The sequence below is a fragment of the Somniosus microcephalus genome, chromosome 33 (genome assembly GCF_052327205.1).
Source record: "Somniosus microcephalus isolate GS21.2 chromosome 33, FLI_Smic_1.0, whole genome shotgun sequence".
Lineage (NCBI taxonomy): Eukaryota > Metazoa > Chordata > Chondrichthyes > Squaliformes > Somniosidae > Somniosus > Somniosus microcephalus.
Genome location: NC_141019.1, coordinates 20,889,403 through 20,961,491, shown reverse-complemented (window position 1 = coordinate 20,961,491; position 72,089 = coordinate 20,889,403). Strand labels below are relative to the sequence as shown.

General features: G+C 46.9%; 1 protein-coding gene across 1 annotated transcript; it reads left to right on the top strand.

Annotated features, from left to right (window-relative positions):
- The first annotated feature begins 16,120 nt into the window (after window positions 1–16,120).
- rdh5 (retinol dehydrogenase 5 (11-cis/9-cis)) lies at window positions 16,121–54,889 on the top strand. The gene is made up of 5 exons (XM_085972557.1): window positions 16,121–16,212; window positions 45,205–45,535; window positions 50,994–51,252; window positions 52,301–52,464; window positions 54,222–54,889. The coding sequence occupies exons 2-5, from the start codon at window positions 45,223–45,225 to the stop codon at window positions 54,443–54,445; spliced, it is 960 nt and encodes a 319-aa protein (XP_085828683.1). The 5' UTR covers window positions 16,121–16,212; window positions 45,205–45,222; the 3' UTR covers window positions 54,446–54,889.
- Window positions 54,890–72,089: the final 17,200 nt, after the last annotated feature.

The following is a 72,089-nucleotide window of genomic DNA, read 5'->3' as shown; positions in this document are numbered from 1 at the left end:
TTCATTGTCTCTTTTTCTTCCCTTCCTTGCAGCACCCCCCCCCCTCCCCCCCCGATCTCCATACACCCCTTGGCTCTGCCCCCTGATGACCTGGCTACGGTTGAGGTGAACTCACAACGGAGGGTTTGCATAAGCCTGCATCATGCCACGCCTTAGCACAGCATGCGGGCGCTGCTCGCTTCCTTGCTGTTTTGTAGCCTGTTTCAATATCTCGCGATTCTGATTTTTGACACAATCATTCCTTCATGCCACAAAACCACACCTCTGAAATACCTCCTTCTGTTTGATAACCCTCCTGTGAAGCGCCTTGGGATGTTTTACTATGTTAAAGGCGCTATATAAATACAAGTTATTGTTGTTGCTGTTCTCCACTGATAATCAGCACGTGTGCACTTCAAGCAGAAGTTATTGGATTGCGATCAGAAGCAAGAACTCTGACTGATTCCCCTCCCTAGTCAGGGGACGACAAGCCAATAACAACAGAAAATGCTGGAAGCACTCAGCAAGCCAGGCAGCATCTGTGGAGAGGGAAATGGTGTTAGAGAAATTGACAGGACTGAAGGCCGATAATTCCCCAGGGCCTGATAATCTACATCCTAGGGTACTTAAGGAAGTGGCCCTAGAAATAGTAGATGCATTGCTGGCCATCTTCCAAAATTCTATAGACTCTGGAATAGTTCCCATGGATTGGAGGGTAGCTAATGTAACCCCACTATTCAAAAAAGGTGGTAGAGAGAAAACGGGGAATTATAGACCAGTAAGCCTGACATCGGTAGTGGGGAAAATGCTAGAGTCCATTATAAAAGATGTAATAGCAGAGCACTTGGAAAACAGTGACAGGATTGGACAAAGTCAACATGGATTTACAAAAGGTAAATCGTGCTTGACTAATCCACTGGAATTATTTGAGGATGTAACTGGTAAAATAGATAAGGGAGAACCAGTGGATGTGGTGTATTTGGACTTTCAGAAGGTTTTTGATAAGGTCCCGCATAAGAGATTAGCGTGTAAAGTTAAGGCACATGGGATTGGGGGCAAGGTACTGACTTGGATAGAGAACTGGTTGGCAGACAGGAAGCAAAGAGTTGGAATAAACGGGTCATTTTCCGATTGGCTAGTGGGGTACCGCAGGGCTCGGTCCTAGGACCCCAGCTATTCACAATATATATTAATGATCTAGATGAGGGAACTAAATGTAATATCTCCAAGTTTGCAGACGACACAAAGCTGGGTGGGCGTGTGTGCTGTGAGGAGGATGCCGAGAAACTCCAGTATGATTTGGACAGGTTGGGTGATTGGGCAGATGCATGGCAGATGCAGTATAATGTGGATAAATGTGAGGTTATCCACTTTGGTGGCAAAAACAGGAAGGCAGATTATTATCTGAATGGCAATAGATTGGGAGAAGGGGAAGTGCAACGAGACCTGGGCGTCCTTGTGCACCAGTTGCTGAAGGTAAGCATGCAGGTGCAGCAGGCGGTTAAGAAGGCAAATGGTATGTTCGCCTTCGTAGCAAGAGGGTTCGAGTACAGGAACAAGGATGTCTTGCTGCAGTTGTACAGGGCCTTGGTGAGACCACACCTTGAGTATTGTGTGCAGTTTTGGCCGCCTTATCTGAGGAAGGATGTTCTTGCCATGGAGGGAGTGCAGTGAAGATTCACCAGGCTGATACCTGGGATGGCAGGAATGACGTATGAGGAGAGATTGGGTCGATTGGGCTTATACTCGCTGGAGTTTAGGAGAATGAGAGGGGATCTCATTGAAACTTATAAAATTCTAACAAGACTAGACAGACTTGATGCAGGAAGGATGTTCCCGATGGCGGGGGAGTCCAGAACCAGGGGTCACAGTCTAAGGATAAGAGGTAAGCCATTTAGGACAGAGATGAGGAGGAATTTCTTCAACCAAAGAGTGGTGAACCTGTGGAATTCTCTACCACAGAAGGCAGTTGAGGCCAATTCATTAAATATATTCAAGAAGGAGTTGGATATATTTCTTAAGGCTAAAGGGATCAAGGGATATGGGGAGAAGGCAGGGACAGGGTACTGAATTTGGATGATCAGCCATGATCTCATTGAATGGCGGAGCAGGCTCGAGGGGCCGAATGGCCTACTCCTGCTCCTATCTTCTATGTTTCTATGGTTCTATGTTTCTATGTAAACAGAGTTAACGTTTCAGGTCTGGGACCCTTCATCAGAACTGGAAAAAGCTGGAGATGTAACAGATTTTAAACAGGTGCAGAGGCAGGGAGAGATGCAGGGGGTTGGTGGGTGGGAGGGGAGGAAGGAACTGAAGGAATATTCTTGGCTAAGGTCGGAGGCAGGAAAGATAAAATGTTGCAAATGGGGATGGAAAAATCATACAGCCTGAAGAATGGGGGCAGGGGTTATAGTCTGAAGTTGTTGAACTCAATGTTGAGTCCAGAAGGCTATAAAGTGCCTCATCGAAAGATGAGGTGCTGTTCCTCGAGCTTACAATGAGCTTCATTGGAACAATGTAATAGACCGAGGACAGAGAGATGAGAGTGGGAATGGAGGGAAGAATTAAAGTGACAGGCAACCGGAAGCTCGGGGTCACCCTTACGGACTGAACGGAGGTGTTCCGCAAAGCGGTCGCCCAATCTGCGTTTGGTCTCCCCAATGTAGAGGAGACCGCATCGTGAGCAGCGAGTACAGTGTACAAAGCCAATGTTAGCTGTCCCACTGCCGCTTCAGCTGACGTCAACTAACTCTGCACAGAGCAGGCATCAAACCTGGGGACCTTCCTGGTTGCTATTTACATCTGATGAACTACTCCTACGCCTTTGCCAACATTGTTCTTGAATTGGCTAGTAAGAGACCTGTGACATTGGTAGGGGTGATTCAACCAGTTTCCTCAGCCTGTGAGGAAATGCCCTCACCTGACCTGATGACACATCTGAATTCAGGAACTCGCTGTGGAAGGAACTGTGTGCGTAGGTGATATTTCAAAGGCACATTTTATTTTTAGAATTAAGTCTTTCTGGTTGAAGTCAATTGAGCTGGCAGCTTCAGGAGAGGAGAGTGCAAGTGGAGAGAAAATGAGGGCGGAAAAAACAACAACCCTCCTTTGTGTATATATATATAGATATAGTGACTGCTCTGTGGGATAGAGAAGAGCTGCAATAGGCCTGCAAACAGTAAGACGTAACAGGAAAGCGGATGAGGAAACTGTGACACAGTCAGAGGTGGAGGGATAAATGCACTGATGTTGCGAGCAAGCTGCTGAGGTCCTTAGTTTTCAGCTCCTGACCAAAGTTGGAAAAGTAACTTGCGCCTGGGCTAGTTGGTAAATGAAAGTTCTCAGCCCTGCTTGGTCCCATCTTTAAAGTGCTATTGCTATTAATTGGGAGTATTACAGTGTTGGGGGGGTGGGGGGGATAAGAAAGTGCTGTGGCCATCACTGGCAGGATTTCAACACTTTCTTACACTATTTTGTTTTCCTTGGAACTTCGCATTTGTCAAAACACAAAGCTGCATGTGTGAGCAGCTCATTGACGCAGTCCTGTGCTATTGCTGCTCACATACCTTTGTATTTTCTGAAGTATAGGGCCACTCAAACACAACCATCATTAGTTTTTCATTTAATTTACTTTTTGAAAATATCTTATTGGCTAGCCTTATGTCATGTTTCTGCTTATAGCAGTGTGGTTGTTTGGAGGTCGTTCTACAATTAACATAGTTGCTGCGAGTTTGAATTTTCCACATTGAATTAAGACTTTATGCTCCCACATTACTGCATTTAATTGTTTCTTAAATGATTCCAAGGTTTTCGCCTCCATGCTCTATCTGGAAGCCTACTCCAAGCGTTGATCACTTTGTGTAATGAATTTCCTGATACTAGTCCTAAATTTACCTTTCACTAGTTTGAACTTGTGTCCCCTTGTTGTACTCTCATGGTTTAACTTATAGGAATATTCTTGATTGACCTTTTCCATTCCAATAATTATCTATTATACCCTGCATCCTAGGGTTTTGAAACTACATTAAAAGATATGATGGTAGAGAAGCAATGGCTAGCATTTAAAGAATTAATACATCATTTACAACAAATACACATTCCTTTAAGGCACAAAAACCCCACAGGAAAAGTGGTCCAACCTTGGCTGACAAGAGAAGCTAAAGATAGTATTAGATCAAAGGAAGAGACTTATAATGTTGTCAAAAAGAATAGTAAGCCTGAGGATTGGGAGGATTTTAGAATTCAGCAAAGGAGGATCAAGAAATTGATAAAGAAAGGGAAAATAGAATGAGAGTAAACTAGCGATAGACATAAAAACAGTTTGTAAAATCTTCTATAGGTATGTAAAAAGGAAAAAATTAGCGAAAGTAAATGTGGGTTCCTTACAGGCCGAGACAGGAGAAATTATAATGGGGAATAAGGAAATGGCAGAGAAATTAAACAAATACTTTGGGGGCGATTTTGCCAGCCCTGGGAAGGTGGGTTTGGAGGCGGGACTGCCTGGAAACTGGCAGAATCTGGGGCCGGGTGCCCATCCCGCCCCCGACCCGTCTCCGTGCCATCTTCCCGGGAGGCGGGTAGCTGACCCGCGCCGGGTCCCGTCTCCTCGAGGCGGGAAGGGGACTACAGCCACTTAACTGCCTGTTAACAGGTAGTTAACAGGCAGTTAAGAGGATTATCCCCATTTTTCCAACAGAGGCGCGGGCTTCCCGATGTCGGGAAACCCCGCCAGGGTTACCGAGGCGAGCAGTGGGTCGGAGGGGTGCAAAAGTGTACTATGAAGGTAAGTGATGGGTGCAAGTGTGGAGAGGTAAGTATGTGAGGTGAGTGAAAAGTGATGGAAAATGATTACATAAGAACATAAGAAATAGGAGCAGGAATAGGCCACTTGGCCCCTCGAGCCTGCTCCGCCATTCAATAAGATCATGGCTGATCTTGGGCTCAAACCCACTTCCCTGCCTGCTCCCGATAACCCTTCACTCCCTTATCTTGCAAAAATCTGTCTATCTCCACCTTAAATGTATTTAATGACCCAGCCTCCACGGCTCTCTGGGGCAGAGAATTCCACAGATTTACGACCCTCTGAGAGAAGAAATTCCTCCTCATCTCAGTTCTAAAAGGGCGACCCTTTATTCTGAAACTGTGCCCCCGAGTTCTAGATTTCCCCACAAGGGGAAACATCCTCTCTGCATCTACCTTGTCGAGCCCCCTCAGTATCTTACATGTTTCAATAAGATCATCTCTCATTCTTCTAAATTCCAATGAGTATAGGCCGAACCTGCTCAACCTTTCCTCATAAGTCAACCCCCTCATCTCTGGAATTAACCTAGTGAATCGTCTCTGAACTGCCTCCAATGCAAGTATATCCTTCTTTAAATAAGGAGACCAAAACTGTACGCAGTACTCAAGGTGTGGTCTCACCAATACCCTGTACAGCAGGACTTCCCTACTTTTATACTCTAACCCCCTTGCAATAAAGACCAACATTCCATTTGCCTTTTTGATTACTTGCTGTACCTGCATGCTCACTTTTTGTGTTTCATGCACAAGGACCCCCAGGTCCCTCTGAACTGTAGCATTTTGTAATCTCTCTCCATTTAAATAATAGTTTGCTTTTTTATTTTTCCTGCCAAAATGGATAACCTCGCACTTTCCCACATTATACTCCATCTGCCAAATGTTTGCCCACTCACTTAGCCTGTCTATATCCCTTTGCAAATTCTTTGAGTCCTCTGCACAACTTGCTTTCCCACCCATCTTTATATCATCAGCAAACTTGGCTACATTACACTCGCTCCCTTCATCCAAGTCATTAATGTAGATTGTAAATAGTTGAGGCCCGAGCACCGATCCCTGTGGCACCCCACTAGTTACCGTTTGCCAACTGGAAAATGACCCATTTATCCCGACTCTCTGCTTTCTGTTAGTTGCCAATTCTCTATCCATGCTAATATATTACCCCCAACTCCGTGAGCTCTTATCTTATGCAGTAACCTTTTATGTGGCACCTTATCGAATGTCTTCTGGAAATCCAAATACACCACATCCACTGGTTCACCTTTGTCCACCCTGCTCGTTACATCCTCAAAGAACTCCAGCAAATTTGTTAAACATGATTTCCCTTTCATAAAACCATGCTGACTCTGCTTGACTGCATTATGATTTTCCAAATGCCCTGCTACTGCTTCCTTAATGAAGGACTCCAGCATTTTCCCAACGACAGATGTTAGGCTAACTGGTCTATAGTTCCCTGCTTTCTGTCTCCCTCCTTTCTTAAATAGGAGTGTTACATTTGCAGTTCTCCAATCCAGTGGGAACTCTCCAGAGTCCAGGGAATTTTGGTATATTGCAACCAATGCGTCCACTATCTCTGCAGCCACTTCTTTTAAGACCCTGGGATGCAGGCCATCAGGTCCAGGGGACTTGTCGTCTTTTAGTCCCATTATTTTACCAAGTACTATTTACTTAGTGATAGTGATTGTCTTCCCCCTCCTTGTGGCCCCTTGATTATCCATTATTGGGATGTTGTTAGTGTCTCCTACCATGAAGACAGATACAAAATATTTGTTCAGAGTCTCTGCCATTTCCCCGTTCCCCATTATTAATTCCTCAGTCTCATCCTCTAAGGGACCAACGTTTACTTTAGCTACTCTCTTCCTTTTTATATACCTGTAGAAGCTCTTACTATCTGTTTTAATATTTCTTGCCAGTTTACTCACATAATTCATCTTCTCTCTCATTATTTTTTTAGTCATCCTTTGCTGGTTTTTAGAAATTTCCCAATCCTCTGGTCTCCCACCAATCTTGACAACATTGTATGCCTTTGTTTTCAATTTGATACCATCCTTTACTTCCTTAGTTAGCCACAGATGGTGCTCCCTTCTCTTAAAATCTTTCTTTCTCACTGGAATATATTTTTGTTGAGAGTTATGATATATCTCCTTAAATGTCCACCACTGCATTTCAACCATCTTACCCTTTAATTTATTTTTCCAGTCCACTTTAGCCAGTTCTGCCATCATGCCATTGTACAGGAAACTCTTTCTTTATCCGGCACCGGCATGGTGCTGGTTTATCAAAAAGTCCGGATTACAGAGAGTTATAGTTAAAAGGTACGAGAGCTCCGTACACAGTAACAAATCCAGGCTTCCCTGTTGCTTAGCAACAGGTGCAAGAAGCCAGGCCACAGACCAAGCGTCCTTGTTGCTTAGCAACAAGTGCAGGAACCCCCGATTACACAGCCAAGAATCAAGGAACGGCCACTAATATGAAGAAAAACTTAACTGAACCTACTCCTGAATTTTGCCGGTTAACCGAGATTTCCGGTTGTTTGGGTGCCGGTAAATCGAGAGTTTCCTGTAATTGCCTTTGTTTAAGATCAGAACACTGGTTTGAGATACAACTTCCTCACCCTCCAACTGAATTTGAAATTCAACCATGCTATGATCACTCTTTCCTAGAGGATCCTTTACTATGAGATCATTTATTAATTCTGTCTCATTACACAGTACCAGATCCAAGATAACCTGCTCCCTGGTTGGTTCCATTACATACTGTTCTAGGAAACCATACCGGATGCACTCTATGAACTCCTCCTCAAGGCTACCATGGCCAATTTGATTTGTCCAATCAATATGGAGATTAAAATCACCTATGATTATTACCGTACCTTTTTTACAGGCCTCCATTATTTGTTGATTTATACTCTGTCCAACAGTATTGCTACTGTCCGGGGGCCTGTAGACTACGCCCACCAGAGACTTTTTCCCCTTATTATTTTTTATCTCCACCCAAACCGATTCTACATCTTGATCTACTGAGCCAATATCATTTCTCACCACTGCACTGATCCCATCCTTTACCAACAAAGCCACCCCACCTCCCTTTCCTTTCTGTCTATCCTTCCGAATTGTCAAATACCCTGGAATATTCAGTTCCCAGCCCTGATCACCTTGCAACCACGTCCCTGTAATGGCGATTAGATCATACCCATTTGTATCTATTTGTGCCGTTAACTCATCTATCTTGTTACGAATGCTGTGTGCATTCAGATATAGAGCTTTTAACTTTGTCTTTTTACCATTTCTCCTTGTTTTGGCCCCATTTTCTGTTGCACTCTTATTTTTAAACATTCTGTCCCTTCCTGTCACACTCTGGTTATTATTTCCCCCATTTCTATCCTACTCTATTGCTTTCTCATTTCTCATTGACTTTTTAAATTCCCGCTCACCTGGATCCTCCCAGCCACTATTTAGTTTAAAGCCCTCTCTACAGCCCTAGTTATTCAATTTGCCAGGACTCTAGCCCCAGCATGGTTCAAGTGAAGCCCGTCCAAACGGAACAGCTCCCTCTTATCCCAGTACCGGTGCCAGTGCCCCACAAATTTAAACCTTTGTTTCTTCCTGCAGGCTTCAACAGTTGGGGATGCGGAGAGTCTCGCATCTCACCAGCAGAGATGACAGATGGCTGCTGCATTCTCCAATGCAACAGCCATCTAATTTCTGCTCACAAAAGAGGTTTGATGAGTCTTGAATACAAGGACTCATCAAACAACAGAGAATGTCAGTGTTTGACAGCTTCACAGAGCTGTCAAACGATGACAATTCATCTGTCAAAAATTTTTGACAGATGAAACGTCATACGCTGACGTCCTCTGTAACCGGCTTCCCCTTAATTGGCCTGCTAAGTCCGCTGGGCGGGCTCAACAAGGTCAATCAAGGGAAAATAGCGTGGGGTGGCCACAAGTCAATGGAGGCGGGACATCGACCCGCCAAGCAGCAATCCAGCCTCCATGACGGTAGAGAAGCAATGGCTAGCAATTAAAGAATTAATACATAATTTACAACAAATATACATTCCTTTAAGGCACAAAAACCCCACAGGAAAAGTGGTCCAAAAGTGGGCTAACAAGAGAAGTTAAAGATAGTATTAGATCAAAGGAAGAGGCTTATAATGTTGCCATAAAGAGCAGTAAGCCTGAGCATTGGGAGGATTTTGGAATTCAGCAAAGGAGGACCAGGAAATTGATAAAGAAAGGGAAAATAGAATGAGAGTAAACTAACAAGAGACATAAAAACAGACTGTAAAAGCTTCTATAGGTATGTAAAAAGGAAAAGATTAGCGAAAGTACATGTGGGTCCCTTACAGGCTGAGGCAGGAGAAATTATAACGGGGAATAAGGAAATGGCCGAAAAATTAAACAAATACTTTGGGCTAGATTTTCGGGGAGCCGTCAGGCGGGGTTTCAGGCGTGTGGGGGGGGGGGGGGAAATCCTGAATTTGGGGGTCCCGACACCATCCCACCCAAAACCCCGCCCCACGTAAGTTTCAGGGGCGGCGGGTACCCGCCCCGCACTGGGACCCGCCGAAACCAGGCGGGAAGGGATTAGTGCCAATTAACTGCCTGTTAACAGGTAGTTAACAGGCAGTTTTTAGCCTAATCCCTATTTTGAGGGGTTTCATGTGGGTTTCCCGACGGCTCCAAACCACGCCAGGTTAGAGCAGGTGGGCCGTCGGGTTGAAGGAGTTGGAGGGGTCGCGATGTTGGCTCTCAGGTGAGTGATGGGTGCATGAGTGTAAAGGTAAGTGTCTAGAGTGTGTAAAGAACTTTTACTTACCTGTACTTACCTTCACAGCCTTTCTTCCTGTAGCCGTCGGGAGCGCATCACTCAGCCGGTATTTAAAGCTGAACGGCTGCGATCTGTGAAAAGTGACAGCCTTCAGCTTTGAGTGCCGGTAAGAGTTCTAACTGAGTCTGTGCAGAATGACTCATGTCAGAACTCAGACTGTCAGTGTTTGACAGCTTCAAACAGCTCTTGAAAGATGAAATTGCAGTCTGTGACGTCACCTGTTGCCGGGTGGCCCTTAATTGGCCTGCTGAGCTCGCTGGGCGGGCTCAACAAGGTCAATCAAGGGAAAATCGCACGGATTGGCCGGACGTTGAAGTAGGCGGGTCAAAAACCTGAAAGGGGAAGTCCCGCCTTCTTCCCGACAGGTTCGGGAAAATCTACCCCTTTGTGTCTGTCTTCACGGAAGAAGACGCAAATAACTTACCGGAAATAGTGGAGAACCAAGGGCCTAGCAAGAATGAGGAACTGAAAGAAATTAGTAATAGTAAAAAAATAGAACTGGAGAAATTAATGGGACTGAAAGCCGATAAATCCCCTGGACCTGATGGCCTACATCCTAGGGTTTTGAAAGAAGTGGCTACAGAGATAGTGGATGCATTGGTTGTCATCTTCCAAAATTCCATAGATTCTAGAACAGTTCCTGCGGATTGGAAGGTGGCAAATGTAACCCCACTATTTAAAAAAGGAGGGAGAGAGAAAACGGGGAACTACAGGCCAGTTAGCCTGACATCAGTAGTAGGGAAAAATGCTAGAATCTATTATTAAGGACGTGGTAACAGGGCACTTAGAAAATAATAATAGAATTGGGCAGAGTCAACACGGATTTATGAAATGAAAATTGGGTTTGACGAATCTGTTCGAGTTTTCTGAGATTGTAACTAACAGAATAGATAAGGGGGAACCAGTGGATGTGGTGTATTTGGATTTTTAGAAGGCATTCGATAAGGTGCCACACAAGAGGTTATTAAACAAAATTAGAGCTCATGGGATTGGGGGTAATATACTAGCATGGATTGAGGATTGGTTAATGCACAGAAAACAGAGAGTAGGAATAAACAGGTCATTTTCGGGTTGGCAGGCTGTAACTAGTGGGGTACCGCACGGATCAGTGCTTGGGCCTCAGCTATTCACAATCTATATCAATGATTTTGGATGAGGGGACTAAATGTAATATATCCAAGTTTGCTGATGATACAAAGCTGGGTGAAAATGTAAGTTGTGAGGAAGTTGCAAAGAGGCTTCAAGGGGGCATTGACGGACAAAGCGAGTAGGCAAGAACATGGCAATTGGAATATAATGTGGAGAAATGTGAAGTTATCCACTTCGGTAGGAAAAATAGAAAAGCAGAGTATTTTTTAAATGGTGAGGGATTGGGAAATGTTGGTGTTCAGAGGGACCTGGGTGTCCTTGTACACGAATCACTGAAAGTTAACATGCAGGTACAGCCAGCAATTAGGAAAGAAAATGGTATGTTGGCCTTTATTACAAGAGGATTTGAGTATAAGAGTAAAGACGTCTTACTGCAATTCTATAGGGCCCTGGTGAGACCACACCTGGAGTATTGTGTACAGTTTTGGTCTCCTTACCTAAGGAAGGATATACTTGCCATAGAGGGCGTGCAATGAAGGTTCACCAGACTGGTTCCTGGGATGGGGGGATTGTCCTATGAGGACAGATTGAATAGACTAGGCCTATATTCTCTAGAATTTAGAAGAATTGTTGTGTATGTAATATGTGTGCTACTTTGAACCTATGGACAGGACTGCACTACTTGTTGGGCGTAGTGATATGCAGTACCACTCCTGGCCATAGGGGTATAAATAGTACTGTGGGTACTGATCCCCCTCAGTTCCCGCCTGTGGGCATGAAGTAAAGACCTATGTATAGTCCCTACCTCCAACCAGTAAAGACCTGTTTGAGTTATACGTTTAAGTCTTTGTGTTAATTGTTCAATACAATACACATACTTAACACTGGCGACGAGTCAGGTTCTTACCCTGCGGCAGTTGAAGAGAGGTTTCAAACATCACCACCCCACTAGAAGCGACAGGCTTTAGGACTCTGAAGCCTCCATCAGCGACTGAGCACTGGAGTGCAGCAAACATCCTGACAGCTTCCAGCGACTGACAGAAGTCTTTCTGCAGTTTCCTTGTTCAACCTAGGTGGTGGGGTAAGCCGTGCAGTGTTGGCTGCAAAGACAGGGCTGGGGAAGTCGCAATCCCTGATAAGAGCCGCGGTGAAACGCGCGAGCGGGTAAGCCAGAGGCCGGGAGCCGCTTCAAGTGCGAGGCGCAGCGCGGGCCAGCGATCGGAACCAAAGATAAGGGCTGAAGGGACCGCCAAGCGCGGGAAAACCGCCATTTTGTGGGCGGAGGACGACGGCAAGAGCGGGAAGCCGCCATCTTTGATAACAAGTAAACAAAATAAAATCTGAGAAATTGCAAATCTACAATGCCTAAACACGGGAATATTAGCACCTTTGATAGTGACCTCGAAGATTGGGCCATATATGTTGAAAGAGTAAAAAATTATTGTAAGGCCAATAAAATTCATGACCAAGATAAAGCTCTAACATTATTAAATTTAATGGGTGCGAAGACATACGGGCAATTGAAACACCTGTTATCACCAGATGAACCGGCGGATAAGACGTTCGATGAGATTGTTACTGTCCTGAAAGATCATCTAAACCCCACGCCGCTGATGCTAGCGGAACGATTTAAATTTTACGACAGAAGGCAGCTACAGCATGAAAGCAATGCTGATTATTTGCTGGAATTACGTAAATTAGCGAAATATTGCCAGTTTGGAACGGGACTGACAGAGGCACTTCGAGACAAATTTGTGTGTGGTTTATTTAAACAGGATACACAAAAGCGACTGCTCGAGGAGAATGAGCTGACGCTTGAGAAGGCGGTCACTATGGCAGCAGCACACGAAGCCGCAGCGAGAGGCACAGCAGTAATGCAGCTACGGTCACCGGAGCTCAGTGCACACAAATTGGGTGTGAGTTCTGGCAAATGTTATCGTTGTGGAAAGACAACGCATGATCAGAACCAGTGTTGGTTTAAAAACCAAGAATGTAGAACTTGTGGTAGGCTTGGACATATAGCTAGAGTATGCAGGTCAGGGAAGAAGACCAGCAACAAGAAGTCACCGCAAGGAAAATACGCAAAGGTACACAAGGTGACCGAACAGGAGTCCGATTCAGATGCTAGCAGTAATGAACTGGCTAGCTTAAGCTGTAATGAACTGGCTAGCTTAAGAGTACTCAACGCTGGTAAGGGTGCAGACCTCCAGACAATTTGGGTCACTCTTCAGATAGAAGGAGTCCAAGTAAAACTGGAATTGGACACTGGATCGGCATTGACGGTCATAAATAAGAAAGATTACGGAAAGTTATTCCAACATATTCCCCTACAGGATACGGGGATTATATTGAAAACATACACGGGGCAAAGAGTGTACCCCATCGGGAAAATAGAGGTTGCAGTGGTCCACAAGGGCGAAGACAGTCAAATAATGGACTTATATGTGATATCTGAAGGAGGTTCTCCACTACTAGGACGGGAGTGGATTAGGAAAATGAATATGGACTGGCATTTCCTACAAACAATAACGAGTGAGAACTCGGTGAAGATAGTCGGCCCAGACTCTGGAACGGATGATGGTAAGCCCAACTCAGGTGCAAAAGACAAAGTTTCAGCACAGAATTCCACTGAGCAACAACAACATAGTTTAACTGTGGATTCTGAGTCTGGCAAGTCTACTGATGTGCCCATTTCTGAGGGACACCGGGCTCGAACTCAACTCCATTTCAAACTACAACAGCAATTAGAACAAATGCTTCGCCGTTGTGAGCAAGAGTTGAATGCAACGAAAGAGTTCTTTGATATAGAGTTGGAGAATCTGGAAAGACAACAGAAGCAGCTGATGGAGAAAATGGAGCAGGAGCACACAAAACGTCTGATGTCAGAGGAGTTAACGGTCAGCCAACTCCTGCATATGCTGAAGGACAGGACTCTGAAATGGGAAAAACTTGAACACGAACTTCAATATTCAAACGAAAGGGGTTCGGAGCTCTCAAAGGTTATTGGAAGAGCTGAGGTGGCAACACAGACTGAGATGACTGCAACAGAGCAGCCCTTGGATGCCAAAAGTACGCTGACTCACGTCAACGTAGAACAACAGACCGCTGAAACAGCTGCTCCGGTAGAGGGATTGAATAGTCCGATCAATCAATCTCCAAAAGAAGTTGAAGTAGTAAAATCTCAAATGAGGTCATTAGTAAACGACTTGCTGAAAGCCCAGAAAAAGCTGGATGAAGAGGTACGCATGAAGAAGTCTCTTCAGGAAAGATGTCTGGACTTGGAACAAAAGCTGGCTAACGCCCAGCTGGGTATGGAGGAAATAGAAGACCCTCTCGCTGGCCTAGATCAGGACGACACCGAATATTACTATGTCCTGTCCTGCCCAACTTGTAACTTCGACTCCCACCATACAGAAATCATGGAGGAGCACCGAAAGTCTACGGAACATCGGGAGAAGGTGGCTCTACTACGGAAAAAGGAGGGAGAGAAGGAGGAACTGCGCATGCAGCTGGCAGCTGTGGCAGCTGACAATGGAGCCCAGAGAGTCTCCAAGAAGCAGAAAAGGAAAAGTAAAAACAGAAGATGACCCATCTGAACCATTATCACCTCTACCAGATCACACACGTGGTCCCTCCGAACGGAGCCAATTCAGTTCGGAAGTTCAAACTGTTAAATCCATGGAAGGACTATTGAATGAGTCACTCCACCACAGAGATTGAATCTGTGAACTGTTTTCCGCAGAGACTGAATCTGTGATCTGTTTTGACATGAAGTTATCTATGTATCTATGTTATTCTGTTATGTAAACCTGAAGTTATATATGTATATATGTTATTACGTTATGTTAAATGGGGAGATGACTGTAAAGCTAGGAAGGGAGGAATGTTGTGTATGTAATATGTGTGCTACTTTGAACCTATGGACAGGACTGCACTACTTGTTGGGCGTAGTGATACGCAGTACCACTCCTGGCCATAGGGGTATAAATAGTACTGTGGGTACTGATCCCCCTCAGTTCCCGCCTGTGGGCATGAAGTAAAGACCTATGTATAGTCCCTACCTCCAACCAGTAAAGACCTGTTTGAGTTATACGTTTAAGTCTTTGTGTTAATTGTTCAATACAATACACATACTTAACAAGAATGAGAGGTGATCTCATTGAAACATGCAAAATTCTTACAGGACTTGACAGGGTAGATGCAGGGAGGATGTTTCCCCTGGCTGGGGAGTCTAGAACTAGGGGTCACAGTCTCAGAATAAGGGGTCGGCCATTTAGGACTGAGATGAGGAGAAATTTCTTCACTCAGAGGGTGGTGAATCTTTTAGAATTCTCTACCCCAGAGGGCTGTGGAGGCTCAGTCGTTGAGTATATTCAAGACAGAGATCGATAGATTTTTGAATATTAAGGGAATCAAGGGATATGGGGATAGTGCAGGAAAGTGGAGATGAGGTAGAAGACCAGCCATGATCTTATTGAATGGCGGAGCAGGCTCGAAGGGCCAAATGGCCGACTCCTACTCCTATTCCTTATGTTCTTATGTTATCCTGATAAGATCAGCTCTCAGATGCCTCCTTTCCTGGTTGAAATCTTTCCAGTCTTTCTGCATAATTAAGACCCTCTGACACTCCAAGGGTCAATCTTGTGGTTCTTCTCTGCACTGCCTCCAGTTCTTAAATGCCTCCTTTGTTTTTCAGTGACCAGAAACGGAGTACTCAAGGTGCGGTCTGAGCAGAGCCCTGTATAGCCCTTGATCATGACTTCCTCTGATTTGTATTCTGTTTTGGCCAAGTCGTTCAATTTCTATTGGCTTTGTTGATTGGACACGTTGAGCGTCGAGTCCACCATAGACTCCTGGGTCTCCTTCAGCTTAATCCTTAACTATTTCAACACCACTCATGAAGTACCTGTGTTGCCCATTTTTCCTTCCACCGTGCAAAACTTTGTCTCCAATAAATGTCATCGGCCATTGTTCTCATGATTGATTTTCCATACACCATCTCTTGGTGCTGTGTATCTGTCACATCTCTCCTCTCTGAACCAGTACATAGCATTTGGCAAAAACATTTGAGAAAGTTTTGTACCAACTGGCAACCAGTCGTGAACTTGGACTCTAGTAAATATGGTAATCTGTACCAAATATACCACAGAGAGTCATGAAATTGCAACATCTAATTAGAGTTGTAATCCTGTTTAGTAGCTCAGCCATTCTTAAATCAGTGTAATTCTTGAAATCTCTTCTAATTGAAAATGCAAAATGGATTTGAACTTCTAATGATTTGAAGTGATAAGGTGCTTTGTAACTTTAAATATTCAAACTCCACCCTCGAGGGAGTGCTTAAAGTCTCAGGCTGTTGCATGAAGCTTTACTTAAGTGTGGAATGCTTTCCCACCGGCTCATTTTTGTGCTTCCGAAGTAGAAAACATAGGGAGCAAAAGGAGGCTGGTGTTCCTCCAATCCACTAGCAAACAGGAGAACTTTGGGCGAGAAGTCTGTTTATCTTCTCATTGTCCAGGTAAGACTATTAAGGCTGATCATGAGCAAAAGTGAGTTTATCAGAATCTTAATTGGAAAGACATACACTCGGTCCACAGGCAATGTGGCCTATAACTGGAGAAAGCTTTGGCAATTCAGTCAATCTTACCTGTTCATTAACTTATTTTAACTACAACATTTTGGGGGTGTTTTCCCCCAGTTTCCTTCAGGTTTTTTTTTCTCTCATGAAGATGGGGTAACCAGGGCAACAGTCAGTCTTCATGTACCTGCATAGACGAGAAGCAGACTTTCACAGCCAGCACCCATTCTATGTCATGTGACATCCTTTTCACATGTTTTCCAGCTGGGCTTCCTGGATAACAATTGGGAGTGGGAACCCGAGCTGACTTTTTTTTCTTCCCTTCAAGCCTGAGGTCGCAAACACCCCTTCCAGCGATTTACTTGTACTTCTTGCAATCTAGCATACTGTATTCGCTGCTCACGATGTGGTCTCCTCTACATTGGGGGAGACCAAACGCAGATTGGGTGACCGCTTTGCGGAACACCTCCGTTCAGTCCGTAAGGGTGACCCCGAGCTTCCGGTCGCCTGTCATTTTAATTCACCGCTCCATTCCCACTCGGACCTCACCGTCCTCGACCTCTTGCATTGTTCCACGGAAGCTCAGCGTAAGCTCGAGGAACAGCACCTCATCTTCCGATTAGGCACTTTACAGCCCTCCGGACTCAATATCGAGTTCAACAATTTCAGATCATAACCTCGGCCCCTATTACATTTTTACTTATTTTTTATCCACACCTTTGTTTTGGTTCCCCCCCCCGCCACCTTTTTTTCTCTCTCCCACATGGCAGCTGTCTCCCATTCTGCCAGCGCATTTCACGCCTAATCTAGAGCTGTCTTTTGTCTCCACTAGTCCTATCACCATCTCGTCTCGTTTTGAATACCTCTTAATGTCTCTTCACTTCTCTTTTGTTCTCTCCCAGCCTGGCCTCTTAATCTGTTTCATTTCCTGAGCTTTTCCAGTCTTGACAAAGGGTTTTGACCCGAAACGTTGACTCTATTTTCTCTCCACGGATGTTGCCTGGCCTGCTGAGTTTTTCCAGCATTCTCTGTTGTTATGTCGCTTGTAACCCCCCTTGCTGCTGCCTGGGCTAAGAATCCCCTAATTTTGCACAGACTGTGGATCTGAGACCTGTCTCTTTGAAAGAGCTCTCCAATTAGTCCCACTCCCCTGCTCTGTCCACATAGCCCTGCAATTTTCTCCTGTTCAAGTATTTATCTAATCCTCTTTTGAAAGTTACTATTGAATCTGCTTCCACCGCCCTTTCAGGCAGCGTGTTCCAGATCACAACAACTCGCTGTGTAAAAAAAAAAAAAAAATCTCATCATCTCCCCTCTGGTTCTTTTGCCAATTATCTTAAATCTGTGTTTAAGAAGCATGGCAGATGCAGTATAATGTGGATAAATGCGAGGTTATCCACTTTGGTGGCAAAAACAGGAAGGCAGATTATTATTTGAACGGCAATAGATTGGGAGAAGGGGAAGTGCAACGAGACCTGGGTGTCCTTGTGCACCAGTCGCTGAAGGTAAGCATGCAGGTGCAGCAGGCGGTTAGAATGCAAATGGTATGTTGGCCTTCGTAGCAAGAGGGTTCGAGTACAGGAACAAGGATGTCTTGCTACAGTTGTACAGGGCCTTGGTGAGACCGCACCTTGAGTATTGTGTGCAGTTTTGGTCGCCTTATCTGAGGAAGGATGTTCTTGCCATGGAGGGAGTGCAGCGAAGATTCACCAGACTGATACCTGGGATGGCAGGAATGATGTATGAGGAGAGATTGGGTCGATTGGGCTTATACTCGCTGAAGTTTAGAAGAATGAGAGGGGATCTCATTGAAACTTATAAAATTCTAACAGGACTACACAGACTAGATGCAGGAAGGATGTTCCCGATGGTCGGGGAGTCCAGAACCAGGGGTCACAGTCTAAGGATAAGGGGTAAGCCATTTAGGACAGAGATGAGGAGGAATTTCTTCACCCAGAGAGTGGTGAACCTGTGGAATTCTCTACCGCAGAAGGCAGTAGAGGCCAATTCATTAAATATATTCAAGAAGGAGTTAGATATATTTCTTAAGGCTAAAGGGATCAAGGGATATGGGGAGAAAGCAGGGACCGGGTACTGAATTTGGATGATCAGCCATGATCTCATTGAATGGCGGAGCAGGCTCGAGGGGCTGAATGGCCGACTCCTGCTCCTATCTTCCATGTTTCTATATCATATATATTGCCAGTATATCAAGAAATACAGAAACCTCATGACGTCACGGACCCAATGGGATCCTTTACAGATCCCTAGGGTCTGGGGATCGCAGTTTGAGGACCGATGCTATCATGTTATGATCAAACTATCTGTTGGTAATACAGCATCATCTCTGCATTCACTTAAAACTGACAGGACAATCTTTTTCATATGTTCCTTTCACTTGAGACTGAAGGACAGAAGCCACTTGTAATCTCAGAATATCCAGCTCTACCGGTTTTGTGAGGAGTTGTATTGTGGAGACTGAGTGCTGGATTTGAATTTCTAATCGTTGAAGCCGATCTCCTTCATTTGCACGATAGCAAAATATTGCGGATGCTGGAATTCCGAAATAACAACAGAAAAGGCTGGAAAAACTCAGCAGGCCAGGGCAGCATCCGTGGAGAGAGAAACAGAGTCAACGTTTCCTGCTTTCTATCCTATCACTGACCTTCCCTTTTGTTCTTTCATCCCCTCCCCCTTTTCCCAGCCCCTAAACTTGCTTCACAATCTACAGGGAACTCTTTTTTATCCGGCACCGACGGGACCGGCGTGGTGCCGGTTTATCAAAAAGTCCAGATTACAGAAAGGTATAGTTAAAAGGTGATGTGCCTCAATAAATCCGAGACTCGATGTTAGCGAAACAAAACAAGGCTTTTATTGACTTAGAAGGTAACACACAGAGGAGAATGTATCTTCCATCCAGAGGTCTGCAGTACTGGATGTGCTGCAGGCTGGGCCAGCTTACATAGGAGCCAGGTATGGGCGGAACCCTACACACAGTACAATACAATGGAAATGAAACTGAAACCAACCACAGTCACAGGCAGAGAAATACTGATGAGTGATGAATGGAATATTTCATCACAAAAGGTACGAGAGCTCCGTACACAGCAACAAATCCAGGCTTCCCTGTTGCTTAGCAACAGGTGCAGGAACCCCGATTCCACAGCCACAGATCCAGGAACGGCCACTAATATGAAGTAAAACTTACCTGAACCTACTCCTGAATTTTGCCGGTTAACGGAGATTTCCGGTTATTCAGGTGCCGGTAAATCGAGAGTTTCCTGTATTCCTTTTCCTGCTTTTTTCCAGTTCTGACGAAAGGTCTTCAACCTGAAACGTTAACTCTGTTTCTCTCTCCACGGATGCTGCCTGACCCGCTGAGTTGTTCCAGCGTTTTCTGTTGTTATTCCTTCATTTGCACTCTTGACCTGAACAGCAGGAATTGGGCTCTTTGCTGACCTAACAGGCAGCACAGTGAGCTGAAAACGCTACCAATACAAGAGTGTGAACCGAGAAGTAAAGTGCTTCTCCTTGTGCTCTTTTTGTGGCATGGTTTTACAAATGACAGCGTATTGAGGGATTGTGATCAGAAACTTTGGGCTGGATTTTCTCAATGAGAAGCTTTTGGAGGTGGGACTGCTGCTTGCCAGCTCTCAATCCCGCCTCCATCAGCTTCTGGCCAACCAGCGGGATTTTCCCCTGATTGACCTTGTTAAGACCGCCCGGCGGGCTCAGCAGGCCAATTAGGGGGAAGTCACTGACAGAGCACGTCAATGTCTGACGTGCCAGCTGTCAAGATTTCTTGAAAGAAGAAATGTCAGCATTTGACAGCTCTGTGAAGCTGTCAAACACTGACAATCTGTGTAGTTTGATGAGTCCTTGTGTTCAGGACTCATCAAACCTTTTAACTTTGCAGAAATCACCTGGCTGTTGGTTCGGAGGATCCAACAGCCAGTCTGTGAAATCTACAATGAAGATGTCGGGTCTCCGGATCCACAGCGGCTGAAGGCTGTAGGCAGAAACAAAGGTAAGTGAACATTTTATACCACTTAACACTCACCTCACATACTTACCACTCCACACTTGCACCCATCACTCACCTCTACATCTCACTTTCAGACTCCCCCGACCCCCGCAGACCACCTCTTCACCTCCTACACCCCGGCGGGGTTCTCCGAGGTCGGGAAGTCTGCACTTGAACAGGTAAAATGGAACTAATCCTATTTTCTGCCTGTTAACTACCTGTTAACAGGCAGTTAATAGGATTTAATCCCTTTCCCGCCTCGAGGAGACGGGACCCGGGGCAGAACGGCTTCCCGCCTCCTGGCAAAAGGGCACGTAGGCGGGATGGGGCGGGTTCGCCACCCGCCCCCAAATTCTGCAACTTTCCCAGCAGACCCGCCTCCTCGGGGCTGAGAAAATCCAGCCCTTGTTCTTTGTATTTTAATGCCGATTATACCCTTGGGGGCAATTTTGCCTTTGGGCGATAGTGCGAAACGGTCAATATCGAATCAGCCGCCCACTCTACAGGGGCAATTTTGCTAGCCCTGGGGTGGTGGGTATGGAGGCGGGACTGCCGGGAAAATGGCAGAATTTGGGGGCGGGTGCCAAACCCGCCCCCAACCCGCCTCCATACCATCTTCCCAGGAGGCGGGTTGCCGTCCCGCGCTGGGCCCCGTCTCTTTGGAGGCGGGAAGGGATTAAAGCCTATTAACTGCCTGTTAACAGGAAGTTAACAGGCAGAAAATAGGATTATCCCCTTTTTGTCCTCAAGTGCGGGCTTCCCGAAGGCTCCATAACCCGCCAGCGAGGCGAGTAGTACATAAGAACATAAGAAATAGGAGCAGGAGTAGGCCATTTGGCCCTTCGAGCCTGCTCCACCATTCAATGAGATCATGGCTGATCTTCTGCCTCAACTCCATTCACCGGCCCTATCGCCATATCCCTCGATGCCCTTACTAGTCAGAAATCTATCGACTTCTGTTTTGAATACACCCAATGACTGAGCCAGTCTTTTCCTTTTCACATACCTGTAGAAGCTTTTACAATCTGTTTTTATATTTTTCGCTAGTTTGTGCTCATATTCCATTTTCCCTTTATCAATTTCTTGGTCCCCCTTTGCTGATTTCTAAAAAGATCTCAATCCTCAGGCTGACTGCTTTTTCTGACAACTTTTTAAGCTTCCTCCTTTGACTTAATACTAGCTTTAATTTCTTTTGTTAGCCATGGTTGGATCACTTTTCCTTTTGGGTTTTTATGCCATAGAGGACTATATGTTTGTTGCAAATTATGCATTATTTCCTTGAATGTTAGCCATTGTATGTCCACCTTCATACCTTGTAGTGGGTCTGCGGAGGTCGGAGGGGTGCAAAAGTGTGGTGTGATGGTAAGTGATGGGTGCAAGAGTGTAGAGGTGAGTATCTGAGGTAAGTGCAAAGTGTTAGTAAAAGTGTACTTACCTTTGTTTCTTCCTGCAGGCTTCAGTCGGTTTATATGCGGAGAGTCTCGCACCCTCCGTGTTACAGATGAGAGATGGCCGTTGCACTCTCAGATGCAACAACCATCTCATTTCTGTAAAACAAAGAAGGTTGATGAGGTCTTGTATGCAAGACCTCATCAAACTGCAGAGAATGTCACTGTTTGACAGCTTCACAGAGCTGTCAAACGATGAAAATTCATCTAAGAACATAAGAACATAAGAAATAGGAGCAGGAGTAGGCCAATCGGCCCCTCGAGCCTGCTCCACCATTCAATAAGATCATGGCTGATCTGATCCTAACCTCAAATCTTCTATCACTCTCCATCCCACCCGAACCCATGTGATCTCCCGGGAGAGGCGAAAAACCAGATAAAAAACCCAATGGCCAATTTGGGAGAAAAAATCTGGGAAATTCCTCTCCGACCCATCTAGGCGATCGAAACTCGTCCAGGAGATCACTCTGTCCCTATATTTTCTACAGTACTTACCTTCTGTAAAGGCGATCTCCACCCCAGCCAGGAACAGGAATAAAACCATCTCCTGAAATCTAACACAGAATTAGAACACAAGAAATAGGAGCAGAACCAGGCTACACGGCCCCTGGGCCCACTCCACTACCCACAGGGCCATGACCATTCTGAACCTAGACTCATGTCCAATTTCCTGCCCGCTCCCCGTAACCCTTAATTCCCTTTACTTCTAGGAAACTATCTATTTCTGTTTTAAATTTATTTAATGATGTAGCTTCCACAGCTTTCTGGGGCAGCAAATTCCACAAACCTACCACCCTCTGAGTGAAGAAGTTTCTCCTCTTCTCAGTTTTGAAAGAGCAGCCCCTTATTCTAAGATTATGCCCCCTAGTTCTAGTTTCACCCATCATTGGGAACATCCTCACCACATCCACCCAATCAAGCCCCTTCACAATCTTATATGTTTCAATAAGATCGCCTCTCATTCTTCTGAACTCCAATGAGTAGAGTCCCAATCTACTCAACCTCTCCTCATTTTTGACAGATGAAGCGTCATACATTGTCGTGCTCTGCAACCGGCTGGGTGGGCTTAACCAGGTCAATCAAGGGAAAATAGCGTGGGTTGGCCACAAATCAATGGAGGCGGGACTGAAACCCGACAAGTGGGAGTCCCGCCCTCAGTCACAAAATCACCCCCTTGATCTCTTCCCATTTTTATTTTCATTAACTTCAGTCGGGAGAGATGTAGAACAGGCGGCTGATTGATATTGCCCAAAGTCAAAGTTACTCCCATTGTATCAAAGTCAACTGTAAAACATCAGATGGCTGTCTGCATGTGCAGTGTTATTGAAAGCACACCCATGCAGAAAGACAAACTATTTAAGATAATTTTTCCTCTTTCCTATCTTGATCTCTGCAATGCCCAGAGGGTCAGAGACCTGATTCCAGGCCTTTCCCAATGCTGAAAGCATAACACCCACTATAAGGTGTATGTCTTTGGGATGAGACTTTAAACTGAGGTCCCGCCTGTCTGTTCAGGAGGACATTATACATCCATGGCACTACAGGAAACTCTTTGGTATCCGGCACCGACGGGACCGGGATGGTGCCGGTTCATTAAAAATTCCGGATGACGGAGAGGGTTCTCTACCGAGGCTATTTTTAACAAACAAAGAGTCAGACTCCTGTTATTGAGGTGTTCCGACTTCCGACAGCGCCAAGAAGCCGAGTAGTGGCAGTTTGGAGAACTACCCCCACTGACTAACTCGGCCACCACGGGAGACTCGGACTCGGCAACATTGCCGGTTATTGAGGTGTTTTTGGAGTTTTGGAGTATGAATTTTGCCGGTTAATAGAGAATTCCGGATATTTAGGTGCCGTTTAAACGAGAGTTTCCTGTATTTGAAGAACAGCAAGGAGTTCTCCCAGGTGAACTGGTCAATTCGCCTCATTTGCTGTTTGCAGGACTATAGGTTGAACCCCGGTAATCCGGCACCCGACGGTCTGGCACCTTCAGTGGTCGGGCACGAATTGAAACCGGCGGTCTTTAGTTTGCGGAGCAGCCGCTCGGTGGCGCCACCGTTTCCCGCGATATAAACAAACATAATATTGTACCTAATATTGTTATTTTAGGTGTTATTTACCTAACCTACAGTGGTTCGGAATTTTCAATGGTCCGGCACCGTTCTTGTCCCGAGGGTGCCGGATTACCGGGGTCCAACCTGGTATCGTGTTTGTCGGCATAACAGCAATTGCATTTCTAAAGTAATTAATTGGCTATGAAGTACCGCAGGATATCCTGAGGATTTAATAAGTTTCTATATAAATGAAAGTTCTCATTTTGTATGTATAGCTGACGCGTCCCCACGGGGAACAAGCATTCCATTGTACTTTGTTACATATGGCAAATAAATCTAATCTGAATCTGAATCTGAACCTGAATCTGAGAATGGCTTGGGAATGATTTTCCCCTTCCGTCTGGAAAGTGCCATGGGAAGGCCAGGCACTTCCCAACAGCAACACACTGAGACGGTGAACTCCATCGTGTTTCGAATTGTCGGCATGACTCCGTGTTCTACCACTTTGTGGTCCAGTGCATTGGTGGTCCAACACACTATCGCCCCACTGCTCAACTTGCTTCTCTTGATATCCTCAGCATGACGTTCATTCACATTGCGCGTAGCAGTGGAAAAACATTTTTTGTTCCAGTTTCATCTTTTGCATCTTGCCTCCACGCTGCTCTTTTACATGTATACTGAACCACACTGTTCGCAACCTTGGTGTCATATTTGACGCTGAAATGAGTTTCCGACCACATATCCGCGGCATAACTAAGACCGCCTATTTCCACCTCCGTAACATCACCCGTCTCTGCCCTTGCCTGAGCTCATCCGCTGCTGAAACCCTCATCCATGCCTTTGTTACCTCTAGACTTGACTATTCCAGTGCACTCCTGGCTGGTCTCCCACATTCTACCCTACGTAAACTTGAGGTCATCCAAAACTCGGTTGCCCGTGTCCTAACTCGCACCAAGGCCCGTTCACCCATCACCCACTGTGCTTGCTGAGCTACACTGGCTCCCGGTTAAGCAACGCCTCGATTTCAAAATTCTCATCCTTTGTTTTCAAATCCCTCCATGGCCTCGCCCCTCCCTATCTCTGTAATCTCCTCCAGCCCCACAGCCCCCCGAGATATCAGCACTCCTCTAATTCTGCCCTCTTGAGCATCCCTGATTATAATCGCTCAACCATTGGTGGCCGTGCCTTCTGTTGCCGAGGCCCTGAGCTCTGGAATTCCCTCCCTAAACCTCTCCGTCTCGCCACCTCTCTTTCCTCCTTTAAGGCGCTCCTTAAAACCTACCTCTTTGACCAAGCTTTTGCTCACCTGCCCTAATTTCTCCTTATGTGGCTTGGTGTCAAATTTTTTGTCTTTTAATACTCCTGTGAAGCACCTTGGGACATTTTACTCCGTTAAAGGCGCTATATATATACAAGTTGTTGTTGTTGTTGTATAGTGTTGGACTTCTGCCAGTTTCCCACTTTGCAACTCTGGACTTGATGTTCTCTTCATGTTTCCAAACAGCAGAATGAGGCAACTTCTGAATATGTTGTTGTCCCTGTTCATGACAACAGCAAGATTTTAAACTGCAGAAACTAGCCACTATAAGAAAAAATGCTGGGATCCAGTAATTTGAATTTTAGATGCATTTAAGGGGAAGCTCGATAAACACATGTGGGAGAAAGGAATAGAAGGATATGTTGATGGGGTGAGATGAGGAGGGGTGGGAGGAAGCTCGTATGGAGCACAAACACCGGCACAGACCAGTTGGGCCGAATGGCCTGTTTCTGTGCTGTAATATATGTGACTCATGGATCTGAAATAATATGCTTGCAACCTTTATTTTTTATTTGTGAAGTATATTTTTCCCTTGGCATTCTCCATGTCGCTGTACAACACAACACCACCACCTCCAAGTTCCCCTCCAAGTCACGCACCCTCCTGACTTAGAAGTATATCGCCGATCCTTCATCGTCGCTGGGTCAAAATCCTGGAACTCCCTCCCTAACAGCACTGTGGGAGCACCTTCACCACACGGACTGCAGCGGTTCAAGAAGGCGGCTCACCACCAACTCTCAAGGGCAATTAGGGACGGGCAATAAATGCTGGCCTTGCCAGTGACACCCACATCCCATGAACGAATAATTTTTAAAAAGTACCCCCTAGCAGGTGACCTGCTCTCCGCCTCTGTCACTCCATGGTTACCAGCAGATACACCAGGCCATCCAGGTTCCTTCCAGTGAGGAAACATCTGGCCTCTACTTAGCTGCTCTCCACAGTGGCATGGCTGAAATCAGAAACGCACAATGTGGAGAATCATATGCACAGGCTGCCATCCAGCTATTCCTTGACGCCCAATACACTTGCATCTTATGCAGCTGAGTCCAGTTGTTGTACAAGTATACAATTCATTTCTATAGAACTTGCTGTGGCAGCTATTAGTACCCTTATAGACAAGGCAAAGTAGTAGTTCCACTAAACCTTGCTGGAAGTTGCAGGGAGAGTTAATATTTGGCTAATGTAACAGCCTAGTACCAATACTCTGCCATCTCACAATAGTGTGCTTTACAACACCTGGTTTAAACATTAATTGAGTACAGAGTGCCTTCAAAGCTCCCATCACACATACACTTCGGTAATGCAGTGGCGTAGAACATAGGACAGCACATGTAGTTCCTCACACGGTGAGTTCTTTATATTTCTTCCACATTTCAATAGCACTTTTGAATCTGCTCCTCTATCAAAGGGTATTGGAAATGGAGGTGCTAATTCTTCAACTGTAGCAGATTGATTTTTTTCCCACCCACTCTTCTCCCAGCTCCAAGCCACCATGGATGGCCCTCCCCTAGAACCCTTGGTAGGGAAGGTTTATTTGTCCACCCCACACATTTCTACATGACTGTTGTCACAGCTTCTCCTTGGTTGACTTGCCAGATAGACACTCCTCTCTCTCAAAACAACTCCGATGAGTTCTGGAGGAGAAGCCAGACTGCCAATGTCAATGACTGGCATCGGAACTCTATTGTCCCAGGCTGGAGTCATAAGAACATAAGAAATAGGAGCAGGAGTCGGCCATTTAGCCCTTTGAGCCTGCTCCGCCATTCAATAAGATCATGGCTGACCTTCTACATCAACTCCACCTTCCCGCACCATCCTCATATCCCTTAATTCTCTGAGTTCCCAAAAATCTATCGATCTCTGTCTTGAATATACTCAATGACTGAGCCTCCACAGCCCTCTGGGGTAGAGAATTCCAAAGATTCACCACCCTCTGAGTGAAGACATTTCTCCTCATCTCAGTCCTAAATGGCTGACCCCTTATTCTGAGACCGTGACCCCGAGCCTTTTAATCATTGGTGAAACTGAGAGCTTCAGGTTTATTTATTGCAATTCCTGCTGTTGCATCTACGTGAAATAGCAAGAAGTAATGATCAAGGTCTAAAACGATTCAAACTGAGTGCTTATAATATGAATGGATCAGCACGGTACCCAGATTTAGCTCATTCCTATTCATCAGTGATTACTGATTCAGTTATAATCCATTGATCCATCTTGGCTATCTTCTATTACTGGGCAACAGTGCTACTTGTGTCTGCCTTCTCATGGTCTATATTAATTGGGCCCTGGTTTGCAGGCGCTTCATAGTTCAATGCATGTGTTAGGATTTAACCAGATTAGCACTATGTTGCTAATCCTGCATGAAGAATGCCATTTTCACTGAGCAAGTGCTTGTGTAATAAGATTGAATAAAACACCTGGAAACTAGCCCAGGGTAATGCAGCAAACCCAAGGCAAGAGATGACGGTAGGGATCCGCATTAGAATAGGTTCAAGAATTGGATTTTGAAGTTGGAAGGTTGGAGATTTTGATTCTTTGGATCGGAACCTGAAGTTCCAAGCTCTAGGACAGCAAGAAAACCAGCCTTCTACACTCATTGTCAAGGTAGGCTGCCACCTTTTGCAAAGTCTCCAAACTGGACTATGGCAAGAGTTCCCAGCTGCAGTCTGTCTGTTCATGGCATACTTTTCAAAGAGGCTATAAATTCCCAATGCACAGACCGTTCAAATTTATGACAGCCACAGGTGGACTGGGATAGGCACAGGTGGAAACTGCATGGAGGCAGGTTTCCAATTGAGTCAATGCAGTCACCCAGCTCCCTCATACCTGGCTGCAAATGCAGAAGTTGTTTGCTGGTATCAGCAGCAAGGCAAGGATAACGGAGATAATTGTACTCACTTCTTGTGGACTCACCAACTCTGGCCCAAACCTAAGTTGGGAACTGCCACTCACCCTCTGAGAGGTACCATTTGAAGCACTTTATGCGGCCAGTGCCCTTTTGCACATACTCTCTTCCACTTTGCTTAAGCTGCAGTCAAGGAACGATAAACAGATGCTGGAAGTATCCAGACCGAGGTACTCCACTACTGTTTGGGGAGGAGGTGGGGGGCTCTCAGTGGGACCAACCGGGATGGATGCAAAGAGTAGCCCTGTTCTCCTATGAGCCATCCACCTAGTGGTCCTTCTCCTTCAAATAGTGCAGACACCATGGAATACTGAAAATGGAAAGCTTCGTGGCTGCTTCCTGGATAACAGTTCCTGATGTGCACAGTGATGCTTTGGTAGTATCCTGAACCATAGTAGGGTCTGGACTCTTTCTATTCATAGAACTCATTTGTTGATATAAGAGCCGTGATGCCTGACATGAATCAGTCATTCATGAAAGAAAGACTTATGAAATAATACTGAGTGGCCTGAGGGTGGCTCTGTCCAGGGAGAGTATAAATACTCGGGCACGGGCCCAGCTTGCACAGGACATTCTTAACAGGAACTAGTGAAGGACACAACTAGACCTCCATGTTGTAAAACAGTTGATTAAAGCTTTGTTTAACGCTTAGACCAAGTGCCTAGTAGTTTTCTTACGTCAATGCCTGTGGTGAGTATTCTTGTTTTATAAGAAGCATTGTAATTGGTTGCCTGTTTTCCTGCCTTGAGATATATGCTGTAAACTTATTGGTTAGTTGATTCCATGTGACCTGTGGTGGCCATCTTAAATTCAGTTCTCTACAGCTTGGTTGAGACTGGGTGCTTAACATGTACTGCTGGTTTTTTAAGGTTAATAAAGCCTAGCTTTTGAAAGGCAAGCTACTCTTTATTTCAATTTATTAACCTTTTGCTATAATGGAACAATACCTTCGACCGGAACGATTTAATGCTGACCCTAATTCTGCAGGAGTGGATGATCAATGGAAACATTGGTATCGTACATTTAAAAACTTTTTGGGCGTGTTGGATCAGCAATCTCTGAATAAGTTGGATATACTAATCAACTACATTGCTCTGGATGTGTATAAGTATATTTTGGACTGTGAAACTTATGAATTGGCTATTGCTACATTGGAATTTTTTTTTGTTAAACCCAAAAATGAGGTATTTGCACGTCACCTTTTATCTGCCCGTAGGCAGCAGGCAGGAGAATCCTTGGATGCTTATTTACAAGCACTCCAGCGCCTTGGTGCTAACTGTAATTATAAGGCCGTGTCTGCAGAAGAACATAAGGAAGAGTCGGTACGGGATGCATTTATTAATGGATTACTGTCTAGATCAATTCATCAGCGGATATTAGAAAATAAGACCTTGGATCTTAAGAGTGCTTTTGAGCAAGCCTCTACATTGGATTTGGCTCAGAGAAGTTCGGATTCTTATGCTCTTTTTGTTCGGCCTGCGACCGTGGTTTCGGCAGTTCCGGATGAAAGGGAGTCACGTGGATTTAATAGGAGTGGTTTACCAGATTCCGAAACAGTTTCTACTTCGGCAGCTGTTGCCTCTAGGATTCAGAAGTGTTATTTTTGCGGGAACGCCCGGCACCCCCGTCTGAAGTGCCCTGCCCGGGAGGCTGTGTGTAGTAAATGCGGCAAGGGAGGTCATTATGCACGTGTTTGCAAATCGGTTGCCTCCTCTGCGACCATTCAGCCTTTAGATAGGGCGTTTATTGCATCAGTTTCTGCCGCCTTTTCCCATGGCCTAAACAAAGCTATCGTTATGGCCCAAGTTAATGGGTTAGAAGTGAAGGCCCTTATAGATACGGGCAGTACTGAGAGCTTTATAAGTCTTCAGTTTGTGAGGGAGAAGCGTTTGAAAATTTCGCCTGCTTCCTATCAGGTGTGTATGGCTCAGACGACTCGCACCTCACAAGTAGCTGGTTGTTGCCTTGTGAAATTAATTCTCCTAGGTAATACGTATACTGATATACGCCTATCTGTTCTGCCTAATCTCTGTGCGGACATTTTGATTGGTCATGATGTGCTTCAATTACATGAGTCCCTCAGTCTTTCTTTCGGAGGAACTAAGCCACCTTTGTCTATTTGTGGATTAACTTCTTAATTCATTTCTCCATTATCACTTTTTTCCAATTTGATGCCGGACTGTAAGCCAATTGCTACCAAGTCAAGAAGGTATAGCAGTCAGGATAAAGAATTTATTAATTCTGAAGTTCAACGTCTTTTATCGGAAGGAATCATTGAACCTAGTTTTTCGCCCTGGCGGGCACAGGTAGTTGTCACCACTAATGAGAGACATAAGAAGTGAATGGTGATAGACTACCCTCAAACTATTAACAGGTATACTCAATTAGATGCGTACCCCCTGCCTAAGATTGATGAGCTTATCAATAAAGTATCTCAATATAAGGTTTTTAGCACTATTGACCTAAAGAGTGCTTATCATCAGATTCCTATCGCTAAGAGGGACAAACCATATATGGCCTTTGAAGCTGGCGGAAAGCTGTACCAGTTTTGCCGAGTACCATTCGGTGTTACTAACGGTGTCGCCTGTTTTCAACGGGCAATGGATGCTTTTATAAGTGATAACTCTCTCTCTGACACCTTCTCATATTTAGATGACATCACGGTGTGTGGCAAATCAAGGGTGGAGCACGATTTTAATCTAGAAAGATTCCTTCAAGTTGCGGAAAAAGTTGGCTTAACTTTCAATAAAGAGAAGTGTATCTTTTCGACCACTGAGGTAAATTTACTGGGGTATATTATCTCGGGAAACAAGATTAAACCAGATCCAGAACGGCTGCGACCACTGATTGAGTTACCTTGCCCTACTAATTCTAAGGCCTTGCAACGAGTTGTTGGACTGTTTTCTTATTATTCTAATTGGATTGCAAACTTCTCGCAGAAGATCCGGCCCCTTATTCGGGTTACGACATATCCTCTATCATGGGAGGCCAGGATGTGTTTTGATAATCTTAAAAAGGATATCCTTGGAGCAGTTGTGCATTCTATTGATGAGCAGGTTCCCTTTGTGATTGAGACGGACGCTTCTGATTTTGCAATTGGGGCTACCCTGAACCAAAATGGAAGACCTGTGGCCTTTTTCTCACGTACTCTGAGCAATAGTGAGCAGAGACATTCATCAATAGAGAAAGAGGCGTACGCAATAGTCGAAGCACTGCGTAAATGGAGACATTATTTATCTGGGCGACATTTTACGTTAGTAACTGACCAAAAATCTGTGTCCTTCATGTTTGATGTCAAACATTTCAGAAAGATTAAGAATGATAAAATAATGAGGTGGAGGATCGAGTTGGCATGCTATCATTTTGATATAGTCTATCGCCCGGGGAAGGATAATGTTGCTGCTGATGCGCTGTCGAGGGCTTATTGTTCTGTGCTTCACAGAGATACGCTTATTAATCTTCATAATGCTTTGTGTCATCCTGGTGTTACGAGGATGATACACTTCGTACGCAGTAAGAATTTGCCCTTTTCAGTTGAAGACGTCAAGCGGATGACTTCGTCATGCTCTGTCTGCGCCCGGTGTAAACCGAATTTCTTTAAGCCTCAACGAGCTCATCTTACAAAGGCTACTTCTCCCTTTGAACGCCTGAGCGTTGATTTTAAGGGGCCTCTTCCTTCAATGACTCAGAATCGATATATATTTACTGTTGTGGATGAGTTTTCAAGGTTCCCTTTTGCTTTTCCTTGTGCAGATGTATCAGCTGCTACAGTTATTAAATGTCTGACTCAACATTTTGTCATCTTTGGGATGCCTGCGTATATCCATTCGGATCAGGGAAGTTCTTTTATGTCTTCCCAGTTGAAGGAATACCTCCAGAGTCGGGGAATTTCTACTAGCAGAACTACCCCGTATAATCCCCAGGGTAATGGACAGTGCGAACGATACAATGGGGTGATCTGGAAGGCAGTTATGTTGGCTTTGACATCCCGGAACCTTAAGAATACACAGTGGGAAATGGTACTGCCTGATGCCCTGCATTCCATTAGATCATTGCTTTCAACGGCTACTAATGTGACTCCCCATGAAAGGCTCTTCAACTATCCGCGGAGATCCTCTACGGGATATTCGGTACCTTCATGGCTTACTATGCAGGGACCTGTGCTGCTCCGACGCCATGTTAGACTGTCAAAGTATGATCCTTTAGTGGAGGAGGTGGAGCTATTGGAGGCAAATTCCCAATATGCTCATATTCGATTCCAAGATGGGAAAGAAAGTACGGTTTCAGTTAAAGACTTAGCTCCTTGTGGTGGCCAGCCCTCTCCTGAGGACATTAACAATAGCCATAATTCAGATAATGTTGATGTCGTCACAGATACTACGAACATTTCCAATCCTATTGCAGACACTTACAATTCTCTCAGTCTGCCCCCGATGGATGTTCATGACCCTCCCAGTCTACCTTCTAATGGGACTTCCAATCCGGAAACCGTTGATAATCGGGATATTGATAGCCTCCCTGCAGAAGATATTTCTGTGTCTCCTGATGTGGGAGGGCAAGGAACTCCACCAAGGCTAAGAAGGTCGACACGAACAAGATATCCGGTCGATCGATTAAAAATGGACTTTTAAAATAATTAATAATTTAATGGTAAAATTTTAAAATTGTTGAAGGCATTATACATGTATTGCTCTAGTCATAAATAACTAATTGTAAACTGTAAAGGCTACCTAGGTTGAAGTATATTTTAAAAGGAGGGGTGAATGTGGTGATTATTCTTGTTTTATAAGAAGCATTGTAATTGGTTGCCTGTTTTCCTGCCTTGAGATATATGCTGTAAACTTATTGGTTAGTTGATTCCATGTGACCTGTGGTGGCCATCTTAAATTCAGTTCTCTACAGCTTGGTTGAGACTGGGTGCTTAACATGTACTGCTGGTTTTTTAAGGTTAATAAAGCCTAGCTTTTGAAAGGCAAGCTACTCTTTATTTCAATGCCCCAATAGGTGCCATCTACATTGCCCTGCACTTGGGGTAATCTTGCCACCCAGTGAAGTTCTGTGCTCTTTCCAACTGATGTCACCTTTCCACAAGAAACGTGATAATGGTGTTGCTCCTTGCAAACATGCCGATTGTTAGTTGTGTGCACAGTAGACTGACTGATGGGGCAGATATCTCCTGGAGTGGTTTTGAAGGATGCAGTGGCATGATGTGTTAACTTTCACATCTGTCAGGAGAGCTGTCTCTGTTCCAGATGTTGGTTGCAGGTTATCCTACAACAGAGGGTGTATCTATGGGGCAGCGACTCCTTGTGAAGAGGAGGTGATGATGGCAGGTCTCCTCTAATATGTCCAGGCAGCCTGTGTAAGCACTGGTCCCGGGGTAGCGATGGGTACAGACCAAATGCCTCGCGTGTCATTGCACCTGGACTTGTCGGCCCCTCATGAACCACTCTTTCCCCATTTAAATCATGCAATGTGTTTGGACTCCTTTAGAACTTCCCCATTTTGAACGGTGGGATTTGAATGCCACGAGCAGCAACCAAGAATAATAAAGAAAAGCGTTGGCCGGAAAAGAAAACCCAAAAAGCGCCAAAATTACACAGAATTTACATCACAGAAACAGGCCATTCAGCCCAACTCGTCTATGACAGACTACATAGTAAACCACACCCCCTGCCCAAAATAGACTTTTACCAACAACTAAAACTCCCATCTCCCTTTGAGAAGCCAGCCCCTTGTTGTCTAGTTTATATCGCTAGGGGGAAAAATTCGGTTGCTTTGAGCCTCCCATTAGCGGGAGCTAACGGGGGGCGCAAAGCAACTAGTGCCCGGGCGCGGGGCCGCCAACGCCTCCCGCGAAATTCCGCGGGAGGTTAGCGGCGGCGGTAACCATTAGCGCCCCGCGGTGCTGCGCCACCGGCGTTGACGTCATCGCTGTGCGTAGCGCCCCGCTCGCGCTTCGGCCGCGATCTTCAGGAGCGCCCCCTGACTTACCGCCGGACGCTATGTCTGACGGGGTCAGGGGGGCCTACCTGCGGCCGGGGCGGCGCAAATTAAAGGCGAGGTGCCGGGCGGCCATTTTTGTTGCTGGCCGCCTGCCAGCACCTGCCTCCGCTCCCGTCCCCTGCCTCCTCTGCAGCGCCCCCCCCTCCCCCCACCGCGGGGTGCCGGCTGCGCTCCGTGAGCCCGGCACTTCTCTTGAGTGCCGGGCTCTTTTGCCGGCACTCCGATCCCTGGTGGCCCAGCTGGGCCCCGGGTCGCGCTGTGCAAGGCCCCTCCCCTTTAAGAAGGGGAGGAAGGCTTGCAGTACCGCGGCGCGATATTCCCTCGCAGCGCCCCAAGAGGGAGGCGGGACACTTCCAGTAGCGCCCTCTTGGGGCGCTACCGATGAATTTCGGCCGCGGGTGCGCGGCGAAGTTAGCGCCCCAAAGGGGGCGCGACTCAATCTTTCCCCCTTAGAGTCTGAAACTGGTTCAGTAGTTACTCTATGCCAGAGATGTGGACACCAGAAGCAAGTATACATGTTGCCATAGACTTTCTGAGATACTACAGCTTGACCAGCAAAAACGTGTCTCCGTATCAGTATGCATATGCACATGTAGTGGACACTTTAAGGCATTCTTTTAGATTCCCAAGAGTCGACTAGTTATGTACTACTGGACAAACAGGGATGGAGGTGGGTCAGTCACTACGATGCTAGGGATTAAATGCCCATCAGTCTACCAGTGATCAGATGCATTCCATCATCCATTTGCCAGCGTCTAGATGCATGGCAATTACGAAGCTGTCAAGGATCAATTTCATATCCACCCAAGGCACTTACCCACAGTCCAAATGCTGGGGATCAGATGCATTCCCACCGTTCCACATGCTTGACTGACCATAACTAGTACAGGAAACTTTGTGATATCCAGCACCGACGGGACCGAGCTGTTGCCGATCTATCAAAACTGCTGGACATACCAGCGTTAATGTTGAAGCATACGGAGGTTTTCATCTCCGTATCTGACAACAAACACTGTTGCTTAGCAACAGCTTCTAAACAGTCGGCCCGTACCTTGGAAGCATCTCTGTAGCTTAGCAACAGCTTCAGAGAGACTTTCCAGAGACTGACTGTTGAAAAAAAAGCCACGAGAAGAAAAAAAGCCACGAGAAGAAAAAAACCTAACAAAACGGCTCCTGATTTCTGCCAGTAGATCAAAGTTTCCGGACATACAACCTCCGGATAAACCAAAGTTTCCTGTATTTTGTTTTGAAGCCTTGCGTTACTGTGATCTCAGTGGATCCAGGGCGCCTTGTGATTTCAAATCCCGAGTACAAAAAAAATGACAGATTTGTTTGCGAGCCCCATTAAACAAATCCCAATGCAACTTCAAGATTTTTCTACTTAGATTTAAGCCCTTACAATCCCATTAAAGTAACACATTGTTTTGAAGAAAGAATCCCTTTGAGGCTGCCCTCTTAAGTGAATTATAAAACAAGCTGCAGTCTGTGTATTTCCTGATGCTCACTGCAGCTCACAGAACAACTGAGCAGCTTCAAAGCTTCCCTCTAACCTGTTGTGTTCCTGTTCATTTTCATTTTGTCTGTGCTTTTGTTCCAATTAATTTCAGCTCATCGGGTCAGTGCTGGTGATTTCAATTGTTGAGCCATGGATCTCCCTAATGTTAGAGGAAGGGCACATGGTAAAACCAAGCCAAGGTGGCGAACTGGTCACGTACAAGGCCTATTCAGACTTGAGCAGAAATACTTCTACAGATTAAAAGACAACGGGGGAGAAATTGGGTATCGCCCCATTTGGGGCGCAATTATCGGCCGGGCGCAAAGTTTAGCGCCTGGCGCTAATTATCGCCTCCGACTGCAAACTTGGCTTCTATCGCCCCTGGAGGTGATTGCAGCGCTAAATCAGGCGCTACACAATTCTCTTAAGGCGCTAACGCTGAGGAGCAAGGCGCTACCTCAGAGCGCTGGCAAAGCCCATGTGATGTCAATCAGCAATGGAACACAGACACACTGGCGCCGGCCAGTTCTTAAAGGGGAGGGTCGATCTTGCTCTTCATCCACATCCTGCTCATTGCAGCCTTGAATCTCAGCCTGGAGAGACCTGTACATCAATTCTGCTGGAAAGAACAATGGAGAGGCCCAGGGAAAGAGCTCAGAGTGCAGCCCCCACAGTCTCTTCTAAATCGATGCAAGGAAGGTCAAATCAAAATGAACCTGCAAAGTGCTGCTCAGTACCCAAAACTCCTTCACACAGCGTTGAATCTCTCCAGAAGTCTCTCTCTCTCTCTCAGAATGCATGGTGCAAAAATGTCATTGACAAAAAAAGGCAGGAAGCGGTCGCCTTTAAATAGCGCTCCCCCAGTCCCTTCCTGACTGCAAAACGCTCCCCTCAACCTGTCATTGCTAGCGGCAGGCGGTAAGGCAGGGGGCGCCACTCAATTTCCGGCCTGGGGCGCTAACGGGGCGTTGCGCACTCGACTGACATCACAATCTGCCGGCGCAGGAGATCGTGGCGGAAGTGTTTAGTGCTGCTGCAAATTGTCTAGTTAATTTCATGCCCGGGCGCTAGTTGCTTTGCGCCCCATTAGCGCCCTCATAAGGCACGAACGGGAGGCGCAAACAACTGAGTTTTTCCCCCAACAACTCTCAAGAGAATAGGAATAGGTATTGTGCTTATCTTAAGGTTGCCATCAGCGTAGCCATAAGGTCAGTGAAAACGAAGGTTGTGGATAACTGCGGGAGCAATGGTAAAATCTGTTTTAGTTATGTTAGGAGTCAGTGGGCGATTAAAGGACTGCATAGAGCCACTAAAGCATTCCTCGGGGCAGAGTCAGATCGACTCCCAGAACATGGTGGAGGTTTGCATCAGTCTTTACTCCTGTAAACTGTGTTCAATGACCATTAATGCAGTGTGTAGTTGACACTGAAGTGGTTCATGTTAAAGTAGATGCAGATCTGACCTTGAGGAGAATAAGAGGTCTTAAATCAGATCGAGCTGCTTGCCGAGACAGCATTTTCCCAAGGTTGCTTAAAGAGATGGGAACTGTGCTAAGTGAACCCCTTGCTCATATATTCAATAGTTGCTGGAATCTAGAGATCATTCCTAGTGACTGGAGGGAAGCTGGTGTTGTATGATACTCAAAAAAGGCAATAAGTCAGAACCAGGAAATTATAGGCACATTAGCTTGACATTAGTTGGAGGAAAATTGCTCGGAGGGATTATTAAGGATGCCCTATATGACCACTGTGATGAAATATGTCATTCATCAGACTCTGTATTTAACTACATATATTGTATTGCCTGCTCCTGTGTTTTACCTTGTATTGTATATAGTGCACCGCCCCCTTTCTCCCCATTGGGTGTGTCGGCTCCGCCCATACCTGGCCCTACTTAAGACAAGCCCAGGCTTGTCTTGCAGCAGAACAGCAGAATGCTAGGTGAAGACACAGGCGTCTTTCTTTGCTAATAAAAGCCTAGTTTTATCCAGTTAACTTTGAGCCTTGAAGTTATTGAGGCGCATCAACCACCTTGACAGAGAAGGGGATAGTAGGGACAGGCAACATGGCTTCTGGAAAAGAAGGTCATGTCTTACTAATCTAGTTAAATTCTTTGAAGAGGTTACCAGGTTGATGGATGAAGGTAGCCCGGTAGACATTGTATGTTTAGACTTTCAAAAAGCTTTTGGTAAGGTCCCTCACAATAGGCTGCTATGTAAGATAGAGTCTGGTGGGATTGGAGGGCAGGTCCTGTATTGGATAGGGAATTGGTTGCATTCTCATAGACAGTGAGTTGTCATTAATTGTAGCAGCTCCATGTGGAGACCAGTTACTAATGGAGCCCCGTAGGGATCGGCATTAGGACCGTTACTCTTCACGATTTATATCAGTGATCTGGATGAAGGTGTTAGGGGTATTGTCCATGAGTTTGTGGATGACAAAAAGATCTGTGCTGGTTTCAGAACCCTTGATGAGAAGAAAAGATTACAATCTGATCTAGATGCGATGGAGAAATGGGCACATATTGGGCAAATGAAATTTAATGTTGATAAGTGTAGTGTGATGCATGTTGGTAGGGCTAATGCCAAGCATGTGTTTACCATGCCGGGTTCTGAATTGAAGCCTGTTGAAAAAGAAAGAGACCTGGATGTAATAGTGTACGAGTCTCTAAATGTCCACGACCAGTGCGGAGAGCCTCCGGCGAAAGTGAACAGGGCATTAGGATGTACAGGTAAAATACAAAGCGAAGAACACCGTAGTGACCCTGTACACAGCTTGGTTAGGCCCCATTTAGAATACCATGTCCAGTTCTGGCCCCTCACATGGTGGGAGATATAGAGGCCCTAGAAAAGGTTCAGAGGAGTGCTACGAGATTAACACCTAGTCTAAAAACTCTTAGCTATTTTGACAGCTGGGGCTTTTTACCCTAGAAAAGCATAGGCTTCGAATAGACTTGATTGAAGTATTTAAAATGATGAGGGGACATGTGGACAAATTATTTGAATTAGGTAAGTTTTTATTTCAATTAGATAAGTTTTTATCTGAATTAGTTAAGTTAAGGAGAACGAGGGGTCACGCATACAAGCTGTGTAAGCATAGAACTAGGTTAGATGTCGGGAGAATTTTCTTTTCTCAGAGGGTCATTGACCTTTGGAATAGGCTTATCCAGTTGATGCACATTCGCTGCAAACGTTCAAAAGGGAGCTGGACTATTTCTTGGAGTAGGCTGATTTTTTTAAAATTCGTTCATGAGATGTGGGTGTCGCTGGCGAGGCCAGCATTTATTGCCCATCCCTAATTGCCCTTGAGAAGGTGGTGGTGAGCCGCCTTCTTGAACCGCTGCAGTCCGTGTGGTGAAGATACTCCCACAGTGCTGTTAGGGAGGGAGTTCCAGGATTTTGACCCAGCGATGATGAAGGATAGGCAATATATTTCCAAGTCAGGATGGTGTGTGACTTGGAGGGGAACTTGGAGGTGGTGGTGTTCCCATGCGCCTGCTGCCCTTGTCCTTCTAGGTGGTAGAGGTCGCGGGTTTGGGAGGTGCTGCCGAAGAAGCCTTGGCGAGTTGCTGCAGTGCATCTTGTAGATGGTACACACTGCAGCCACGGTACGCCGGTGATGGAGGGAGTGAATGTTGAAGGTGGTGGATGAGGTGCCGATCAAGCGGGTTGCTTTGTCCTGGATGGTGTCGAGCTTCTTGAGTGTTGTTGGAGCTGCACTCATCCAGGCATCCTTACTTGTGCCTTGTAGATGGTGGGAAGGCTTTGGGGAGTCAGGAGGTGAGACACTTGCCACAGAATACCTAGTCTCTGACCTGCTCTTGTACATATTATTTACAGCACAGAAACAGGCCATTTGGCCCAACTGATCTATGCCGGTATTTATGCTCCACACGAGCCTCCTCCCACCTTTCTTCATCTCACCTTATCACCATATCCTTCTTTTCCTTTCTCCCTCATGTGTTTATCTGGCTTCCCCCTAAATGCAGCTGTGCTATTCACCTCGACCACTCCCTGTGGTAGCGAGTCCCACATTCAATGAGAGGATATAGGGCTTCTAGTCTGATTGGAAGATCTAAAGTGGGCTGAATGGTTCCCCTCATCTGTATCCGTCTTGTCTTTGTTTAATTAAGGTGCCACAGGTGGCTAATGTCTGTAAAACCGTGAGCCAGCACCTTCAGGAGAAAATTGGAGGCAAAACTTCTCTTTGCTATTTACAAATGTGATAACCTCAGATTAATACTCTCTTAAATTCAGGTCCAACTCCCCAGGACAAATGTGATCACTACAACAGTATATGCTAGGACCACAAAAGATATTTCTTCACTCAGAGGGTTGTGAACGATGTACCCTTTAAGCTGCGTGGCTGCGCAGCGCTCCAGGGGTCCCGTGCAGCCGGCGAGCCGGCTTCTAAATTGAAAGAAAACGCGTGTGCGCAGACTTTTGAATGGGCCACGCAGCCTGTTAAAGGGGCCGCGCGGCCCCCAAAAAATTACGGAGAACGTTGGTTGTGAATCTTTGGAATTCTCTACCCCAGAGGGCTGTGGAGGCTCAGTCGTTGAGTATATTCAAGGCTGAGATCGATAGATTGTTGGACACTAAGGGAATCGAGGGATATGGAGATAGTGCGGGAAGGTGGAGTTGAGGTCGAAGATCAGCCATGATCTTATTGAATGGCGGAGCAGGCTCGAAATGCCGAATGGCCGACTCCTGCTCCTATTTCTTATGTTCTTAAAAGGAAAGCTTTAGAACACCCTGAAAGCTTACCAGGGTCTTATAACCTATACGCAGAATTGGCCTGGTTCTGTAAATCATGGTAAGTTGAAAGTCAGCTGAGAATCTTGTGTAGAAGGAGATTAGCAAACCATGAACTAATTACCATCTCGTGAGTGACTCTCCCATGAAGGCAAACTCTGTACAGCTAAAAGCTGCAAACAATAAGACCATACACAGTACTGGAATATGAACACGAGAACCAGGCGTAACAGTTACTGTGAAGTGGTATTGAGCACCTTCTGATTCGAAATGGAAGAACAAAAGCTTGAAATAAAGGATCTCAGTTTTTAAATTTATTTTAAATAGTTTTATTTTTATTTTGACTAACTGCTATGAGATCACTGTTCCACACGTGAACCAGTTCTGGAGCATGTTTCTAGGTAGCTGTGTACAATCAGTTCCTGAACCTCCAATGAGCTTGGCTTGTACATTGTAGGTTTTGAAACTGGTGTCCGTGGACCCTAGGGGATCTGTGAGGTCGTCTGATTTCTGTCCGTTTGGGGATGGGATCTATTGTGCACCATGAGCACACTTTTCTGTATTTGTTCACTTAAACCAGCCATTGTTTCTGTTGCTCACTGTTTTCCTTTGGGTAGCTGACGCTGTCTTTCCATAAGTTAGAAGAAGGGACCCCCCGGAAGTGTGTCAAAATTTGCAGGGGGTTCCAGGGAATGGCCCAATATTTGCAGGGGGCTTTCAGTGTGAGAAGATTATCTAGATGTAAACCCTTTTTCAAGCAGCTTGATCAGTTCTCAACATGGAGAGGGTGATAACGATTTAAGAGCAGTAAGGGGTACTCTCGGCCTAGCACAGGATGACCTTCTGAAAGGTTTCTAATATTCCCAATTTTGGGAATGTTTCCTATGTTTAAAAGCCATGGTGTGGAGATGCCGGAGTTGGACTGGGGTGGACAAATGTAAGAAGTCACACAACACCAGGTTATAGTCCAACAGCTTTATTTGAAATCACAAGCTTTCGGAGCGCTGCTCCTTCTCCAGGTGAAGTGGAGAAATGCATAAAGACACAGCTTATATAGTCAGAGAATCATGTCAGATGTTTACAGGTAACCTTTCCAACTGCCATTTATCACACCTCGGCAGAGAGATAATCACAGCAGTCAAAGGTGTGAATGGTGTCCAAACAGGTCAGTCAGGGAAACATTACATCAAAGAACAATGAGATGGGGTCACAAGGGGTCAAACATTGCAGATGCTGGGGTCTGTATGAAAAACAAAAAAACAGACAAAAAACATTTTTTTTGGCTGGAAATCACAGCAGGTCCGGCCGCATCTGTGTAGAGAGAACAAGCCAATGTCGACTCGAGTCTGGATGACCCTGCATCAGGTGGGGTTACATGTAGCGTGACATGAACCCAAGATCTCGGTTGAGGCCGTCCTCATGGGTGCGGAACTTGGCTATCAGTTTCTGCTCGACGATTTTGCGTTGTCGTGTGTCTCGAAGGCCGCCTTGGAGAATGCTTACCCGAAGATCGGAGGCTGAATGTCCTTGACTGCTGAAGTGTTCCCCGACTGGGAGGGAACACTCCTGCCTGGTGATTGTTGCGCGGTGTCCGTTCATCCGTTGTCGCAGTGTCTGCATGGTCTCGCCGATGTACCATGCTCCGGGGCATCCTTTCCTGCAACGTATGAGGTAGACAACGTTGGCCGAGTCACATGAGTATGTACCATGTACCTGGTGGGTGGTGTCCTCACGTGTGATGATGGTATCTGTGTTGATGATCTGGCATGTCTTGCAGAGGTTGCTGTGGCAGGGTTGTGTGGTGTCGTGGTCGCTGTTCTCCTGAAAGCTGGGTAATTTGCTGCGAACGATGGTCTGTTTGAGGTTAGGCGGCTGTTTGAAAGCGAGTAGTGGAGGCGTGGGGATGGCCTTAGCGAGGTGTTCGCCGTCATCGATGACATGTTGAAGGCTGCGAAGAACATGGCGTAGTTTCTCCGCTCCGGGGAAGTACTGGACGACGAAGGGTACTCTGTTGGTTGTGTCCCATGTTTGTCTTCTGAGGAGGTCTATGCGATTTTTCGCTGTGGCCCGTCGGAACTGTCGATCGACGAGTCGAGCGTCATATCCCGTTCTTACAAGGGCGTCTTTCAGTGCCTGTAGGTGTCCATCGCGTTCCTCCTTGTCTGAGCAGATCCTGTGTATTCGCAGGGCTTGTCCATAGGGGATGGCTTCTTTAACGTGGTTAGGGTGGAAGCTGGAGAAGTGAAGCATCGTGAGGTTGTCCGTGGGCTTGCGGTAGAGTGAAGTGCTGAGGTGTCCGTCTTTGATGGAGATTCATGTGTCCAGGAATGAGACTGATTCTGAGGAGTAGTCCATGGTGAGTTTGATGGTGGGATGGAACTTGTTGATGTTATCGTGTAGTCTTTTCAGTGATTCTTCGCCGTGGGTCCATAGGAAGAAAATGTCGTCGATGTATCTGGTGTATAGCGTTGGTTGGAGATCCTGTGCAGCGAAGAAGTCTTTCTCGAACTTGTGCATGAAGATATTTGCGTATTGGGGTGCGAATTTGGTCCCCATGGCTGTTCCGTGTGTTTGGGTAAAGAACTGGTTGTCGAAGGTGAAGACATTGTGGTCAAGGATGAAGCGGATGAGTTGTAGGATGGCGTCTGGAGATTGGCTGTTGTTGGTGTTGAGTACTGAGGCTGTCGCAGCGATGCCGTCATCGTGGGGGATACTGGTGTAGAGTGCCGAGATGTCCATCGTGGCGAGGAGTGTTCCTGGTTCAACTGGTCCGTGGGTGCTGAGCTTCTGTAAGAAGTCTGTAGTGTCACGACAGAAGCTGGGGGTTCCCTGTACGATGGGTTTCAGGATGCCCTCGACATAGCCAGAGAGGTTCTCACACAGGGTTCCGTTGCCTGATGCGATAGGAGGTCCAGGTGTGTTGGCTTTGTGTATCTTTGGGAGGCAGTAGAAGTCTCCCACGCGGGGAGTACGTGGGATGAGAGCATGTAGGATGCTTTGAAGGTCTGGATCGAAGGTTTTGATCAGTCTGTTGAGTTGGCGGGTGTGTTCTTTGGTCGGATCTGCGGGTAACTGTCTGTAGTGTTCCTGGTTGTCCAGTTGTCGGTATACTTCTTTGCAATAGTCCGTTCTGTTCTGTATGACGATGGCACCTCCTTTGTCTGCTGGTTTGATGACGTTGTTGCGGTTGGTCTTGAGAGCGTGGATGGCGTTGCGTTGTGCTCGGGTGACATTCTGGACTGTCTTGTGAGTGCGGCTGATGAATCTGGCGTTGATGCATCTCCTGACAGCTTGAGCATACATGTCAAGCTTAGGGCAGCGACCCTCCGGAGGGGTCCAATTTGACTCTTTCTTCTTCGGTTGCTGCACTGCGGATCCCTCTGTCTGCTGTTCCGGAGGACACCACCCACCAGGTACATGGTACATACTCATGTGACTCGGCCAACGTTGTCTACCTCATACGTTGCAGGAAAGGATGCCCCGGAGCATGGTACATCGGCGAGACCATGCAGACACTGCGACAACGGATGAACGGACACCGCGCAACAATCACCAGGCAGGAGTGTTCCCTCCCAGTTGGGGAACACTTCAGCAGTCAAGGACATTCAGCCTCCGATCTTCGGGTAAGCATTCTCCAAGGTGGCCTTCGAGACACACGACAACACAAAATCGTCGAGCAGAAACTGATAGCCAAGTTCCGCACCCATGAGGACGGCCTCAACCGAGATCTTGGGTTCATGTCACGCTACATGTAACCCCGCCTGATGCAGGGTCATCCAGACTCGAGTCGACATTGGCTTGTTCTCTCTACACAGATGCGGCCGGACCTGCTGTGATTTCCAGCCAAAAAAAATGTTTTTTGTCTGTTTTTTTGTTTTTCATACAGACCCCAGCATCTGCAATATTTGACCCCTTGTGACCTCACCTCATTGTTCTTTGATGTAATGTTTCCCTGACTGACCTGTTTGGACACCATTCACACCTTTGACTGCTGTGATTATCTCTCTGCCGAGGTGTGATAAATGGCAGTTGGAAAGGTTACCTGTAAACATCTGACATGATTCTCTGACTATATAAGCTGTGTCTTTATGCATTTCTCCACTTCACCTGGAGAAGGAGCAGCGCTCCGAAAGCTTGTGATTTCAAATAAAGCTGTTGGACTATAACCTGGTGTTGTGTGACTTCTTACATATGTTTAAAAGGGCATGTGTGTGATCAATCCTCAGTTCATATCTCCATGTCCAAAAGTACCTCACTAGTGAGGTGTCCAGACAACTGATTGGACACTCTATCTTGTAACATTCTCTTTTATAATCCAGATTGTGACCTTTGCTGTTTTATTTTTTTCCCAACAAACCAAACATGACCTTTGTAGGGTAGGACTTCATCTGCAGGTGATACTTAGGTGGGTGGGGACAGGGATCCATTATACAGATCCCCATCCATTTTTCTGCCCACTTGATTTTTGCCATCACTTTCACCGTATGCTGGATACACCCGCCCAAATCTGGCCAGGTGCCTTTCAGCAAGGCAGTAATGTCATGCATCCCGTTTCCTGCCATTCCTGCCTCATTCACAGTAAATGTTTTTTTTCTACTACTGACTACTGCTTGCCATCTATCTTTGAATTAGATTTAAGTTTTGTACAGTGCATTCATGGAAGATGCTGATGATTTCTCTTGCCTTACCTGCACTGGTCAGATCATTCAACTTTTTGTGGCAGACTAGGAATCAAACTTGGGACCTTGCTAGTCTGTATGACTCAGTTCTACATTGGGTAGTGTATTTACCAATCAATCCATCAGGCCACCTTCCGCTCATTACATATTGTGCTAATTCAAGTCAAAGGAGAACGATAACTTGTGTGATTTCATATTGTGAACCAGTTATGACTTTCTCGGATTCAAATGTTCTGTCTCTTCCTCTCAGGTACTTCAGACAGACCTCATGTGGGTGTATCTCCTCGCTGCTGTTTTTCTGCTTGCCATTGGCTGGTTTATCAGGGACCGTCAGAAGATCCGAGATGTCAAAGACAAGTATGTCCTTATCACTGGGTGTGACACGGGCTTTGGCAACCTCCTGGCAAAGCGCCTGGACCGGCAAGGATTCCGTGTCCTTGCTGGCTGCCTGACACAAAAAGGAGTGGACACCCTGCAGAGGAGCAACTCATCCATCCTGAAAGCTGTCTTGCTCGATGTGACTGATTACAGCAGTGTACAGAAAGCAGCGGACTGGGTCAAGGCAGAGGTGGGAGAGAAAGGTAACTGTGAGCCTGATCTGGTGATCCTAGATTAACATTCAAGGAAAAGTCTTGGGCCTAGAAATTCAGTTGCGTTCGCCAGCCGTTAGCGCCATAAGAGGAGTAGATTTCGAGCGCTAGGCACTTTGCGCCCGGGCGCAGAGCGATCTGCGCCTACGCCCAACTTCAGTTGACATTTTGCGCCGGCGCAAAGTGTTTGCGCGCGCTCAGCTGCGCGCGCACCTTATGACATCATTTCGTCGTGCAACGCCGTTTGTGCGCCCCAAACCGGAACTTCAGTGGCGCCCGCCCAATGTGGGCGTGGCGCTGTTAAGAACTGTGAAGTGGAACGCAGCAGAGGCCCTGCGGGCCTCGGGGAGCGCTAATTAAAGGGCACTTAGACTGAGGTATAAAGGCCAGCCATTTTGCTGCAATGACTTTAGTGCTTTGGATTTCTGGACAGAGACCAAGGAACAGACCTTACTGATTTGGGACAACATAGGAGAGGTATTTTTGGCTTCTGGCCAGAGCTTGGAAATTTGACTCATTGTGATTTGACTGTTTGCAAGTATATTATGGGGGCTGCATGGGGTTCCAACCCTCAGTTCCAGCATTATGTGCGAAGGGCTCGCAGACGCTGTGTGAGAGGGGCAGCCATGCCTAGACGCAGAGGGGCCATCAGGCGTCGGCAACGTAGGCCTTACCCACTCAGGGAATACCGGCAGCAGGTGTCCTATCTCACCATGACTGCCGCGCATTGTGTTAAGAGGCTGCGCTTCAGAAGGGAGGTGGTTGCAGAGATCTGCCAGCTGCTTCACAGAGATCTGCGTCCACAGCTGATGTGCAGGACGTCTCTGTCGGTGGAAGTGAAGGTCACGGTGGCTCTGAACTTTTATGCAAGCGGCTCCTTCCAAGCCGCTGCTGGGGACATAGCGAACATCTCCCAGTTCGCCGTGCATCGCTGCATCCGGCAGGTCACCGATGCCCTATTCGCAAGGAGACACCAATTCATCTCCTTCCCCATGACCCTAGAGAGGCAGGAGCAGCGTGCAGTCGGATTTGCCAGGATCGCCGACTTCCCCATGGTGCAGGGCGCCATTGACTGCACGCATGTGGCTATGCGGGCACCTATCGACAATGCCGAGGATTACCGCAACCGAAAGGGCTACCATTCCCTCAATGTACAGCTGGTGTGTGACCACAGGCAGCGCATCCTAGCTGTCAATGCCCGCTTTCCAGGAAGCAGCCACGATGCATTTATCCTGCGCCAGACTACTGTGGCTGACATGTTCCAGGCACAGCCTCCCCCAAGGGGATGGCTTATCGGGGACAAGGGCTACCCTTTGTGTACATGGCTCATGGCCCCGCTCCGCACGCCCAGGACCCCTGCTGAGGAGGCATACAACGAAAGCCATCAAGCCACAAGGAACATCATAGAGCAAACGATTGGCGTCCTCAAGCAACGGTTCCGCTGCCTGGATCGTTCCGGCGGATCTCTGCAGTATTCGCCGGATAGAGTCTCCCAGTTCGTCGTCGTTTGCTGCATGCTGCACAACCTGGCTATCCGCAGGACTCAGGCACTGCCACCTCACGTTGGACCACCACCTCAGGAGGACGAGCAGGAGGACCATGAGGAGGAGGAGGAGGAGGAGGAGGAGGAGTACCAGCCCAGGAGGGAGCCACAAGGTCCAAGGGCCGTCCACCGGCGGCTTATTGAACGACACTTCTAGGCCCCCTGTCAGGGAATGGCTTGTGGCAATGAACGCACCTGAATGCAGCCGCTCCGCAAGCCCTCAGCCGGTTAACGCAACAACCACTTGAAACATGACACATGGACAAGCTGAATAAAGAAAAAGCTTTATTTAACAAACTCAGGGCCCTTCCCACATGAAACACAAAAACAGACAAGACCCCCAAAAAACAGTCAAAAACATATCTCACTCCCACAACCTGGGGAGGAATAACAAAACTTGTCCATCCAATTGGCCTTCATCCTCGGCCTTACCAAGACAAACCCCCCCATACAGAACACAAACACCCCCATCTAAAAAAACATTTGCCATCATCTTCGGCCTTACCAAAATAAACCCCCCCCATACAGAACACAAACACCCCCATATAAAAAAACAGTTGCCGACACCCTCTACTTGGTGTGCCGAGAGGGCGAGTCCTTGTGCAGGCTTCTCCGGCCCCTGCCCGACCTGCTGCTCCGCCTCAACCTGGGCCCTGTGGGTGTTGCAAGGCTGGGGGAAGGCTCCTGAGGGGCACAAAGCGTGACGGCAGATGCCCTTGGGGGTCGGCCTAGACGAGGTCCGGCCCTGGAGGGGCCGGCTGCTGACTGCTGCAGCTGTGGCTGGGCAGCATCAGTCTCTCCAGCAGCTCGTCGCAGCTTTGCTGGGGGAGTGGCAGTGGCGGCTGCAGCAATGGGGGCAAGCTGGCTGATGCCAGGCGCTCGCTGGTCGCCAGAGACACTGGCACTCGGCCGGGCTAGCACTGCAGCAAGCGCAGCAATCTGGTGAAGGCCAGACCGCTGTGCTGCTGCAGCGCGGCGGGTGCCCTGGCGATGTGTCCGTGACACAGCGAGTGTGGCAGAAGTGAGTGCCCGTACTGCCCTGGTCTGTGCCCGCATCAGACCAGCCAGTGTCTGCACGGCACCACTCATGAACTCTCGACTCGCGTCCTGTGCTGCCGCGAGTTGTTCGACACCCCTGGCCTGTGAGTCCCCGAAATCGGCCACACTATGAGCCAGGGACTCAATGGCCTGAGGCAACTGTCCCACAACCCCCATGAACTCGATGTGGCGCCACTCCGAATCCGCGGACATTTGATCAAGGAGGCGCACCTCCTGGGCGAGGACCGTCTCCGGACTGGAGGCCGGACTCTCCCTCTGGGGAGAAGGCCGCCGAGCTGGCCGACCCTTCCCGCGTGGCTGGACGCCACTGGGCCCAGCAACTGCCCTCCCCTGCAACACTTCCCCCCTCTGGGGAGAAGGCAGCCGTGCTGCCCGACCCTTCCCGCGTGGCTGGACGCCACTGGGCCCAGCACCTGCCCTCCCCTGCAACACTTCCCCCCTCTGGGGAGAAGGCAGCCGTGCTGCCCGACCCTTCCCGCGTGGCTGGACGCCACTGGGCACAGGAGCTACACCCCCCTGCAACACTTCCCCCTGGCTCTCCTCCAGGCAAGACGTGTCCCCTCCATTGCCATCCCCTGGCGCGGATGAGGGTTCCCCCGATGTGCCGCCTTCCTCTTGCTCCTCCTCGTCCTCTTCCGAGGGACTGACACTCGCAGCTTCAGGGACCTCCTCCTCACCAGCTGAAAGCAGGAAGGCGCAAGAGTAGCTTTAGAGTGAGGACAGGGCGTCAGCGAGGGAGGCATGAGTGGTGGCATTATGCGCATTGGTGGGACAGTGGCAAAGGATGTAGATCTGAAGCGCAAGGGGAACGAGAGAGGTCCAAACGGTCATGTCCTTACCATTGGGGCCCAGCACAGGGTCGGCATCTCCAATAGCAACGGGGCCAATCACCCGGGCACGCATGAGTCGAGCCACGCGCTCCTCCAGGTCACTGAGCTCCTGGAACTGGACACGGCCTCCCCCGGTGACAGTCCGGCTCTTCAGATTCTGCGCCAGCTTGGCCTGCAAGAGAAAGGACGGCCTCTAAGTACAGTGTGGTGCCCTGTTGTTGTGTGCACTGCCTCCCATGGTCGAATAGCTTGGCCAGTGTGGTGCCCTGTTGTTGTGTGCACTGCCTCCCATGGTCGAATAGCTTGGCCAGTGTGTCAAGTGCAGAAAGTGCTGCTGATGATCATGCCAGTGCCATAGCTGCTGGAGGAGGGCTGGCCATTAGGCCATTGAGGTCCCTTTGCCCATAATGTGAGGTGCACATGCAAGGATGAGGAGGACACTGGAAAGGGTACTCACCCTGACCAACCGAGTGAGGTCGTTGAACTTCTTGCGGCATTGGTCACCAGTCCTGGGGACATCGCTGTTGGCTGAGACCCTCTGGGCGATTTCCCTCCAGGCTCTCCTGTACAGCCTCTTGGGAGCCTTCTTGCCACTGTCCGGGCACAAGATATCCCTTTTCTTCTCCAAACCCCTAAGCAGCACCCTCAAAGCATGCTCTGAGAAGCGCTGCGCTCATTCACGGGCCTTCTGCATGGCTTCAGGCGCTATTTGGGTCCAGCAGCAGTGTTCAGGCCTAGCTGGAGGGCTCCACTATCCAGGGCGTGGCAGCAGACCAAGTTGACCCTTCCCCCTTTAAGAGCTGGCCGGCGTCAGGGTGTCTGCTGTCAATCAAAACATGACCGCACCTGCGCTGCGCCCGGCCTCGGCGTTATCAGTCCGCACCGCCGGCTTAGCGCCTAAAGATAGGGGTGCAACGCCAGTTTCAGCGCTCGCCCAAACTCCTTGGCCAAAGCTACTGAATATCGGCGAAGTGGCCTCCACTTTCCGGTGGGCGCTAACTTTAGCGCCCGCCCGACTTTACCGCCCCAAAAGTGGCTATACTGAATTTCTAGGCCCTGTTCTTTTAAAATTTAAACAAGATAAAGCACTGTGGCGAACTGCTACAGACAAAGCCACTTCAGTTCTTGATTTTCCCCTCCTTGGAGCATCGTAAAGCACCCAAGATACTGAGGTACTGCTGCTAAAGCCACCTGGTTGTGATCAGTCATCTCAGCACAGACCAGGCGTTGAACATGTGATTTCCTGGTCTGCATGACTCTGTTCTACACTGGTTAGTGCCCTCACCAATTGAGCCATCACACAGCCCATTTTACCATAGCTTCATGATGTGATCTAATAACCATGAATTCGGACAGCTATAAGGTAAACCTTGCCTTCTGCTGTCTTCCCATGACTTCTTTCTGTACTCTAGAACTATGAGGCATTAACCAGGCAGTTCTAGCACCCAAGGGGTAAAAATTGGGTAGCACTCCCTTTGAGGCGTTACCTTCGGTTTAGCACCCCAAAAAAGTTAGCGCCCCCGTGGCCGATTTTCCCAGGTAGTGCCCGAGCCAATATCGCGGCGCGACGTGCCGCAGCGTCACGTCGCGCCGCGGTACTGCAGGCCTTCCTCCCCTTATTAACGGTTAGCGCCACCGCTAACCTCCCGCTGAATTTTGCGGGAGGCGTTAGCGGCGCCACGCCCAGGCGCTAGTTGATTTGCGCCCCGTTAACGCCCGCTTAGAAATGATTGCTCTCTGGTTAAGAGTGCCCATTCCAGGCGTGCTTGTATTTTGCAAAACAGAGGTTTTGATTGGTCAAGAGTCTCGTAGCAATGGGTGAAAGGTAACCCAACACAGAAGATTCCAAACATATCATTGACGCAAGGGCTGATAACAGGAAAATCCCATTACTCTTGTGGTTTACAGTCTCGCTCCTGGTCTGAGTGGAGAAGGAACAAACGGGAACATCCCAAAATCCACCGTTTTCAGCAGCAATCCTTGAACGTGAGCGTGACCTTTCCCCTTTCTTTTACAGGCCTCTGGGGGATGGTCAACAACGCAGGCAGAGCTATTCCCATTGGCCCAACGGAATGGATGATGATGGAGGATTATTATAAGGTCCTGAATGTAAATTTGATCGGATTGATGGAGATTACGCTGACCTTTCTCCCATTGGTTAAAAAGGCCAGGGGGCGGGTCGTGAATGTGGCCAGTGTTATGGGGAGGATATCGTTTGCAGGTGGCGGATACTGTCTCTCAAAATGTGGAGTGGAGTCTTTCTCTGACAGTCTAAGGTTAGCATGCCCACTTTCATTCACTTTTACCTTCAGGGTCAAACCAACATTGGTGCCAGTTAAGTGTGTACCAGTCAATTGTAAATGTCACAAAACTGCAGAAATGGTCTTAAATCTCAGCAACACAAAGATGTTTGCACAAAAGTAACCTTTCTTGACTCGCTGTGTGGAGTCCTTCTTTATTAAAAAGAAAGCACTGTTCTAAAGGTGTACAATTAATCTCAACATTTCTTTTCAGATTTTATTTTTTGTCTATTATTACTGATCTTTCGGAAACTGGTCATGGTATTGACTATATTTGGATGGTGTCAGCCTGTGGCTCAATCAGTAGCACCCTTGCCTCTGAGTCAGAAAGTTGTGGGTTTGAGTCCCACTTCAGAGCCTTGAGCATGTAATACAGGCTGACGCTCCAGTACAGTACTGAGGGAGTGCCGCATTGTCAGAGGTGCCGTCGTTCGGATGAGACGTTAGATCAAGACGTCATCTGCCCATTATGGTGTCATGGATTCCATCTCAGCTCCAGCTCCAATCATGATTTTCTGGGGAGTAAGTCGTGTGCAAAGCAGGATTTTTGTTGGGTACAGGTATCAAGGTATATGGAGCCAAGGCGGGTCAATGGAGTTGAGATACAGATCAGCCATGATCTAATTGAATGGTGGAACAAGCTCAAGAGGCTGAATGGCCTCCTCCTGTTCCTATGTTCGCGATATCTGCGCTCCTCCAATTCTGGCCTCTTGTGCATCCCCGATTTTAATCGCTCCACCATTGGTGGCCGTGCCTTCACCTGCCTGGGCCCTAAGCTCTGGAATTCCCTCCCTAAACCTCTCCGCCTCTCTCTCCTCCTTTAAGTCACTTCTTAAAACCGACCTTTGACCAAGTTTTTGGTCACCTATCCTAATATCACATGATGTGGCTTGGTGAAGTGTCTTGGGGCGTTGTTATCTATGATAAAGGTGTTATATAAATGCAAGTTGTTGTATGCTATCAGTTTAGGAACATGCCTTATGCACTGAATCTTGTACATTTCCACTGTCTATTTTTTTCTTAGACGGGACATGCACTATTTTGGTGTTCGAGTTTGCATCATTGAGCCTGGCTTCTTCAAGACAGCTGTGACAAACTTAGAATGCATTGAAAACGACCTGCAGCGACTGTGGGACAGACTGTCTCCAGAAGTCCGTGAGAGTTATGGACAGAAATATTTTGAAAAGTGTAGGTGGCTTTTAGCTGAGTCTGATTGTACAGAATTATACTGCATTCATTCTGACCATCAGAATACTGTTAAGAAGTTGGATCAAGTTCAGGTAGATATTTATATCAGTAGGTTGCAGCACCTGCTATTGTGAAAGGTCACCCTGATGATGAGAATGTGGTATCTCCTGTTGACTAAATGTATAATAACAGGAGTGACAAAGCACTGGTGTAAGAGGCTCGGTTTCCTTCTAATGTTCTGGGTTGGCATTGTCCCTCATTCATAGTCAGTCAGTGAACGTTCTATCCTTTATTTTTCTCCCTCTGTCCTCACCCTTTCCAGATTTTGAACAATAATTGGGCAACCCTGGGGTACCACTCTAGGGCACTGAGGCCAATTGTAGTGTCTCTGCCACTGCCTCAGTTGAAACATAGAAACATAGAAGATAGGAGCAGGAGTAGGCTGATCATCCAAAATCAGTACCCTGCCCCTGCTTTCTCCCCATATCCCTTGATCCCCTTAGCCTTAAGAAATATATCCAACTCCTTCTTGAATATATTTAATGAATTGGCCTCTACTGCCTTCTGTGGTAGAGAATTCCACAGGTTCACCACTCTCTGGGTGAAGAAATTCCTCCTCGTCTCTGTCCTAAATGGCCTACCCCTTATCCTTAGACTGTGACCCCTGGTTCTGGACTCCCCCACCATCGGGAACATCCTTCCTGCATCTAGTCTGTCTAGTCCTGTTAGAATTTTATAAGTTTCAATGAGATCCCCTCTCATTCTTCTAAACTCCAGCGAATATAAGCCTAGATTGAGATTGGTCAACTCAGGGATTGAATCCAAGACCTTTTCTGGTCTGTATGGTTCAATATCCCACTGGGAGGTGCACTTGCCCACTTTGCCACCTTGGCAGCTGGATGCACCCACCTCAAAATCGATCTTATACAAAAGCAAAATACTGCGGATGCTGGAAATCTGAAATAAAAACAGAAAACGCTGGAAACACTCAGCGGGCCAGGCAGCATCTGTGGAGAGAGAAACAGAGTTAACGTTTCCGGTCGATGACCCTTTGTCAGAACTGGAAAAGCTGGAGATGGAACAGGTTTGTAAGCAAATGTAGGGGCAGGGAGAGTGGGGAGGGGAGGAAAGAACAAAAGGGAAGGTCTGTGATAGGATGGAAGGCAGGAGAGATTAAGAGACAAAAGGGATGATGGTGCGAGGCAAAAGGAGATGGTAATGGGACAAGTTAAGAAACAAAAGATGGGTCTAGAGGAGGTGTAAATGGTGATGGCTGAATTATCGACAGCTGCCATGTGGGAGAGAGAAAAAAAATACTGGAAAAAAAAGATAGGGGCCGAGAAATTGTTGAACTCGATGTTGAGTCCAGAAGGCTGTAAAGTGCCGAATCAAAATCTATTTTACTGATAGCGTCTCCTCTGATTGGAATTCTAAAGTCCATTGTGTTATAGTCCATCAGGAGATTGGTTAATAAAGTTTGATCTGCTTATATCATCAGAGTGACAGGTCAAACCTTTGCTGTGTGTTTTCCACCGATTCTGCCCACTTCAGGAAAGAGGAAAGCGCCCAACGAAAGCTCATTGGCATCACTGGTCACAGCCTGTGTCGGAGCAAATTTATCTCAGTGATGACATCGTGGGGGCGGGGGGTTGGGGGTTTAAAAAGAAATGAAGAGGTATTCATATTTATGAGCGTTGGGTATTTTTAGTAAAAGGAGAAGCGGTGAATATTTGAAAGTGTTTTTATTTCCTTTCCAGATGTGAAGGTCCAGAGATTTTCCATGAATGTGTTATGTGACAGTGACCTGTCCAAAGTCACAAACTGTATGGAGCACGCTCTAACCGCTAGATACCCTCGCACACGATATGCTGCTGGCTGGGATGCCAAATTATTCTGGATTCCACTCTCTTACATGCCGACCGTTGTTGGGGACTTCATGCTTGCTCTTCTCTTGCCAAAGCCTTCCCAAAGTGTCCGATAAGTGGGAGTGGAAGTCAGTCGGCAGATGAGAATGGAGCGAAAGGACTCATCCGGTTCACAACAATTCTAGGGGGCTGATTTTCAGGGCTTCAACCCGGCGGGGGCAAGACCGAAGATAGAAGGCCCCCACCTATTGGCCCACTCCTGATACGGCCACCATTTCTGACCCATGGTGAAAATGGGCAGCCAGAGCATCTGCCTGTTTCAGGCGGGACATAGAAACATAGAAACATAGAAGATAGGAGCAGGAGTAGGCCATGGCTGATCATCCAAATTCAGTACCCGGTCCCTGCTTTCTCCCCATACCCCTTGATCCCTTTAGCCTTAAGAAATATATCCAACTCCTTCTTGAATATATTTAATGAATTGGCCTCAACTGCCTTTTGTGGTAGAGAATTCCACAGGTTCACCACTCTCTGGGTGAAGAAATTCCTCCTCATTTCTGTCCTAAATGGCCTACCCCTTATCCTTAGACTGTGACCCCTGGTTCTGGACTCCCCGACCATCGGGAACATCCTTCCTGCATCTAGTCTGTCTAGTCCTGTCAGAATTTTATAAGTTTCAATGAGATCCCCTCTCATTCTTCTAAACTCCAGCGAGTACAAGCCCAATCGACCCAATCTCTCCTCATACGCCATTCCTGCCATCCCAGGTATCAGCCTGGTGAATCTTCGCTGAACTCCTTCCATGGCAAGAACATCCTTCCTCAGATAAGGCGACCAAAACTGCACACAATACTCAAGATGTGGTCTCACCAAGGACCCTACATTTAATATGTGGATCGGATTCCCACTCCGGTTGTAGGACCCCGGTACAATTTTCCAGTGCCAAGCGTGCACACTCTGCCCATTGGTGCCATGCGTTGAGCGATCTAACAGACCACTGCATGAATGCTCCTCCTGGCCCCACCAAACTCTTCCGGCACTCTGCTGACCTGTCCTTGCCCCACCTTGCCTTTAACATGGAACTTCTGCCTTGAATCCATGGATGAACTGTCAGAATTTCGGTACCGTCCCCCACCCCCCGCCACCCCATCCCAAGCCAGGAAGCCACCTGTGAGCGCTAGTTCAGTAGCCCACCGGCGTCATGTCTGGGGCCTCTCACTGAGGACATTGGGTGGGCAGAACAATGGCACCGTTCATCTCCCGCCTGATGCCAGCCCAAAGTAAAATCGCCCCCCTAGATGTTTCGTAGATGAAAGGATATTTGTAGTTTGATCAGGATTTAGAAAGGCCAACTGTTGGCCTGCAGTAGATACATTGATGATTTTTACACTGGAGCCTGCGAGATGACTAATGCTGCCATCTTAAAATATGTGATTGGCGCACTGTGCCACAGGTTGGCAGACCTTGGTTTCAGTCCCTCCCTTGTCTTCATCTTAGACCGCTCTCAGATGGCAAATTGGAAATAGTAATTGGGCACTTTGGCCACTGGGAGGTAGGTAGTTTGCTGAAAGTGGGAGGAAATAGGCAGATGTTCTAGCCTGGGTTACGCATGACCTGTAAGTGACATTGGTAAAAGCCAGGAAGGTGTCATCAACCACCTTTCTCTTATCTGGAGTCCAGACAACCAAGGAGTCTTTGAAGGAGAGGAAATACATTGAAAATATGTGGAGAGGTCCCTGATGCTTTCGGATTAGCTGAGCTAAGAATCTTGGCTGAGCAGGAAAGGGGAATCAAACTTGCTTCTAAAATGGCTGCTGACTTCTTTGATAGTTCGATGTGGTACTGTGCCATTCAGACTAGAAAGTGCCCAGGATCGATCCCTGGGTTGTGCTGAATCGGCAGATGGCAGCTGGCAGCTGGGGTGATGGTAGGGGTACTACAATTGACATCAGCAACCCTGGGTTAGGGAGGGGGGAAATCAGCCAGCGTGTCCACTCCTGGTTGTGATCCAGTAACTCCCAGCTGAAATTGCGGGTGTGGCACTAACACTTGGTTGATTTGAAATCCCATGATCGAATATCCTGCCGTCACTCACTGTCTCGCCTCAGACGTGAATAATGCTGAATCTGGCAAAGTGCTGGAGGCTGCCTAGCACCTGAAGAACTCTACACCAGCGAGGAGACTATGCCTTCAGGAAAGGGTGGAATTGGTGAGGGGACTGGGGGAGGGAATGAGATGCATTACCTCTGTAACCGATCACTACTCTAGCTGTGTTGTGTTATGATATCTCCTAGATTATTATGAATGGTGTTGGCGAACTATTTTATAATAGAGGTGGGAATACCTAACTCAAGCAATAAATCTTCTAACACTTGTTTGATTTGAGACCGAGTTCCTTTTTAACATAGAATTACATTGAACCTACAGCACAGAAACAGGCAAAACGGGTCTGTGCCGGTGTTTATGCTCCACACGAGCCTCCTCCCACCCCTCTTCATCTCATCTGGATGAAGTGCAGATCGTGTCACGTGGGTTATGTCTAGCATCAAATTATTGATTTGAAAGTGAGTAAGTCTCTTCTTGGCTCAGTGGGCAGCACCCTTGCCTCTGTAGTCCAAAAGCTGTGGGTTCAAGTCCCACTCCAGAGACTTGAGCACATAATCCAGGCTGACACTTCAGTGCAGTGCTGAGGGAGTGCTGCACGGTCGGATGGTGCCGTCTTTCGGATGAGACATTAAACCGAGACCCTGTCTGTGTTCACGAGGTGGATATAAAAGATCCCATTGCACTATTTCGAAGAACGGTGGGGGAGTTCTCCCCGGTGTCCCGGCCAATGTTTATTTCTCAACCAACATCACTAAAAACAGATTATCGGCTCATTATCTCGTTGCTGCTTATGGGAGCTTGCTGTGCGTAAATTGACTGCTGTGTTTCCTACGTTACAACAATGACTCCGCTTCAAAAAGTACTTCATTGGCTGTAAAGCGCTTTGGGACGTCCGGTGGTCGTGAAAGGCGCTATAGAAATGCAAGTTCTTTCTGGCAAGGTCTCCCAGGCATCTCCCTGTTGGATTTTGCTTGTACTGCAGATGAGCTGTTTAGTTTTCCAGTTGAACGTACGCACCAGAGGGTTTGATTTTGTCCAAGTTTGCTCTGCCGCTGGAACCTCCCCCCGCCGGCTGCACACAATGGAAAATTGTCAGTGTGTTTCCTGCATGGGCACAATTCCCCACCAACAACACATGCCCAGAAAATCGCCCTTCGGCTATTGACCTCGGCGCACTTGGGTGGCTGTCAAACTTTCTCTGGCTGGGCTTCACCAAAAATACTATCAGACTTTCACGATCCTTGAGCCAAAAATACTGTCAGTGGTAAGTTGGCAGAAAAAGGCTGTCTCCTCTTTCACTTCTCTCTCTCTCTCCACCCCCCTCCCTCTATCCCTTTCCATCACACTGTGCCGCGTGTGAGATCACATAACTTGTTTAAATTCATCACAGCAGGAACCTGGCTCCATTGCAGCCAAATGTAACTCCAAGCTAACAACAGAAAATGCTGGAAAAACTCAGCAGGCCAGGCAACATCTGTGGAGAGAGAAATAGAGTCAACGTTTCGGGTCGAAACCCTTTGTCAAGACTGAAGAAGCACAGGAAATGAAACAGATGAAAAGGCCAGTTTGAGGGCTGGGAGAGAACAAAAGAGAAGTGAAGAGACATTTAAGAGACTTTTGTTCTCTCCCAGCCCCTCAAACTGGCCTTTTCATCTGTTTCATTTCCTGTGCTTCTTCAGTCTTGACAAAGGGTTTCGACCCGAAACGTTGACTCTATTTCTCTCTCCACGGATGTTGCCTGGCCTGCTGAGTTTTTCCAGCATTTTCTGTTGTTATTTCGGATTTCCAGCATCTGCAGTATTTTGCTATGTAACTCCAAGCTGTCGGATTGTGAAACCTGGAATCTATTGGCAATTCTGCACTGGCCAACTTTTCGAAGACCGTTACTGAAGTCAAAGTGGCGAAAGGGTTGGTACAGCAATGATCTGCCTCTCCGTCTCATTAGCATGCTTTGTAAATAGGAGATACTGAGCTTGTTTGGGACAAGTCCTGAGTGGACAACAGTAGTGCACCAACTCTTGATTTTATTCTATTGAAAATTTTGCATACTTACAATCTCATTATCCACCAGACAGTTGGACATAGGTCAAGATCTATCACTGACACATGAACTTTTCATTGGCTGGAGGAGTCCTCTGGGACCAAGGTTTTCATCTTGAAGTTACAGTGGATGTGGAGCAGTTGGTCTACAGGAGTCACGCACACAGTGGAGGGGCTATTATAAACAGTAGGGTATGACGCAAACTATCGTATCACATCAAGTCTGGCTGTATTATAGCCAAGCATGTAGTCACAGGTACATCCGTCTTTCGGATGAGACATTAAACCGAGGCCCCATCTGCTCTCTCAGGTGGACGTAAAAGATCCTATGGTACTATTTCGAAGAAGAGCAGGGGAGTTCTCCCCGATGTCCTGGCTGATATTTATCCTTCAACCAACATCACTAAAACAGATGACCTGGTCATTATCACATTGCTGTTTGTGGGAGCTTGCTGTGCACAAATTAGCTGCTGCGTTTCCTACGTTACAACAATGACTCCACTTCAAAAAGTACTTAATTGGCTGTAAAGCGCTTTGGGACGTTCTGAGGTCGTGAAAGGCGCTATAGAAATGCAAGTCTTTCTTTCCTGTTCAAATGTGTGCTACATTTCTTTTGAATTCATTCTGCGGATGTGGGTGTCGCTGGCAAGACCAGCATTTATTGCCCATCCCAACTTGCCCTGAGAAGGTGGCACTGAGTCTTCTCCTTAACCCGTTGCTCGCCTTGGCAGGCCATTTCTGTGGTCCGACTGCTGAAACCTGTTATGTACCATCTAGCAGTGTATTTGTATCTATGCTTGTCCTTCTAACCCTTAATTCCAATCTTAGCCAGATCCTGACTGAGCCGTTTTGTTAATTGATGCAGAATAAGTTGCTTTAGTATTCCCCATATTCACAACTCTATGAGGGAAACATTCCTTCTCTCAATTCTTACATGGTGCTTGTTAATTTTAGACAAACGCCATTTGAACATAAGAACATAAGAATTAAGAGCAGGAGTCGGCCATACGGCCCCTCGAGCCTGCTCCGCCATTCAATAAGATCATGGCTGATCATCGACCTCAACTCCACTTTCCTGCTCGATCTCCATATCCCTTGATTCCTCTAGAGTCCAAAAATCTGTCGACCTCAGCCTTGAATATACTCAACGACTCAGCATTCACAGCCCTCTGGGGCAGAGAATTCCAAAGATTCACCCCCCTCTGAGTGAAGAAATTCCTCCTCCTCTCAGTCTTAAATGGCTGACCCCTTATCCTAAGACTGTGCCCCCCTAGTTCTGGACACTCCAGCCAGGGGAAACAACCTCTCAGCATCTACCCCATCAATCCCCCTCAGAATCTTGTATGTTTCAATGAGATCACCTCTCATTCTTCTAAACTCCAGAGAGTATCGGCCCATTCTACACAATCTCTCCTCATAGGACAGCCCTCTCATCCCAGGGATCAATCTAGTGAACCTTCGTTGCACCGCCTCCAAGGCAAGTATATCCTTCCTTAGATACAGAGACCAAAACTGTGCACAGTACTCCAGGTGTGGTCTCACCAAGGCCCTGTACAATTCACAGAATCACAGAATCACAGAAACCCCACAGTGCAGATAGAGGCCATTTCGGCCCATCGAGCCTGCACCGACACATATCCCACCCGATCCCCGTAACCCTTACACCAACACCAACACATATCCCACCCTATCCCTGTAACCCCACGTATTTAATCCCCCTAACACTAAGGGTCAATTTATCATAGCCAATCAACCTAACCTGCACATCTTTGTAGCAAGACTTCCTTACTCTTATACTCCAACCCCCTTGCAATAAAGGCCAACATGCCATTTGCCTTCCTTATTGTTTGCTGTACCTACATGCTAGCTTTCTGTGTTTCTTGCACAAGGACACCCAAATCTCTCTGTACACCAACATTTGAAAGTTTCTCACCATTAAAAAATATTCTGTTTTTCTATTCTTCCTACCAAAGTGAATAACCTCACATTTCCCTACATTATACTCCATCTGCCACCTCACTGCCCACTCACTGAGTCTATCCATATCCCTTTGCAGACTCTCTGGGCTGGATTTTCATTCAGGAGTCGGGTTGGAGGCGGGACTACAGCTGTCAAGAGGTTTTGACAGATGAAATATCGCGTTTCACAGCTGTTTGAAGCTGTCAAACACTGACAGTCTGACTTCTAACCTGAGTCCTTCTCCACAGACTCAGTTAGAAATCTCTCCTGCACAGAAAGCTGCAGGCTGTCACTTTTGACAGTTCGCAGCATTCTGCTTTCTGTGCCAGTGAGATGAGGGACTCCCAGGACCTAAAGGAAGGAAGGCTGAAAAGGTAAGAAAAGGTCATTTAAACTTCTTTAATCACTTTAGACACACCAAACACACTTACCTTTGCACTCATGCACCCATCACTCACCTGAACACCGACATCTCGACCCCTCCAAGTCCTTCATCCCGACGGCCCGCCTCGCTAACTTGGCGTGGTTTGGAGCCGTCGGGAATCCCACACTTCAACTTTAAAAATAGGGATTAGGCTAAAAACTGCCTGTTAACTACCTGTTAACAGGCAGTTAATTGGCACTAATCGCTTCATGCCTCAGGGAGGCGGGTCCCAGTGCGGGGCGGGTACCCGCCTCCTTTGAAACTGGCATGGAGGCGGGTTTGGGTGCGGGATGGGGTCAGGACCCCTGATTTCGGGATTTTAACCCCCCGCACGCCTCCAAACCCGACTCCACGGCCCAATGAAAATCCTGCCCTTTGTGTTCTCCTCACAGCTTACTGTCTCACTTGCTTCCGGGGCAGTGGGTGGCACAACGCGTTAGATAGTGACTCCTCGTGGAATTGCAGGTGGGTAGGCATCGGGTAATGACAGTATGGTTACCTGGCTGAGTTAATGGAGGGGCTGGCATCATGTGTCCCAGCAAGAGTTGGTGCCTTTAAGACATAACATTGGGGAGTACATCCAAACTACTTTGCAGGAGTGTTTAAATGAGCAGTAATATTAATATTCACAAGAGGGCAGCAAATAAGCTTCTTCACTGTTTTCTGCTGGTAGATGGTATTCATGTGATATTTTTCTGTTTCAAAAATTGTGTGCAATAAATGCAACTGAGGTAATACTTGATACTAAGAATCTCTGATGAATTTGGAAGTAGGAAAAATATCAGACTTTGTTACTCCCCTGTAGCATTGTCATGACTTGTTATACAACAACTTGCATTTATATAGCGCCTTTAACGTAGCAAAACGTCCCAAGGTGCTTCACAGGAGCGATTATCAGACAAAATTTGACACCGAGCCACATAAGGAGATATTAGGACAGGTGACCAAAAGCTCGGTCAAAGAGGGAGGATTTAAGGAGCATCTTAAAGGAGGAGAGCGAGGCGGAGAGGTTTAGGGAGGGAATTCCAGAGCTTAGGGCCTCGGCAACAGAAGGCACGGCCGCCAATGGTGGAGCGATTCTAATCAGGGATGCACAAGAGGTTAGAACATTAAAAAATCAATGATAAGAAGAGGCCATTTGTCTCATTGCAACTCATCTCTCTGGTACATTAACTCTCCTATCACGGCATATAATTATGTTGAAATAACCCTGATGTTTTTGCCTTGGTCACCTTATAGATTACTTTGAATAAAGAAAATCTTCTGAAAATGTGTTTTAAAACTACTTCTCACTACTTTAAATTCATTCCCTCGTGCTTTCTTGCCTTACTTTGAAGCAATACTCTGAGTTTACCATTTAATATTTTGTGTAACTCAGTGAGGTTCCCTCTTAACCTCCTCTTGCAGAGCTTTGAGTTTTCTGATCTTTTTTCCTTCACACTCAGTCTTGTTGTTCTTCTGAGCACTTGCTTCAGTGTTTGTGTATGATGTTTTGTGCCATAGTGACCAAAATTGAACCCAGTATCCTACATGTGTTCTAACCAGTTCACTGTAAAGCCACAGTATAACCGTTGTAGACATGTGGAACCAGATTCAATAGTAACTTTCAAAAGGGAATTGGATAAATACTTGAAGGGGAAAGAGCAGGGGGAGTGGGACTAATTGGATCGCTCCTTCAAAGAGCTGGCACAGGCACGATGGGCCGAATGGCCTCGTTCTGTGCTGTACAATTCTATGTATTCTACTCTTCTGGCCTATAGCTCTCAAAAGTGATGAGTCTATCGTCTCTCCCAGGTTCCTTTCTAAGTCCCCTGTGCCAGTTCAATCCCATCCATTGCACACTTATATGAGGTGTATTCTTTTGACTTGTATGTCGTACGTTACTTCCATCACTGCTGAGGTTAACCTGCCGTTTGTCTGTCCAATTGTACAGCCAGTCTAAATCATTATGAAAACCTTTTGCTGCATCCTCTGTCTCTACTGCGCTCCCTATTTTAGCAAATTTGACAAACTTCTATCTAAGGGGTAATTTTATCAGTGCAGTAATTGGCAAAAAGAGCCAGAGGAGAGATGAGGAGAATTTTTTTTTACGCAGCGAGTTGTTGTGATCTGGAATGCACTGCCTGAAAGGGTGGTGGAAGCAGATTCAATAGTAACTTTCAAAAGGGAATTGTATATATACTTAAAAAGGAAACATTTGCAGGCAAATGGGGAAAGAGACTAATTCTGCGGTGAGTGTCTCACCTCCTGACTCCCCAAAGCCTTTCCACCATCTACAAGGCACAAGTCAGGAGTGTGATGGAATACTCTCCACTTGCCTGGATGAGTGCAGCTCCAACAACACTCAAGAAGCTCGACACCATCCAGGGCAAAGCAGCCCGCTTGATTGGCACCCCATCCACCACCTTAAACATTCACTCCCTCCACCACCGGCGCACTGTGGCTGCAGTGTGTACCATCTACAAGACGTACTGCAGCAACTCGCCAAGGCTTCTTCGGCAGCACCTCCCAAACCCGCGACCTCTTCCACCTAGATGGACAAGGGCAGCAGGCGCATGGGAACACCACCGCCTCCAAGTTCCCCTCCAAGTCACACACCATCCTGACTTGGAAGCATATCGCCGTTCCTTCATCGTCGCTGGGTCAAAATCCTGGAACTCCCTCCCTAACAGCACTGTGGGAGTACCTTCACCACACGGACTGCAGCGGTTCAAGAAGGTGGCTCACCACCACCTTCTCAAGGGCAACTAAGGATGGGCAATAAATGCTGGCCTTGCCAGCAACGCCCACATCTCATAAACGAATATAAAAACATTTAAAAATTGGATAGCGCTTTCAAAGAGCCGGCACAGGCACGATGGGCCGAATGGCCTCCTCCTGTGATGTATGATTCAATGAAAGTAGCACATGATCATGTGGTTGCCACAACGGCAGGACGCCTCAAAAAAAATACCACGTAACAATTCACAATGGATCTAATTGACTCCCTGCCCCTCTCCATTGGTTTATGTTGGCTTGCAGGGGGTGTGTATTCATGTCAATTAATTTTAAAATATATGCAACTCTTACAGTGACCTTTATTGGAGGCCTCCTGTAAAACATGAATTAATGAACCTTCTGGTCGTGCCAACAAAATGTTTAGGTTATTCTTGTAATGAAGGTGAGACTTGTTCTGTCTGTTGTTAAGTTCTTGTTTCGCCCTTGTCCCCAAATTAGTCTCCCAATACCATGCGCAAAGCTTGGCTACGAGAGCAAGCAAGGCCCTGGCTCCTGGGCCTGGTAGGCTGCATCTCATACATTGGCCACAAGGTGGTGCAAGAGAGAGAGACTTGTGGTAACACTCCAGAGGAAAGGCTTGCAATCACAACCCCTTGACCAACCACTCTATGCTGCTGACAGTCCATATTTGAAAATGTATTTGGCACTTTGCGAGAAGCACCCTTTAGAAATCAACCAAATTATTTTATCTCCCCCTCCTCTCCTGAAGTCACTGACTCTTGCTGGGGCCCAGTCTCAGGGACACCACCTCCCCTCACCCAAGTGGCCATTCTTCATGTGTAAGCTTAGAGTTTAGGCAAACTGTTTAACTATGGGGGGCATCACTGCCAAACCCAATCCTGAAGGGCCACGTGTTTTCCAGTAAAAATCACTGAAAAGCAATCGGGAGCACAAATCCTGGCTAACTTCCCCTCTCCCTACCCCTACATGCCAACTGGCAGTGTTTTACACAGGAACATTAGGAACAGGAGGTGGCTATTCAGCCTCTCTAGCCTGTTCCACCATTCAATTAGATCATAGCTGATCTTGATACCCTTAACTCACAAAAATCTATCAATCTCAGTCTTGAAAGCTCCAATTGACCCCCAGAATCCACAGCATTTTGGGGAGAGTGTTCCAGATTTCCACTACCCTTTGTGTGAAGAAGTGCTTCCTGACATCACCCCTGAACGGCCTGGCTCTAATTTTAAGGTTACGCCCCCTTGTTCTGGACTCCCCCCACCAGAGGAAAAAGTTCCTCTCTCTCTACCTTATCAAATCCTTTTAACATCTTAAACACCTCAATTAAATCACCCCTTAATCTTCTATACTCGAGGGAATACAAGCCTAGTCTATGGAACCTCTCCTCATAATTTAACCCTTTTAGCCCTGGTGTCATTTTGGTGAAGCTGCGCTGCCCCGCCTCCAAGGCCAGTATATCCTTCCTGATGTGCGGTGCCCAGAACTGAACACAGTGTCCAGATGGGGTCTAACCAGAACTTTATACAACTGAAGCATCACATCATCCCCCCTTTGTAGTCCAGCCCCCTCGAGATAAAGGCCAACATTCCATTGGCCTTTCTTTCTTTTCTTTTCTTTGCTTGCTTTCTTTAGCCTTTTTGTACCTGTCCACTAGTTTTAAATGATTTGTGTACCTGGACTCACAAGTCTCTTTGCTCCTCCACAGTTTCTAGTTTCCCACCATTTAGAAACGACTCCCCTTTCCTGAAGACACAGACTCCCTGCTGGAATACGGTTCCGCGGGCACTGACAATCATCTGGTCCCTCGCCCAAGCCATCATTCTTCCTACGCAGCAGGTTATTTGACCATGGTGGGCGGGTGGGCCGGGGGGAGGGGGGGGGGACAGCATGACAGAGGAGGAGGGGAAAAAACTGGAGAAAGAAAATACAATCCCACCAACAATGCTACAGTTTAACATAACCGATGATCAGCGTATTGTGAAAGTCGGGTTTATTTTGCGAAACAAAAGCAAAATACTGCAGATCTGAAATTCAAAACAGAAAATGCTGGAAACACTCAGCAGGTCAGGCAGCATCTGTGGAGAGAGAAACAGAGTTAACGATTCAGGTCGAGGACCTTTCGTCAGAACTGGAAAAAGTTTGCGAATTAACAGTTTTTAAGCAAATACAGAGCCAGGGAAAAGGGGAGAAAGGGGGGCAGGGGGAGGACGAAGGGGAAGGTCTGTGATCGGGTGGAGGGCAGGAGTGATTAAATGACTAAAGGGATGATGGTGCAAGGTGAAAGGAGATGGTAATGGGACCAGTAAAGAAACATGAGATGGGTGCGGAGGAGGTGTAAATGGTTACAGCGGAACCATTTATTTTGTGAGGACCGCTTCCTGTTTTTAAGGTATTCTCGGCCTTCCTGGTCTCCCAGTGCCATGGACCATCCAAAGCTGAGAGAACAGTGGATAATCTGCACCAAGTTCTGCTCCAATGCCGTTCTGAAAGCAGCTCAACAGGAGGTGAGTCCCCCTCTGATTTCCGTTCCTTCTCTCTTCTCAATGCCCCTCTCCACGATGCAGCTGTTCATCTTTCAGAGCTGCAGCCAGTATTGAGGAGGTGCTTCAACAGCCCCTGGGTTGTAGGAGCTCTGCAGCCTAGTAAGTGCACAAAAGAAAAGTTGAATATAAAGCCTGATTGCATATGTGCAATAAAGAGAAGTATAAAAGCAACTTGCTAAAATATGCATATTATGTTGCAGTGTAGTAGAAATGTACCAAAGCCGTGAAGCAGCCATGTTTGTCGTGGGCCGGGTGATGTAAGAAAACTACTAGGCACTTGGTCTAAGCGTTAAACAAAGCTTTAATCAACTGTTTTACAACATGGAGGTCTAGTTGTGTCCTGCACTAGTTCCTGTTTACAAAATGTCCTGAACAAGCTGGGCCCGTGCCCGAGTATTTATACTCTCCCTGGACAGCGCCACCAGCAGGCCGCTCAGTATTATTCCATAAGTCATTTCTACATGAATGGCAATATTCATGTCACCGAGTATTTCGTGGAATCATAGGGGTCGATTTTGAGTACCCTCACCTGGCGTTAACGGGACGATAACGGCCTCAAAATGGAGTAGGCCGCCTTCCCACCCTGTTAACACCGGCGATGCGGCCTGGCTCCATTTTGAAAGGGGCCTACCGCCAGGTGTCCAAAGCACCCGCCTGTTTCAGGCAATCGAGCCCCTTTAATGTAGGAATCGGGGCCCTATGATGTAACCCGGACCCCGATTGCCATTTTAGGTGGGAACTGGTTGGAACCTGCACGGTGCAGGTCCACGGGCGACGGAAGAGAAGAGACGTGACAAAGGTAAGTGCTCGATTCTTTTTGTGGACCCCAAAAGCCAAGCCCATAGGATCTTACAGCACAGAAGGAGGAGGCCAATCGGCCCATTCATGCCTCTGCTGGCTCTTTGAAAGAGTTATCCAATCAGTCTCACTCCCCAGACCCCTGCACAGTTTTCCATGTTAAGTATTTATCCAGTTCCCTTTGGAAAGTTACTGTTGAATTGGCCTCATTACTGCAGATTGATCAAAACAAAATGGCTGGAGTTGGGAAATGGAACCAGTAATTTCAAGGGATATTCTAAACATGGTTGTGAAGAACACATTTGTAAGTTTGGGAAAAGGCATCAGAGAAACCCGTCGCAAACATATTTACATCGTAACCAGAGCAATCCTTAACCATAGACCAGTACCAAAGAGGTTTTAAAGAACTAATGGCTTTAACGATATATTTCCTACTAGCAGGGGGTGCCCGGCGTTGCCAGGGCAATTTTGGGGCGCGCGGTTTTCCTTCCCCTCTGTCAGGCCCGGTGCCATTGTGATACTGGCGGTGCGGGGCCTAGCGCTTCAGGCCCGGCCGGGCTCTGGGGCCGAGACTGACCCCAGCTGAGCTGCCCCGCGGATCGCGTGGTTGACAGCCGGCCGCTGCTGATGACCCGCCCGCTGTGTGGAAACTCACCTGCCGCTCCCGGAGTCGCAATGTGGGGGTTTGTTTGGCTGGTGCTGTCCCTGTGGGGATGAAAAAAATGGCGGCGAAGTTTAGGGAGCGTGGACGATTATGTCCCGCCCGTGATGCATCAGGTCACTGAACTGTAGGATTGGTGAAGCAGCACGTCACTCAACGTTAATGAGAGGTAGGATTGGTCAACCGCTAATGAGTGGATTTTTGAGGATTTTTGAACGTTTTTTGTATACTGTCGGAGCAATTTTTGTCTGACCAAAAAGTACATATGCCTATGAGAGTCCCCTAATGATAAGCCTTCTTTTGATATAACATATGTGTAGGTACGCTTTATAACTTTTGATTGTATAGCCGGACAGACAGAAAGACAGAAAGACAGAAAGACGGAAAGACAGACGGAAAGAGAGACGGACCGTTTTATATATATAGATAATAATAATAATTATGAGAGAATATTGCAATAAATCACTCGGGTGAGCCGATGCCACAGCTTTCACTGCGCCTGCGAGCGGTAGCGTGAGCTGAAATCATTTTTAAGGAATTCAGAGTGGATCAAAAAATAACATTCGAGCAAAGCCTGGTCACACCTGACTTGCCTGGAGGTAGGAGTAAGGGAAAATCTGCCCATTAACCCAAAGCCCTGTTATATATTCAAATGTTTTAAAGTTAATAACTTTAATAAAGTTTATAAAGTTAAACACCCCTCCTCTAAGTGCAACTTAAGAAAGACATCAGACGTTGCAATCAATGGATGGCGACACTGCATTATCGGCAAACGTTAAATTACCCCTCCACCCACCCATAAGTGTAAAATGGTTTCACTGCTGGTGTGCAACCCTGAGAATTAACGGGGGGGAAACAGAAACGACAAATCTTTTAGATTTGAATTATTTTGAAGATGCAGGCCAATTATTCAGCTGGATTATCAGTCATTTGCCACATGAAATTGTTTATTTGTATGCGGGCATGTGTGTGGGTGTCTGTGTTTGACACAGAATCAGGAGGGCGCTGTGAAATGCATGATTAGAAAGTGATTCTGACACAAAGCACTGTTTTTTTTAATTAAACAGGTATCACTAGAAGTGCTCAGCGCTTGTACGAGGATCAAGATGATGTGTATTAAACCCGGGCCAAGTGACAGCTCGGTTTAGAAAGCCGTAAGTCAGAATAATGCAATTAAAGCAGGCAATTTAAACCCAATCAGTTTTTCAGGGAGTAGCTCTGATATATAATGCAGAAAAACCCGCTTGACAAAAGGCAAAATGATTTTGTAATTGAAGGTAAGTTCTACATCTCTGCCCTTTCCTTCACGTTGTGTGATGTTCCTGAATGACTAAACCCGACCTTCTCAATTGCTGCTGACTTTTTCTACCCTTCTTCTCGCCTGAAGGCACTGACTCCACGAGTGCTGGCTGTCCTCCAGTAACTCGCCCGGGAAACCGTTTGCGCGAAGCGAGGCGGCAAATGTTGGTGGGCTATTCAGCCGCATGGGGCATCACAGTCGAATGGGAACCTGCCCTCCCCCAGTACACACGTGCGCACTGTCCTGCAGTGGCTGCTGGACAACGATCAGGAACGGGGACCCCAGTTGATCAGAAATAACAACAGAAAATGCTGGGAAAAACTCAGCAGGCCAGGCAACATCCGTGGAGAGAGAAATAGAGTCAACGTTTCAGGTCGAAGACCTTTCCTCAGGACCCAGTTGATCAGGCCTGGGGGGCGGTGCCAGTTTCTCTCACAGCCCCAGGGGGCGCTGGCTGAGACGAGCTAACGCAGCATGGACCAAGAATCAAACCCGGGACCTTCTAGCTAGTGTGGCTTAATACCGCACTGGGAGTGCGTCCCCAGCCACTGCACCATTGCGGGAGCCTAGATTTATTCCATGTCCCTCCAGGTGAACAGTAATGGATAGCAGGTGCCTGCAATACAACTGCCCTAATTTCCTTGTGTGTTCATATGATATTGAAAAGCGAATTTCTTGGTGCCGTGATCTATGATGAAATGATTTTTCCATTGTATTCCTGTCTCAGTACCATGGAAAAATCCATCCAAGGTGTTTTAACTCGCTCGCTGAACCTTGCTGGCTGTGTCTCAGTCCTCCTGTTGTATTTATTTGACTGGGTGTCCATTTCTGTCTGATTATGCGTCTCTAAAGCACTTTGGGACGTTTTACTATGTTGAAGGAGTTATATAAATGCAAGTGATGTGTTTGACTGGTACCGACTTGTACTTCAGCTTAAGTAACAACAGAAAACGCTGGAAAAATTCAGCAGGCCAGGCAACATCCGTGGAGAGAGAAACAGAGTTAACGTTTCAGGTCGAAGGCCTTTCGTCAGAACTGAGTTCTTCAGTTCTGAAGAAGGGTTTCGACCTGAAACGTTAACTCTGTTTCTCTCTCCACGGATGCTGCCTGGCCTGCTGAATTTTTCCAGCGTTTTCTGTTGTTACTTCGGATTTCCAGCATCCGCAGTATTTTGCTATCGCACTTCAGCTTCTTGTGTTTTGCCATCCAGCTGTATATAGTGCAATTTAGATCATTTTTGTACTTTTCACTGGTTTCCACCGCCCCGCCCTGTCCTGTCCTCACATGTTGTAGCTATTACTAACGCAAAAATTCTTAAAATCAAAGGTTGAAAAATAAATAAACAACCCAGCAGCTCCTGGACATTTTTCCCCTTTGCTGGAACACTGAGACGGTGATTCCTTCAGAGAGTTTCCTCTTTGACGTAATAAAGACTCACTGCGCACTTGGTTGTACATAAAGCAAGACTTTAATCGACTTGTAACAAAACATGGAGGTCTAGTTAGTAGTCACTAGCTTCCTGTTTCCAGATTGTCTCTGGCCAAATTGGGCCCACGCCCGAGTATTTATACTCCTCGGACGGCGCCCTCAGCTGGCCGTTCAGTAGTACTTCCTGAGTTACTTCTTGTAGAAGTTGCGATTTATGATTTATGACACTCTTATTGTTTAATCACCCTGTAGAAATGGAGTCTCGATGTGGAGGAGTCTGTGCAGAGAGAAAGAAAGAACTTGCATTTATATAGCGCCTTTCACAAACTCAGAAGTCCCAAAGTGCTTTGCAGCCAATGAGGTGTAGTCACTGTTGTAATGTGGGAAACGCAGCAGCCAATTTGCGCACAGCAAGCTCCCACAAACATCAATGTGATAACGACCTGATAATCTGTTTTAGTGATGTTGATGATTGAGGGATAGATATTGGCCAGGACACCGGGGAGAACTCCCCTGCTCTTCTTCAAAATAGTGCCGTGGGATCTTTTACATCCACCTGAGAGAGCAGACAGGGCTCAGTTTAATGTCTCATCCACAAGACGGCACCTCCGACAGTGCTGCACTCCCTCAGCACTGCACTGCAGTGTCAGCCTGTATTACATGCTCAAGGCTCTGAAGTGGGACTCAAACCCACAACCTTCTGAACCCACTAACCCAGAATTCGTCTGCCTCCCTTGCCTAATCCAGCTTCAATAGTAAAGAAGAATCTACGAGTGGTTCCCGTTTACTCGTGTTAAAGTCCTGATAGGGGAATGTATTAAGCACAAAATTCCACACCTTTGGACTTCCTGTGGCAAATATGCCTAAGCAGAGGTGGCGTTAGAGCAGTGGAGTGTGGAAGTGAACTAAACCAGACACACCAACGCATTGGGACCGTGGAGGAGATGTGCCAGAGTCCCAGAGAGACCCAAAATGTGCAGAAAACCCAAGTCTGGCCTGAAATGCATGGATGAAAATCTGAAGTTGAAAATCTTAAAGAACAATCACCTTCACTTCATGCTATTGCCCGCATGCTAGCTCGACACGAATACTGCGCAGGTCTTTGAAAGGCTGTGTGGAACGGGCAGGTTAAGCAGCACGATTGGCATTATCTCGCACGTCCTACTCCATTGTAGTTACACATTACCGCATAAGATATTGGAAAAGAGGAAGTGTGAATATTCCTGTTGAGTGAGGTACGGTAATATTTGCATAATTTGTCAATTAAAATGCAAAATAATTAAAAGCTTGCCATGACTATGATCCATGCTTTTATATAAAAGGATTACAAGATTTTGTATTATCATATGTCTGCTGTTGACCCATTGATCTCACACTTTCCTCACAATTCCAGGTAATTAATAGCCTGTTCCAGGAATCAGAAGATATGTGATAAGCTGTATCAATGCGCGTTGCCACAAACAGAACTTTTAACACAGGCTGCAATTTTATTTCCTGAAAGCAGAAGGCCTTGCAGTACGAGGCCGAGAGCCTGAATCGAAACAATGGAGGCGAACACACTGTGCAACCACATTCACCGGGTGTGGCAGGTTTCCGCTCATTAAGTACCTCGCTAGTACTTAACCAGTGGATCAGAAGTGTGACTGCAAAAGAAAGACTTGCACTTCTATAGCGCCTTTCACAACCACCAGACGTCTCAAAGCGCTTTACAGCTTTTTGAATTGGAGTCACTGTTGTAATGTGGGAAACGCGGCAGCCAATT

Excerpts from the sequence above, each read along its gene's own strand:
- rdh5 (XM_085972557.1), top strand. The coding sequence starts at position 45,223 with ATGTGGGTGTATCTCCTCGCTGCTGTTTTTCTGCTTGCCATTGGCTGG. Across the intron at positions 51,253-52,300 it reads TCTTTCTCTGACAGTCTAAG|ACGGGACATGCACTATTTTG; the intron begins GTTAGCATGCCC and ends TTTTTTTCTTAG. Across the intron at positions 52,465-54,221 it reads ACAGAAATATTTTGAAAAGT|ATGTGAAGGTCCAGAGATTT; the intron begins GTAGGTGGCTTT and ends TTTCCTTTCCAG.